The 68,110-nt window shown below is 39.5% G+C and overlaps 6 protein-coding genes across 7 annotated transcripts; 2 read left to right on the top strand and 4 right to left on the bottom strand.

Annotated features, from left to right (window-relative positions):
* Positions 1 to 13,833: 13,833 nt before the first annotated feature.
* Positions 13,834 to 32,180, bottom strand: LOC141007649 (forkhead box protein O1-A-like). 2 transcript variants are annotated; one of them, XM_073480028.1, is made up of 4 exons: positions 31,416 to 32,180; positions 18,633 to 18,824; positions 16,450 to 17,615; positions 13,834 to 16,360 (listed from the first exon to the last, which is right to left on the bottom strand). In XM_073480028.1, the coding sequence occupies exons 1-3, from the start codon at positions 31,998 to 32,000 to the stop codon at positions 16,473 to 16,475; spliced, it is 1,920 nt and encodes a 639-aa protein (XP_073336129.1). In that variant the 5' UTR covers positions 32,001 to 32,180; the 3' UTR covers positions 13,834 to 16,360; positions 16,450 to 16,472. The 2 variants fall into 2 exon arrangements, with proteins under 2 accessions (XP_073336129.1, XP_073336128.1); XM_073480027.1 differs by having other exon boundaries at positions 13,834 to 17,615.
* A 1,571-nt stretch (positions 32,181 to 33,751) lies between these two features.
* On the bottom strand, positions 33,752 to 36,920 carry mrps31 (mitochondrial ribosomal protein S31). The gene is made up of 7 exons (XM_073479338.1): positions 36,766 to 36,920; positions 35,903 to 36,397; positions 35,584 to 35,739; positions 35,322 to 35,465; positions 35,171 to 35,244; positions 34,432 to 34,572; positions 33,752 to 34,335 (listed from the first exon to the last, which is right to left on the bottom strand). Exons 1-7 carry the CDS (start codon positions 36,882 to 36,884, stop codon positions 34,100 to 34,102), a joined length of 1,365 nt encoding a protein of 454 aa, XP_073335439.1. The 5' UTR covers positions 36,885 to 36,920; the 3' UTR covers positions 33,752 to 34,099.
* A 289-nt stretch (positions 36,921 to 37,209) lies between these two features.
* taf6 (TAF6 RNA polymerase II, TATA box binding protein (TBP)-associated factor) lies at positions 37,210 to 42,515 on the top strand. The gene is made up of 15 exons (XM_073479271.1): positions 37,210 to 37,422; positions 38,433 to 38,590; positions 38,714 to 38,800; positions 38,957 to 39,110; positions 39,219 to 39,275; positions 39,360 to 39,479; positions 39,619 to 39,740; positions 39,964 to 40,041; positions 40,150 to 40,251; positions 40,350 to 40,532; positions 40,705 to 40,779; positions 40,866 to 40,991; positions 41,129 to 41,302; positions 41,417 to 41,608; positions 41,936 to 42,515. Exons 2-15 carry the CDS (start codon positions 38,435 to 38,437, stop codon positions 42,224 to 42,226), a joined length of 1,917 nt encoding a protein of 638 aa, XP_073335372.1. The 5' UTR covers positions 37,210 to 37,422; positions 38,433 to 38,434; the 3' UTR covers positions 42,227 to 42,515.
* A 1,116-nt stretch (positions 42,516 to 43,631) lies between these two features.
* Positions 43,632 to 48,484, top strand: sat2b (spermidine/spermine N1-acetyltransferase family member 2b). The gene is made up of 6 exons (XM_073479436.1): positions 43,632 to 43,767; positions 43,903 to 43,954; positions 46,103 to 46,186; positions 46,698 to 46,799; positions 46,984 to 47,024; positions 47,212 to 48,484. Exons 1-6 carry the CDS (start codon positions 43,705 to 43,707, stop codon positions 47,389 to 47,391), a joined length of 522 nt encoding a protein of 173 aa, XP_073335537.1. The 5' UTR covers positions 43,632 to 43,704; the 3' UTR covers positions 47,392 to 48,484.
* Positions 48,485 to 49,089: 605 nt separating this feature from the next.
* On the bottom strand, positions 49,090 to 53,790 carry LOC141007103 (claudin-15-like). The gene is made up of 5 exons (XM_073479435.1): positions 53,574 to 53,790; positions 51,605 to 51,769; positions 50,247 to 50,328; positions 49,286 to 49,396; positions 49,090 to 49,189 (listed from the first exon to the last, which is right to left on the bottom strand). The coding sequence occupies exons 1-5, from the start codon at positions 53,788 to 53,790 to the stop codon at positions 49,090 to 49,092; spliced, it is 675 nt and encodes a 224-aa protein (XP_073335536.1).
* Positions 53,791 to 61,251: 7,461 nt separating this feature from the next.
* Positions 61,252 to 65,403, bottom strand: grk1b (G protein-coupled receptor kinase 1 b). The gene is made up of 7 exons (XM_073479581.1): positions 64,705 to 65,403; positions 64,052 to 64,179; positions 63,626 to 63,783; positions 62,205 to 62,288; positions 61,954 to 62,078; positions 61,664 to 61,865; positions 61,252 to 61,535 (listed from the first exon to the last, which is right to left on the bottom strand). Exons 1-7 carry the CDS (start codon positions 65,401 to 65,403, stop codon positions 61,252 to 61,254), a joined length of 1,680 nt encoding a protein of 559 aa, XP_073335682.1.
* Between the last annotated feature and the right edge of the window lie 2,707 nt (positions 65,404 to 68,110).

Genomic DNA, 68,110 nt, shown 5'->3' with positions numbered 1-68,110 from the left:
ACATCAGCTCCAGTGTGCATAATGGACCTCCCCAGCCTCCACACACAACAGCTATGATGCGTTTAAATCATTATTAATATTTAACTCAAGTTTATTTTAATTATATAGGTGTTGTTAGAGTATGTCTTGGCCCATAATTACTGTAATAGAAGAAATGTTTCTACACATTTTAAACACACCTGTAATCACAAACTCTCTTTGTTTTCATGACTGAATAAACAAACTGAACTTAAAGGACAACACAATGTCATACTGTTTTACTTTGTTTATATGTGGCGGGCCCTGCCACTTTTCTAGCTTCAAACAGTGTTCTGGGGACCTTATTTTCTAACAACTTTACTACATACTACATACTACATAGTGCCCCTTTAAATATATTACAATAATATAAATATGCTATATATACAGTACACATGTCCATGCATATGCTTCCATAAAGAATATAGCATGGGATAGTAATGCTTGATCTATATGGATATTTACTGCAAAATACTTCCCCATACCTTATATGTCCCACTGACCCACAACACAGAGTGAAGACACTGCATTGGTGTAGTTTCATCTGCAGCCTGCACTGGGCTGCAGTCAGGACAGAACATCCAGGCCTGCTATTATTGCTCCAGTTGGCTACTGTGACACACTGTATGGTATAGCTTGCTCTTTGTTTGAATGTTTACTTCGTGGCTTTATGCAGACTGAAAGCTTTTTGTATTGCCTAAATGAATAAGTAATCGTATTCCTTGGCGTGATGCCCCAGGTTGAACTCTGCTAGATCATGATAACTGTGACAGTTATTGATCCAATTTGACAGATACCAGTCGCAATGGAGATGCAACCATTTGCCACGCCGTCTTTTCTTTTGTGTCTTTTATATGGTCAGGTATACACAGTAGGACAGACAAGCACTGAGTCATTCGTGTTTCAATGAGCTGTTCAATATTATTTACAAAGAAGTACTTGTGATACAAATATTTTCATTCTCATTGCAGCTCAGTGGAGAAACTACTGCAGAGGTAAAAAATCAATTATATTAGCTCTGAGTGAGCTTAAACCTCTGAAACACTACACTTCGAGGATTGAACGTCTCCTTTATACACTAGATGTCACCAAAACATTGACTGCTGTCTTCATCATATTTGTGGTGGTGCTTCCAGTTTTTGTCCTGCAGAGGGAACTCTTCTTCTGCACCAAGATATGACAGCTCCCCCAAAAACAAGAACCTGGGTGAGAGTGGTGGTGATATTTAAAGCAAACTGATTGGCTGCTTGCCAAGTTCCAGATCCCCAACATGTTAATGTGGGACTGTAAAGCCTGAACCACCTTCTCAACACACTTGAGTCACATATGACGAGGTAATAGAATAAAAACCTCTGGTCAGAGCATTAACTTTGGAAAAGGAGTGTGAAAATAATTTCCCCACAAAACTGGGCTGCTCCTGGATGCCTGCTATCATAGGGTCTTTTAAGGATAACAGCCGGTGTGAAGGGATGTGTGCGTGCGTTTGAGTGAGGACGCACAGAGCCATAACTGCATCCTCAGTCAAAAGTCAGCGCTGCTCTGCTGCGGTTGCTGCTCCGCATACCGGCACACAGGCGCAGCTCCACCTCGGGACAGGGACCAAGGATCGGGTAAGGGACGCTGTCTCCTCCGCAGAGTAAATAAATCACGTCAGTATGAGAAATCTGACATTTTCAGAGCGGGTTTGCATGTGTCAGGAGCATGTCTGCATGGCTGTCGGGCTCTTTCACTTGCAGTAAAAATTGTGCGCATATAGAGGAGCTGAGTTTGCTGCAGCGCTGATGAGACACTGCATGGGCGTTGTCCTATCTGCATTTGGGCTGCAGACAGGACAGCACCAGGCCCGGTAACACTGCGCCAGTGGAGACACTACCCACATACATGCTGCAGTTATAGGCTGCATGTTTTCTTGCGTGAGCATCTTGAGTTTTTTTCTGCTTCCATCACTGATATTTCAGGTCTGCATGTTCAGCTGTCTCATGATGTCCCGTGTTGAACTCCTGCCAGGTGATAGCAGCTGGGAGTCAAGGTTATTGATCTGATCGGACGGATTCCAGTCGACATGGAGCTGCACCTTTTCGCCATGGCCTGTCTGCTGTTTGGCAGGATAATGATGACGCATCAGACTGTACACAGTATGTGCCACCTTTTAATTCATTCATGCATGTCCAGATTGGCATCATGTCTCTGACACAGAAGAAACATGACTGGAGTTAGAAGTCTATTTGATGTCAGGCACTCAGCCATTTAGATTTATAAAGACTTATTGTGAGTGATGATAAAATGTCTCTGCTGTGCATAATATTTCAAGTGAATCTAAGTCCAGATTGTCAATGACAGATGGACAAAAGTTCCACCATGCTGCAGCAAAAGTGTCATTACCCAATTTCACCACAGAGATCAGTAAAGTTTCACGAGGATTATGTCATACCAAATGTAGAAACTCCACCAATTTTACATATTAAAGTGCGTTTGATTAAAGGTTGGGGGAGTACTCATGCATATGTACATATAAAATATCAAAAAAAGTAGTATAAAGCCTTTTGTGGCTCCAGAAGAAGCTGCATCTACTCTAATACATTTCCTCCAGTGATGTCACTCAGTGGCTGAATTGGATTGTGGATAATGTAGGCGGCAGGTTTTTCAAAAGGAATCAAAAAAGATGATGTATCTGGTTCTGCTGTATCCATTCTGATCATATTTTAAAACTGTCTGTAATGAGTCCATCTGTGCCACATGGGTGCAATCCAGTGGACTGCTACAATGCAATTTAGCCACTGAGTGACATCATTGGAGGCAATTTATCAGATTACATGCAGCTTCCTCGGGAGTAAAGTCCCCTTTGAGGCTTAAAATCTACAGAGGTTTAGTTTCTGTTAATTTAAAGCATTAAAGTTTTTTTTTTTTCAGGATTTTTCTCAATTTTACTGCATTAATTTCAAGTTTTTAAAAAAATTATAGGAAAACATGCAATTTACTTCCTGTTTACATCTCTTTCAGTGAACTCAGTGACAAACTTTCTGTTCACTCCACGCGGGCCTCAGATGTTTCCGTGTCTCACTTACCTGGAGCGAAACGTCAGGGTGGACTGTGAGTTTCCAGCCACCTACCAGATCCCCGGCCCCTACTGTGAGTACCGGCAGGACAGCCGGCTGGTGGGCAGCACCTACCCCAATGCCGTCGTCTACGTGACCACAGAGGACCGCAGGAGGAGCAACGTCAGCCTGGTCTCTCCCACTCTGTGCCGCCTCACCTGGGCCCCTCTGGCTGATGAGAGGCCTTTCACCTACACCTGCAGGGTCTACCAGGGCAACAGCTGGAAGGAGAACAGCATGGCCGTCCATCACAGTGAGTACAGCTCACTTCAGATTCTCACTCTGGTCTGAAACAATATCTGAACTCGTTTTCTGCTCTGTTGCAGGGATTCTTCCAATCTGCTCTGCAATCAGCGTGATGTTCAAATCAGCGCCGTGGTTTTTGTCACTGGTGATGTCACTTCCTGTGGCTGTGGGTCTTCTGAGTCCATGAACTCTCCCTTTCACTGGGTAACAACTCAATGGACCTTTCCTACATGATTTGTGACTCACTCTGGTGAGATGATCGGTGATTGACGCAGATGATTTTATTTTCTATGATTTTTATTTTCAGGCAGAGAGTAGAAGCCATGGAAACAAAAATAAATACGACTGACTACTCTTTAAAAAAGTATCTTTTAGGTGTGAGAGATTCTATGTATAGACCTCATTCTCACCACTGTACCTTGAAGACCATCGCTTCACTATGTCTCTAAAAGGGTAAAGAAATTATGATGATATCAAATGAAAGACATTGCAGATAAATGCATAATTTTCTATTATAATGGCTATTATAAAGAGCAGATTTTAATCTGTCTTCTCGATCAGGTCTCTCTTGTAAATAAGATTCATTGGGACTCATCTGTACGAGGAATAATTTCGTTATAGCAAAATGAATATTAATTTTGTGGTTTTCTATTTTTAAAGAAAAAAAAGCTTACTATAGATTTATATTGCACCTTATTGCTGTTCCGAACACAAATAGGTTTGCTTATATACACTTACATTAAAGTGTATAGCAGAGAGCCTTTTGATTGGATTTATTACAGCACAGATTCATTAAAGAGTAAAAAAATTGCGGTTTATCGTCTGTCGGTTCACCCACTTATAATAATTTGCAGTCTCACTAGTATGCTCAACTATATATATAGTATGTAACCTCAACAGGTATCCAGGTGGCTAATATGGCTATTGAGTAATAGTAAAGAATAACTGCTCAAACACTGCCTCTCTTGCTAGCTAATGCTAATCTCTGACACCTTCAGTACCTTCAAATAGAGCAAACACATCTGTACATTGGGCTCCCGTGTGAGGTTCACCTCAAAGCAACTTAAAACATATCTTTCTACTCCAACACGGTGCAATATCAGAGTTTTCCCCCCTTTGGACAGCGATAACAAGGCAAATACCATGATTGTGATGATTCTTCCTTACTTGAAGACCTTTGGAAAAAAGACTCTCATGTCATTTTCACTCGGTGCTTTGATGCTTATCTGTCCTATAGCCTAAAAAGACATATAAATGTTTAAGATGTGTGACTGTTTTAGTCGCTAGCTTGCAAAGAATGTTTAAGGGTGTGGACGAGGTGCAGGCTTAGCTCTGTAGCCTTATAGTGAGAGTTATACTGCAGCTGAATGAGTAACCTGTTTCTTATGCAGTTCAGGTAATAACTGACGGACAGTTATTTCCAAGAGAGTTTATGGTGAGAACAGTAAATGTTCACTGTAATAATCCTGGCATGTTAAAAGATCACCTCCAGAAATGTTTTATGATGTACAGTATCTAAAACGCTATACAATGACTGTTTGTGTGCAAAGCTTCTATTATCTTTTTAAAATCCTTAAAATTCCATCCGCTCTGTCTCCCTCCTGCTTCACTAAAAGTTTAAAGGTGTTGTCGATAACATTGAGCCACTAAACACGGCATTTCATCTCGCCCCTGCCTTTGCATTCACGTCACGACGCCGCTGTTGTTCGAACCATCTGCCGCCCTCAAGCTACTGCTAATGCTAGCTAGCAAACATTAACGTTGCTCATGCTAGCTAGCAATAGTTTAACACTAGTTAACGATAACATCGCTAATGCTAGCAAGCTGACGATAACATTGCGAACGTGAGCTAATGTAAAAGTTGCTAACACTAGCTAGCTAATGTCAGGGCAGTGATGTATGCTGGATGCATGGTGTAGGACTCAGCCATTTTTATGTTGTTTTTTTCCTTCCACAAACTGGCAACTACCGAAACACAGATACCACGTGATAGCAACGGTGTTGTGCTACTGGCTGACAAATCTTGTTCGAAGCTGGAACCAACTGTCAGAATTGTAACACAGATGTAAGCAAAACAATTTTGTAACCAACAAAATTTCTAAACTTACCTCTAACTGCTGAACACAAGATGTCTCCTACGTCACTGTAAAGTCCACTCTCAGTGTTTGTGCACTGGAGGCTTCAGGTTTCCACACCACACTTGTGTTAGCTGAATATTGGACCAGGACTGGCTTCCAAACTATTTGTGATGTCACAAATCATGCTCCTAAGCCCGCCTCTTAAAATCAGATTTTCGATGGGCGCAGAGAAAATTTACAGTGTGAGCAGATGAATGTGAAAACAGGCGACTGGTGTCAAACTCGGCACGTACGTCACTCCACACAGTGAAGCTCAAACATTCATCTGTAGGAACAAGAGGGAAAAACACATGTTTGACTGGAGAGGGGCTTTAAAACAGACGCTGCTCTCCTCTTATACGAGTACGCATGTCTTAATGTACACACACATTATGTAGACAGTCTGTGTGTAGTATGAAAGAATATTAGTAGCTTTATGTGCTTGTTCGAGAGCTGCTTGTTTTGAATACTTCATGTTTACAGTGTACACGCCTTCCACACACAGTCCAAACATACACTGCTTAAACGATGCTGCTCACGTAATTCATCCTGCTATTGGTTTACTTTCATGTCACATTTTCAACAATGATTGTGTCCACGGTGCTTTTCTGTTTTATGTTCTGATCAGTATTATTTGCCAAGTAGTATTTTACTTGTAATAAAGATGTATTTATATTTTTCAAATAGAGAAGTCAGCTTGTTTGGGTTCTTTTATCCTCCCACCAAAGGTGTATGAAGAGCTATAGCAAAACTATAGTAATGAATAAAGGTTATGCACAATAAAGGTTTCTTGTCTTTTTTCTCCAAAAGTCTTTTTTTTTCCAACACACTCCTGTTGCTAATAAAATGATCTGCTTTTATTAAGGACAATTCAAATATATGAGCCTAATGCCTCTTGCCTAATGCATGCTGGGATAGACACGTCCCAAGACCCTAAAAACAATAACCCAATCAGCGTGAAAACGGACTGAATTAAAAGTTTACTCTCAAACCTTAAGCTTTTGAAATCAATGCAGGTCTTGAGTTCTGTTTGTGTATCGAGCACAGCTCCCTTTAACGCTAGATGTCGTCAAAGCACTTAGTTTCTGCTTGTGGTGGTGCTTCCAGCTTTTGTCCTGCAGAGGGAACTCTTGTTTTGCACCCACTGTTTGACAGCCTGCCAAAAATGTGCAGTAAATTAATGGTATTGAGGTTATACAATCGATCTCCAACATGCATCAGGAACTTGTGCCATGGTGCCATGGAGCTGGTATTCTATTTATTATCTGAAATTACTTAACATTGAAAATGAACAGAGCCATCGTGAATTGTATCAGTTACACCTGTGCATTGGTGGAAAGTCACTAATCATATTTAAGTACTTGCACTTCATGCTTAACTTCACTGTTTCACACCCACAGTATATTCAGTACTAGTTCGATAAATAATAGGTCAACTTGTCTGGTGATATGTCCTCATGTCATGTCTCTAGCAGTAAATTAAAGTTAAAATTAGCTCCACCTTGGCATAACCGTAAATTACGAAGGTAGATGTGGTTTTCTTTAACAGGCCTCTGTGTATGGTGAGTAATTCTAGTTTTGGTACGGCACATACTTTTTGCAGATGATACTTCTGTAGTAAAAAGCTGAAACCAGTTTGGTTCAGTTGCCTCAAGATGTTTTAAGCAGAAATCCAGGTCAGGTGAGGAAAACCCCTCCTGCACAGTTGCAGCCCTCAAGCAGCACAGTCTCTGTCTTCCATAATCTCTCTCTCTCTCTCTCTCTCTCTCTTTCTCTCTCTCTCACACACACACACACACACACACTGAGAAGAAATGTAGAAATTCATGGTTGTTTCAAGAATCATGGTGATGATGCCAATTCTAAGTATAATGTGGGAGATGTAGGTTGTGATAGCTGGTGTCTCAGCTTGCATGAAAATGACTAGATGTGAGCAACACTACTGGTTTGTTACGTTGTAAATTCTGTTGTATTAGATCTGATACTTTTCAGGTGTCTCAATGTTGTAGGAGTTATATTTAAGTAAGAAGGTGTGACTTTCTAGAAAGAGGTTTGAAAGAGTAGCATGAACTCCAGCTGATGTCACTTCCTGTCATAATAAGAATAGTGCAGATTAGAGAAACCGATGGAAATGATTTCTGTACAAAATAACATCGACTCTTTGTCTAAAGGAACAAATAAAAATACTGCGCTTGGCTTCCTGTCCTTTTGAATAACCTTCAACTCCAACCTCACAGCAGTCAGCACAAAAATCTCAAGTGGAACATGTTACGTATGAACTATTACTGTATAATAGAGATAATGAATACTTCCAAACTTATCTTTAGAAACATATCAAGATCAGATCTCGAGGAAACAAAATAATTAAAAATATATTAGTTAATTATTTTATTAACTAAACTCGAGATAAAATGTGTTTTGTTGTTGTAGTTATAAGGCAAAAATGATCCCAGGATCCAAAGTTCCCTTGATTGTTCAACTTCCTAAGCAAAGTCTCACTCGTCATGCTCAAGTCAGTATTTTTTCAATTAATTATTAGGGATCCAAATATTTACGGAGCATTTTTACCTCAAAAAAACAATATGGCATGGATTAATATTAGAATTTCTTAAATTATAAAATATATTTTTGTAATTAATTCAATTTCCTTTTTTCTATAGAAACATCTGGTGGGCCTCATTGACGGTTTTGGCTGAAGACCCAATTTCAGCAACTTTGATCTTGATATTGTAATCCTTATTTTTATCTTGTTACGTACGTTAATTGGTCAACTACTACTCCTGTATGCCTTCAGCTATGGAAACCATTCAAATATCAAAATGGCAAATGGTAAATGGACTTGCATGTACAGTATATAGCACCTTTCTACTCCACTGACTACTCAAAGCACTTGTTATAGTCACCCATTTACAAACACATTCACATTGTAGTCCTACACAGTGGCTGGTTAGTACAAATGGCACATGTCCATGTGATTTGTTCTGGAGTTTGGCATTTAAAATCCTGACTGTTAAGCAGTGCGAAGTGTTCAGGCAATTCATTTCACTGTTGCGCTTGATCTGACGTGCAGCATTTTCTAATTGGTGTTTCACTAGTTGGGTCTTTTCAATAGTAACAATGACTTCATCTTTGCTGTGCTGCTCAGTGGTAGAATGTTTAGCGCATATGGCAAATGTTCACGCACCTTGTGATGACTACAGGTTCAGTGTTCAGGTTCAATTCCTGTTTTAAGATGAGTTAACGAGGCAATTAAGCTCATCTTAGTTTGGTGAAAGAGAGAAACTTGAATTCAGAAGGTTGTGTTTTTCTGCTTAGTAAGGAAAGTAGATGTAAGAGTATTTCATTTCTTAACATTTCGGGAGTTTATTTTGTTCATTTATTACGCTAAAAAGCAATCTATCACCTCATGCCAGTACAAAGCGATATTATGAGACAGGACAGGCTAGGCCTAGCTGCTTAGCATGCTAACTTCAGTAGATATCTCTGCAACGCAATATATAGACATCTTTGACACAACGCCAATACTGTTGTTTCTTCACACTCTGTTATTATACTTAATTTCTGAGTGTCTCTTCAGGAGAAAAAATAACAATCAACCATTTTATCGTCCACCTTCTCCCTGTTAAAAGCATTTCTACTGTTTTTACCTGTCGACCAAACTAAACATACTGTAACTTCCTTTTGTAGGAGCATTTTATTGGAGAAGTTTATCGTGTGGGGGCAAACACCTCTCAAGTTTTTTATATTCCTGAGAGGTGTTTGCCCCCACATGACCAACGTGATATCCTGTTTACTGTTCAAGGATCATGTGACGGGGCTGATCAGCTGTTGACAGGTTAATCTCATGATGAATTAATCTTCATCCCGGCCAGATACAGAGACGCATCGCAGGTCTGACGCTGGGTGTGCATGTGCATATTGTCTTTTATATTAGCACAGCTCCAGTGGTCCAAACCCCCTAATTTCCTGGCTTTGTGCCAGGGCCGAACTGATAAATTAGCCCTGCCCCAGCTCACTGTGACGCTCCTCCAGGCCATCACCCCCCTTTGGGAGAAGCTATCATCAAAAGGTCCATTTTATTTATACAAGCATGGCAGGAATCATCTCCATCATCTCTGATATGCGTTAAACAAGCATTCATCTTCCGCTCCATGCAGATGTTAATGGAGGTTCTGCTGCTTTTTCTATGAGCCAATTAGGATCATCAAGCAGGAGTGGTAGCACAGAAGGACACCTTTAAACCACATCTGTGTCATGAGGTAATGTTTGTGGAACAAACAGCATATCTTTCATTATGTTAACAGATCATTAGTGATAGATTATAACTACAGGTTACTCACAGGCAATACTGTAGTCTCAGCATTTTACATTAAAGACCCAGGGAAGAGTCGTATCAACCTTCACAAACTGCAGGTGTAACATATTAATGAACATTGAGTTTCATGTGATTAATAATCATGCTAATAAATACAAGTGTAGCTTAGCTTAAAGACTGACAACCGAGGGAAACAGTTACCCAGGTTCTGTCCAAAGGTAAAAACAATCTGACCTTGAAAGCATACTAATTGACATGTCTTGTTTGTTTAATTCCTAAATGAACAGAAACATAAAAGCGACAAGTTGGATTTTAATAGGAGCTAGTAAGCATGTTATTTTTATTTATTTATTTATTTATTTTAACTCTGAGCTTGGCTAGCTAGCTGTTTCCCGTTTCCCACTGCTTCCAGTTTATAAGCTATCTAGCTGAAGTTTCTAGCGTTACAGTAAATGGGATGTTATCAATCTTTACACCTTGTTCAGAGAGAAAGTTACGCAAATGTTTAGGTCAGCTAGGATAACAGCTAACACCTAACCGTACTGTAAGTTAGCCAAATAAAGATGCACTGGCCTCGTGTGTGGAGGACTTTCTGGTTGAGTTTGCAGCCATTCACTGATCTTAAAAAACAGCAGACTCTACTTCTCTATGTTATATTACCTCAAGTCTCTCTCTTTTTTCTTCTTTGTATATTTATGATACCGATTCATAAAACCCTGGAGTTCAGGCCTTGCCTTCTGTCTGAGCACACAGTGAGAAAAAAAAAGAGGTATGGGTATTTTAGTCTCCACTACTTGATATTTAGTGTAAGTTAGGTCATATGTATGTTAGAGAGTACGTTTAGTAACCAACGAGGCTAACAAGATGTGCCCCAGTCAAACAAATATTTGGTATCCCTTTAACCCCACTCAGCCACCCACTCAGCTTCTCCTAATACACTTTATTGACCAGTCAGGCAGCAGACGTGACCCGACGGCTCTGGAAACAACCACTTTAGCGTCTTTGTGATGTGCCTCCCCCTGAATGCTTCTCATAGTAGGATTAATTGTGTGTGACCAGGGCAGGCTGTGTGTGTTAAACTGGATATTAAGAGAATATGTTGGATGACCAGAGTGATGGAAGATTAGTGCACGTAAAATAAAAATGACACAAATGCATAGTTCCCTATTTCCCTGTGTATTGAAATGGGCTCAGTATTGACCAGGCAAAGAGCAAAATGGTGTAATAATTGTTAAATAATTAATTATTAATGGTTTATTATGTAAATAAACTGATCTTTTAAAGTTATTCTGCTTTTAAATTGATCAGCAAAGTTATAGACACTAAACATTGCTCCTATATACATGCACATGACTCGTACTGTAGCTGTATTGTGGCCTCATTTCTTACAGGAAATGACTGTTATCACAGACATCAAGTTTGTCACGTTTCACAAGAACCAAAGTATGAATAGGTGTTGAGACATTAGAATGTCGTGCGTTCTGTCCTTTGTCATTTGGTACTTAACTGGGTTTCTATGTATTACAGAGAAAAAACTGGAAACACAGTACATGGAAGATGATTTGTTCACGTTTGCAACCATAAAATCTTATCAGTTTCCTGGAAGTGATTCTGCATTTGTGGCTTGTCATGGGTTGCAGCCTGTTCTTGCTCTGAATGTTTAGCCAGCAGCTAAATGTCACAGATGATCAGTGACAACTCTGTTAGATTGTAGTCCGGATCTGATGACAAAGGTTCTAAATTATCATCTGCGTCTGATTTTCCTTGCTTTGCATCTTTCTTCATGGGTACTGCATCATCTTTTAAAGTTGTTTTATCAGCTATGGGTTTATAATTATGGACCATTTGAGTGAATGTCTTCCACACACCTCTTTCACCATTTTGCAAAAATAATAAGTTCTAAAAAAAAAACCTGCAATCTTTGACATTAATGTGTTGCTTTTCTTTCATAATGTTAATTATATTAATTTAGTTAAAGGAAATTGCAGGCAAACAGACCCAACAGACAGGCAAACACCTAATCCACTGAGGCGTTCTACTGGACCAATTTCAAAACTTTTAATAAACTTTTATACCTGTTAGTCATTTGCACACCAAATATGTGAATATATGGCCCAGGTATATATCAAAAATACTGGAATGCCCCTTTAAGAGAACCTCAATCTGTTTTAACTAATATTTTCCATTCATATTAATTAAGAAATATTCATATTACTGCATCGCAGCCTCAATCAATTTTTGTTTAGGCCCGACAACAGGAACCCAGGTAATAGCTCACTCAATGCAATTTAGTCAAGAAACTGTGGAGACGGAGGGAGTCACAGTAGAGGGGAGGGAAAATGTGGCCTGATAGTGATCAAAAGTTGTGGAGAAGCTGGGGAGCTTTTAATTGGGCAGCCTGTCTTGGACCGATAGCCTGGAAACTATTTGTAGGTTGTGTGTTGGAGGTACAACATGTTTTTGTTCGCTGAGCTAATGTGAATCCACAACAACTTGTTTCATTCATTCACTGCACTTACCACAAGTAAATGCTCAGAGGTAATTTAAGATAGCAGCCGCGTGACTCAGTGGCTTGCTTTTACTGCAGAAAGACTTGCACATGCACACACTTATATAGAAACTATTAAAGTGAATGATGCTTGTCAGTTTAAGAAATCGACAATGGTAATATCACCAGCCTTAGTGAGTTTTTCTTTGCCAAAAGCTGAACAAAAGAAGTAGGGTTAGAGGCGGTTAGGTTGGTTTAAGTGACGTGAAGTGAGAAGGTGTTAAACTTGACTTCCTGGATGATGCACTTATTGAAACTTGCAGTGAGATGTGGTCTCTAATGGTGACTAATAATTGTCTCGCATGTTGGAGGAAACGTTAATGACTGTTTGAGGACAGCCGGTCAACAGCATGCTTTACATAGCGATGTAAGATTCATATTTGATCTGGCTATATCTATTGTTTCTATCATTTCACATCTGAAATATCCCAAATATTATAATATAATATAATATAAGTGACTTTGAACTGAAGCGCTTACTGACCTGTGTGACCTGACATGACCTCCAACGATCTCATTGAGAGCATGTGGGCTGCATGTGTGCTTAATGACGGGTGTCCATCCTGCACGAGCCTCATTGCTCACAGCTATCTTCACTGTTCAAGGTGCTCTGTGGTACTGGGGTTGCATAATAACTTCAAGGCACGCTAGGTCGAGTTGTTTTTTTAAAAGTTACAGACTAAATAAAGAAAGAGGGGAAAAAAATACATTTAAGTGTGTTTATAGGTCTTACTGATTCAGTGAAAAAAGTGGTATAAAGCCTTTTGTGGCTCCAGAAGAAGCTGCATGTAATCTGGTAAAAAGAAAGAAGAATGTGTGGAATAGAAAAGGTAATATCTCTGTTTCATGGTATCGATTTTGATCATATGTTTTTAAAGTGTGTTTAATGAGTCTAACAGTGTCAGAGGACTACAATGCTAACCAGTGAACTGCTTTTCAAAACCAGGCACCTACATTACCCACAATACAACTTAACCACTGACTGACATCACTGGAGAAAACTTATCAGTTTAAGTGCAGCTTCCTCTGGAGCCACAAAAGGCTTTATAGTACTATTTTCACATATGCAGTGTTACTCCCCAAGACCTGCAAATGCACTTTAATGTGTAAAATTGATGGGAGTTATCCTTTAATAAGCACTGATCATTTACACTGTCACAGTTTCTATGTGCTTCTCTGCAACACTAGCTAACGTTAGTTTAGAAATTGAGTCTGCTAATATAAACTAACGACCGGCTTCTAGCACAACACAAAAGTTCCACAGGGCCCCTTTAAAAATTTGTCCCTGAAATGTATTACATTTCTGGAATGGGATACACCTCCTTAAATGTTGAAAAATAATGTGTGAATAGATAGCAAACAAATATATTAGTGACATACACAGGCACATTCTAACTAAGTCACTGACAAATGCCATTTATGTGCTCATAACATTAGTTGTCATTATATTGCCTTAAAATGCTACAATAATAAAGACGCCAAGACACAAATAACATCTTGTTTTTCTTCCTTTAATTGCAAGTTCATTTGTGGATTTATGCATTGAATGTTTTACATAGAAAAACTGCATTGTTTCAAAATACCTGCATGTGGATATCAAAGACAAAATAAGACGGCATTATACTCTTTTTTATAATGAAATATAACAGCTTTTTTAAGGTTAAAAAAAAATCTCATTTGGGCCTGGACACAGTACTGAAATGGCCCCGTAAGACATTTAGTTTTAGTTTTTGTAACTAAAATAGTTGCATTTTTACTCCACGAAACAATTGAATTCTCTTGAGTTTTGATTGATCAAATGAATAGGTATTTTTACAAATCTTTCAACATACAATTTCACACAAATTCATGTTTAATTTAAGATTATTAACTGTTCTGTCACAAAATACTTACTAGAAACTAATGGCTATGATCCTCAAACACAAGAAAACATTAGAAATACAAAGTCAGACGGTACGTCACTTTGAACAGGTCCAAACAGCATTAATCAAATACAACAAAGATATATGTACAAAATAATGTATGTCGGAAATTAGACAAATGCAATACATTACTCACTGAGGTAAATGGCAGGAAAAATCCCTTCAACACTTCAGAGGTAAAATATTTTGAGGTATGAGTGTTCATATATTTATTGATATAGTTTGGACTGAGATCTGTACACAACCATTTCTGACACAATCATACATAAAGTATAATACTTGAGTATAATCACAGTCATGTAAACCCTTCATATACAAAAATGTACTACTAAAGAAGATAATATGTACAACATTAAAAGTCTGTGAGACCATGTAGGCACAATGAATTGGCAAACTTTGTTTGAAATGTGTTAGAGTAGATAACTCTTTGGTGCATATAAACTGTAGCTGCATCATCAGCCTCTCCATCTCCCACTACTCCCCAAATCCCCAGAGTCTCCAAAATGTCCCTTTTACAGAATGTGATTAAAACAGCTCTGAGTTCAACTTGATCAACATGCTTTCTTCACTTTATCTAATGTGGCTTTGACATTATGTCAGTAAACTGTTTTCAGAAGGCAACGTGTCTAATGTAGCTGTAAGTCCTTGCCATATTAGTTTTAAAAAATCTAAACACAGCATAACAATATGTAACTCCGAACAGTATATACATTGTACACAGCATAGGCACACATATTTACAAGCACACAAACTTCAAAGCAAGAATCCATCAGCTACAATTCAAATAAAAACATAAATAAATACCTTCATACAGAATATGAATGATGAATTAATTTCAGTGAGAGATGCAGCTCATAATACCATCTAATAATGAGGAAATATGGCTTATATTCAACTTGAATTTGACCACAACATCAGTCTATAAACACTTAAACTATGTGTAGAATCTGAATATTTGCAGGATATGTGTCACTATATAGATGATACACCAGTTTATGCTAGATAAAACGGTGTATCATCTGCATAGTGACACATTCTTTGATGCCTGTTTAAGCCAAATGATATCGCAACCCTTGTAATTAAGGGCTCAATGCTAAAGGATCTTCTCAAATTGAACCCTTGAAGACTGAAAATGTTGTCATTAAAACCAGTTCGACCACTTCATTTGAATCAGGTGTGCAGGGCAGGGCAGGGCAAGGGGGCCCCAAGACCAGGATAAAAAAAAAAACACTGCCATGGAGAATGTCAGATTTAGCCAGAGTTTTTTTTCCACTCGAGTGTAAGTACCCCTTTAAAGATTTCAGTGCCATTTTCAAATTACAGTTGACATTTACTGTAAGCACTGGACCAAAAATCACTGATTAATAAATTGACTGTGGAAATATTGTTGCCACTGCTGTGTTGGCCCTAAACTACTCCAAAACTGGCTCCTCACCCACAGCAAAGTGTGCGGTCAAACACTAATTTATTACTGAGATGCATGTTCAGTCTTCAAACAAAATGATGATTTACCAGTGTTGACCCAATGTCAGACTGGCCACAAATAAAAACATTTGAGAAATTATTTATGCTCAATTTATTTGTCAGGCACTGTGATTCTGTGTTCTGTCTTATGTAATAAACTTTATTTTGTATTTTATATGCCACAAATCAGCTAAAAAAAACAAAAACAAAACAAATATATACATATGTCCAGCTTTGACAGACAATTGTAAACAAGGATAGTCTGCAAATACAGGCTTGACTCTCAACATTCATTTTCTCAAGGTTTCGGCTGTTGTGTCTTCTTCAGGTATCAAAATGAAAAACTTTTATTTTCTCTTTTGTTGTACATTGAGCTGCAACTCAAAGACAGATTTTTTGTAATTTTTTAAAAATAACTTTAGCCACTTTCCCTATGGACGAGGAACCTTTCAAGGAACTCAGTGCTTTTACACCGCAGGGACTACGACCAAAAGGAACCTTGTAGTTCCTTGAAAAGTTCTGTGTACTTTCGGTGGAAACGCAGCTTTTCTGTCCAATGATGTGTAAAGATTGATGTGCTGGCTTTTTTGGATTTACATCTTCCAGTCTCTGAATGAAGGTGATGCTGAGAAAAATCTGTGAGGGAGAATGGAAAATGTTCAGGAAACATTTTATTTGTTATACCTTTAATATGTACTCACTGCCAGACTAATTATCAGTCTTGCCTGTTTGTGATCCACCATCCATCTCAGCCTGACACCCAGCTATGTGTGGTGGTCTTAACCCTCTGGGGAAACCCATGAGATGCAGCCGCGGGGTCAAAGTTGAAGTCCAGTGCCCCGTCATCCATGAGGGTGTCATGGAGGACAGTCTCCATGTCACATTCCAACCTCTCGATCGACATGTTGTCCAGGTCACTGGGCAGCCGCTCCTGATGATGACCGTGCGGATGAACCAAGTTAAGTTCCCTGTAGACGTTGTTGCTGCCGTTGCTTGCTGACACATTATTAGTGTGTGCGGGGTGTGCACGGGGCAGCTGCATACATGTCCTCAGGCTGGTCATTCGAGGAGGGGCCCCTGAAAGACTAGTCAGGGGGATCATGTTACAGCTATTCAAGTCTCGCGATGTTGAAGGACCCTGGCTATGTATAACTTGTGGATTTACATGAGGAACTGGGTGTCTCTGCAGAGGATTCATCATTTTTACTCCATTATGACACCCCACATGGCTCTGGCTGCTGTAAGTGGGCATTAGGCAACCTCCCCTCCCAACCTGAGTATCCCGAGAGGGCATCATGTCCCTACTGGCATCTGCGGTCAGCAGCTCTTTGAGGAGGCCAGCAGGGCAGATATATTGGTTCTCATAAGCCCCAAAGCCTGGCTTTGTCTCTGGGAGTGTCTGCATGGGAGCAGGGGACAGAGAGTTCATCCTCACCTGGCTGTACATGCACTTACGGTAGTCCTGCTGTGGGTGCGGGGTCAAGCCAGTGGAGCTGTAGGGGCCACTGTGAAGCAAAGCAGCATTTGGGGAATGCGAGGAGTCTAGTTGAGGAGGTTTAGGAGACAGCAGGTTTAGGTTATCCAACAGGCTCTCCATTACTTTCTCTGAGCCTCGTTGGCCCATTGATCCAGTCACCTCGGACAGGCTGGGCAGCGTCCCTGCTGCTCCAGGATACATCATGTGGCCGTCAGGCTCTCCCAGGTCATCCTGTTCAGACGGGAATGGTGAGTGGCGACCACTCAGGGTGCTGGCGTCAGAGCTGGCGCGTGTCCTAAAGGAACTCCAGGCTTCAAAGTCCTCATTGCTGTGGGAGTTTGGGCTTCCCAACCAGTTAGAGTACTGGGAACCAGGGCTGCCTGCTCCACCCTCAACCCCTTCCTGTAGAGCCATCTAAGGAGAGAAAAACATTTAGTGCTTACACAGGCTGCCATAAAAATACCTGTGTATTATTAACTTACATCAAAACAATATACATAGTTTGACACTTTAGGGAAAACACTCAGGCATATTTGCTTTCCTGCAGAGAGATATATGAGAACATCCATACCCGTCTCATATCTGAGGCCACCGGTTAGATCAGCTTAGCATAACACTGGAAACTGGGGGAAACAGCTAGTCTGTCCAAAGGCAACAAAATTGGCTTGACTTCCCGGAGTCTCGCATCGCTGTGAGGGTGCCAGGCAACCAGCGGAGACACAGTCACTACGTTTGATTGCTGTAACATTCCTGCACATAAGCTCTTGTAAAAATATATATTGTTGTTTTTAGACTTCTGTTTTTGGACACCTTAAAATTTCAAACAGCGCCAGGCTAGCTGTTGCCTCCCATTTCCAGTCTTTATGCTAAGCTAAGCTAACTGGCAGGCTGTAACCTCATATTTAAAGGTCCAATATATAAGAATTTTAGTTGAAAACATAAAAAAATGAACTAACATCATCAATATCAACAGAATGCAAAGGAATAACAGTTAAGTTATGATGTCTATGCATTGTGTTGCAGAGATACCTACAGAAGTTAGCATGCTAACTAGCTAGCCCTGGCTCGTCCCTGTCCAAAGCCCCTGTGATAGTGGTGAAACATCAACACTCCCTCTGTGATTCTAGCTCCCATTCCGGACTGCTACTGCACAGCTAACTGAGCTAACTAGCTAATTGCCGCTACAGATGGCAGCACTTAACGGTTACTCTGGTGAAATGCTGCCCCCTATTTGTGTTGAGTAGTAGCAGTGAGTTGTATCAATATTCTCATCTAACTGTTGGCAGGAAAGCAAAAAACGGTATTTTGTAAAATGTCAAACTTTCTTTACCATAGATTCAGCAGAATTTTGTGAGGAAAAATATGAATATCCAAATTATATACAGATTATATTAAATTAAAAGAATAATGTCAATAAAACGGGGACTGTACCTTTTTCTTTGTGGCCCGTCCTCTGCTCTTTGCCAGCTTACTGTTGTTGTCCATGGAGGCAGCTCTGCGTCGAGGTGACTTTCCGTTCTTCCCCCCCTCTGGGTTCAGCATCCACCAGGAGCTTTTTCCTGTTCCCTCGTTCTGTATGCGCACAAAGCGGCTGTGCAGGGACAGGTTGTGTCTGATGGAGTTCTAGGTGGGGAAAAAGAGAATAATTTGTAAATGATCTGTGGACGTCACAGTTATGTGTCGTCTACAGTGCAGCTAGAGGCATCAAAATAACTCCATATCAGGATTTGGACTTATGATATTGGGCAACAAGTGGGCAACAAGTGAGTCAATACCAAGTGTGATTACCAAATATTCTAGTGCATCTATAAAGTGTTGTGTAAAGGCATGAAAGTCATGTTGTGCAAATATACTGCAAACAGAAGCCTCTGTGAGTTATTCACGGTTGCTTTTTGGTGCATTGCTGCAGGGGAAACATTTGTCATTTTCCATACAGAGCAGAGAAGAAGCTGGTAGTCAAGTGTGATGTCAATGCCAGCACATGAACAGGAAGTACTCACACGTCAATATCCTCCGTTAACAATATTATGTCTACCAAGCCTTTTCCACTCCCTTCTCACGCTCTGCAGCATAAGAAGTTGGTTACTTTGGCATGAGAGAGCGAGGGATGGCTGGGGTATATGAGGTCACTTATTTTACACAAAATAAATATTTGGTACCCTTGCAGGATGGACGTAAGTACAGCCAGAATACAGTATCCGTTATTGAATATGATGACAGGCAAAATAAAAGATGGCATCATACAGGATAAATGCACAACAGCATAATAGAAGAGTTTTTTTCCCCCAAACACAAGAACCTATAATGAAAGGAAATTTAACAGAGAATACAAACAGTATGTACTAGTACCACAACCAGCAAAGCACAGTTTATTTAAAGAAGACTTATTATGCGTTTTGTTTTTTTCCTGTCCTTCAGTGTTTTATATATGTTCTTGTGCATGTATAAGATCTTGAAAGTTAAAAAGGTCAAAGTTCGCACCAACAGAAGCTCCTCTCTCCCACAGAAAATACTGCTCCTGAAATGCCAGTAGTCTTGCCTTTTTCTGTGACTCTGTGACATCACACTACGCCACCATGTCGCACATTTGCATAATTTATACCTAGAGGCACTTTGGCAAGTAAGAATTGATTTAGCACAGCTGCTCTGTTGTTGTTGTTAGTGGTGCTGGCTCAGGTGTGTGTGAGCTGACCAACCAGAGCAGACCGGGTATTCAGGAGGGGGGGACCTTGGAGATACATGAACTAAAATAGACAGAGGGGGAATACTGATGTCTTTTTTGAGCACTAAAGCATGTAAACCTATTCTAGTTGTAACCCAAAATAAAATTATGAACCTGAAAATGACCATTATATGTCTCCTTTACAGTTAAAACTTTTTGACTATTTAGCCTAGTTTAAGGTGGAAATTCCTCCAGGTGAAATCTTTTGGGAAAATGCATCAAATATCTGGTTGAGGAAGTAAAATTATTGATGCTATTTTCAGTCCAAGCCTCTACTTGCATGATTTTAAAATGAATTGTTTTAAGAAATGCATTGAACGCTTGCTTTAAATAGTCCCATATTAGAGTTTATTAGGGTGGTCATGCTTCTCCCTCCTCACTGTAGGCCATAATCACGTGTTTCCTGTGATTTCCAACAAGTTTCATCTGCAGTGCCCCATACCACCCTTCCACCAGCAGCAGTTCTGCCCCACCAAACTGAAAAAACAAGAAAAGTGGCCAATTTTCGTAGACGTGTCAGCGAATATATTTAACATCTCTTACACTACCATATATATTCCTCTAGTAAGCTGACAAATAGAAAGAGCACATTCAAAGACCTCTCCTGAATAAGACAGGCTGTATTACTTTGGGCTTCACCAACCTGCACTTTTTTTCTATGTGGTCACATTTGTCCTTGTGCCATCTTGTATACACCTAAAGCCTCATTCAGTCTCTTCTCTCTAATGCTGTGTTACGAACCCTAAAAGGGATGCAGAGGCGCCTCCTGCGGTAATTCTGTCAGAAAGAAAAACACCGATGGTCGAGGAGCAGAGCGACGAACTGTACAGCCTGGTTGCTCTGGACAAAATCTTCCTGATATGATAAAATTGCATGCGCTGGATGGTGGGTACAATGAAAGACCAAAGTGCAACACAAGATGTACTAGCAGGGAATTTCCCCTGAATACCCATGTGAATGCAAAAGCAGCTCCCTGCAGTTAGTGAAGCCAGATGTCCCCAACCACAGGATTCAGCAGGGATACACAAAGCATGGAGATGAAGACACACACATTCAAAACAATAGACGGATTGTCTGAGTGTGTCTCCACAATGTTTAGGCTTTGGGCAAATGCATTCTGTGCATATTAATCATCAGAATATGACTCGTATCCCATCATATACATTTGTTTTTATCACACATTTATTTAAAGGGACATTATGTAGTTTTGGAGGAGAAATTCAAACTCAGAATTTTAACATTTACAATATTACTGAGGTAATAATACAAACTCTGAAATAATATTTTTTTCCATAACTGAATAAACAAGCTGTTCTCAGAGGAAAATGAGGTCCCCAGAAAACTGTTTGAAGCGAGAAGGGTGGCAGGGTCCGCCAAATATAAACACAGTAAAACAGTATGAAGCTGTGTTGTCCTTTAGGGTCAGTTTGTTTATTCATTTTATTCAGTCATGAAATGAAGGAGTTTGTTTATTTTGTTTGTTTAGGTATAAAAAAAACAGTCAAAGAAGATCTTTCTCTTCTGATATTTTAAAGATGATTAAAATCTATAACTTTCAAACAGAAACAAAAAACACTTTAAAGGATAGTTTCATGTAGAGGATAGCTCTATAAAGTGATAAAATACACTTTCAATTATTTTATGAAGCTGCATAACCAGTGACACATTTCGAGAGCCTTTTTGAATGACTGTCCTCAAACAAAGGCATTGAACCACACCAAGTTTAACCTCAAACTACACGCCCAAAGCAGCCTTTTGAAGCCCGATCATAAGAGTGGAGGCAGCGGGCTGTGCATGAATGACAAATTTTTAGTGAAGAAGAAAGCGAGGGGAGGTTACGGAGTTCGAAGCAGGGCTGGGGAGGGCGACAGAATGAGATGTTGTTGCTGCCGGCAGAGCTGAGGTCAATGAGTTCACTGTGTGCTGAACACGAGCTCCTCAGCCGGCGCTGACAGAGACATGCAAACAGGTTTGATCATGGAGCAGAAACAGAGAGAAGAGAAGAAGCATCAGAAGTGACGTGCTGTGTCGGACTGCCCGCTGTATGATTGACCACAACACAACCCCCCCACCCCCACCTCTGCTAAACTAGACACCTCCCTTCTCTTCCACTGACTTTTAAATAAGGCTTCCTGTGTCAGAGGACATCCTGCACATGCAGGACTGAAGTTAACACCGTCTGCATGGCCACAAAAAGCAATGCTCAATCTGACTCGTGTTCATTTGATTCATGACCTTTTCTCCCTTTTTTTTTCTCTTTTGACATGATCTCAATCTGTAACCGAAGACAGGAAATGAGTCATTAGTGGAGGACCTGCGATCTGAGCATGGTGCTGCACAGGCTCAGTCTGTAAATCAACTTTTATTCCCCTAACCAAAAGACATGTCTTGCTCACACACGGCTGAGATCACTAGTGATATGCAAATGTCTACAGCCTCTGATTAGAGCCAACAATAGATCGCGGGCTGCATGACTGGGCCCTGTGAAGGACTATTCTCTCCTCGGCCTGGGATAATCCTTGTCTCAGACAGACCTCACCTCAGCCCAAAGAGAACAAAAGACATGTCCTGCCTCACTAGTTCAGGAGGTGCCCCACACACATTATGTCTCTGAAAGCCTGACCCAAGGTGGCCTATATGTATCATTGTTGCTAAACTTTATAAAACCAGATTGTCATGGTCCTCGTTTTTTACCCACTTTGAAGTCTAAAAATATGTGTACCTGTAGCTGCGTGGCAGCTCATGTGAATGTGGGACATTAAGAAATCTTGGGTGACCTTTCTTGGCACCAGGGAAGTTCCCACGCACAGATTATGAACGCCTGTAAGTGACGAAAAGTTCAAGAGAAAAGATCTATTGTATTTAAAGGTGCACGGTGTAGTTTTGGGGAAGACATTTTAATCAGAAGAGAACAGCTTGTTTATTCAGTTATAGAAAAGATAAATATTTCTGAGTTTGTATTATTACCTCATTAAAATGTGTAAATATTAAGAGTTTGAATGCTGATTGCTTAAAATGTATTTTCAGTCAATTCTGCATCATCCCTAGTTGTGTAGCAACCAAAAATCTCTTCAGATTTTATGTGCAAAGAAAATATACTGTTCTCTTTCCCATCTGATGCAGACTGGCGCTACACTGAAGAATACCTGAGTTTAATGTCACACTGCCCCTAGGTCAGCTGGTGCAAGGACACCAGACATGGGAAAGGTCTTTTTACTTCTGACAAAATCTATTTTCAGTTTGCCCTCGGAAATGCCACATGTTGAACAGCACGCTGTAAATGCAGTGCAGCAGAAACCAGTTGTCTCTCTGCAGCAGAGTTGCTTTAAGTCCACTTACTGCGACCCAGCTCATAGTATCAATTAGAAGACCACATTATGGAGAACCATCCAGATTCTAACATCTCTTCAGATGTCCTGAATGATCATCAACTGTGATCAGCTTCATCAAAACAAACTGCTGCAGCATAAAATGACTCCTCCTACCAGACTTCAAAACAATCGAACTGACACAGCTGCTGTTCCTTGTGTAGTGAAGCATGAGGCTCGCAGTAACGGTCGCAGGATAAGTAAACAAACAGGGCCCGGTTGCAGGGACAGGTGCAGCTGCAGTGAAAGTGGACTCGCTTGCAACTGGTCGAAACGTTTTACATACAGCGGCAGACACGACCACAGACAGGACAGAGGATCCCCCAGGAGACCGGCTGCTGGAGAGCAGCTGCTACTCAAATCAGTAACTCGGTTTATATCAATGATGAGGCCTCATGTTAAGTTTGTAATGAAAGACTGGCAGGAAAAAAATAATCGGTTTTAAATTTGCATCTACGTGTAGTGGCCTCACGCAGCTACAGTCACAAAAATATTCACGTGAGAGTGTAACGGTTTGAGATAACATCATTTTGAGATGCTAAACTGTAAAACACACCGGTGCTCATTTCAGTACACTAAGAGGTTTTACTGCTACAGTCTTCCCTGCGCTGGTATGACCAGCAGCTTGACGTGGCTAGCCAATCAATCAAAAAAATCAATGTGGCAGATTTTACAGCCCATTACCTTCAAAGTTGTATGTAAGAAACAGGAATTGTGCTCCAGGAAAATTCACAGGGTTTGCAAGTATATGTCGTGAGAACCAGGGCGATGCTAGCTTCTGGGTTAGGCTACAGAATGATCCAGCCCTATAGCACTTGCATTTAACTGTACATTTGTATGATGTGTTAGTAGTAGTAGTCTCACTTTAAGCTCTAGCACATTTGATTTATTTTGGCGTGATTTAGTGTTGTATAACCTCTTTTGTTTTCTTACTTCTAATCAGAGCTTCATTGACCTCAGAGCAGCCGTGTGTTGGTTCTACAGAAACAAAAGTTGTAGAGAAAGAGGAAACACGTGGAACAATTGTCCATAAATCAAAAACACAGTGAAATAAGGAAGTATGCTAATCTTTTTGGCTGCCATTGACTGGTTCGGCCGTGGCAAACTTCTTGACCCGGTTGTTACCCATCCAAATGTACATGTTAAGTTCTCAGCCATGTAGGAACTAAACTCTTCTGCTTTCTTGCAGAGCTGTATTGCTCTCAATGTTAATGCACTGAGTGGCTTCCTATTAATGATACCACACTGCTTCTTCATCTTAATACTGTATGATTTTATTGGAAAAACAATCAAATAATAAAAATAATAATCAGACCTTGATCTTAACTAACTGCTGTCATGTTACTACCACTCCAAAGCACTCTGGTGTAAACAAGAAAGAACAGCACTTGCAGAGATTACAGTAAAAGGAGAAGCCACTTCCTGTCAGTGTCTTCCTGTGCACCCCTCCCCCTTTTCTCCTCTGACCCAGGAAGCGCAAGCGGAGTTTAGAAAAAATAAAATAAAAACGAGCATGGGGCCTGAGTCTTCTGTGACAGGGCGGTAAAAAGGCAAGCGTGGCTGCAGGAGTAGAAGAAGAAGAAGAGCATTCCAGCTCAGTGTGGAGACCATGTCACCTCTCCCTGACTGCCAGGCACAATGCAGGCTACTTCATTAACACTAAGCATCAAACTGAGTGACCTACTTCTGCGATGGCTTCAAAGTGGAACCATGAAAAGGAATGGGGAGCTTTGTGTGAGTTCAGATTTAGATAAACATGGAGGGGGCAAATGAGAATGACACAGTTAAACCCGTGTTTCCCAGACATATATTTCTCTTAGGCGGTCCTATTGATTATAAAACACATGCAATCATACTTCAAAAATACCAAAGTGATTAAAGTTGATCTCTAATCTTTCTCAGCCTAATCTTGAGAGTGACATTCTTCGCACACTTTACGGCGTAAAAAAGCCAACTGGTCGTGAGCAGGATTGGACACTAATCTCAATTACTCTTGATCCTGTTTCTCTTTCTTCACACAATATTTCTTTGCCTCCCTGGGCACCCGCGTCCTTTATGTTTTGCATAATGGACTTGAGGCCAGGTTCTCTTTGTGAACATAATATAGAGGGGGATTATTGTCCTGCGCAGGCTGGAGGACAATGCAGTAACCCACATGCCACAGATTCCACAGACTCACATGTGTGCAGCTGGCAGACTGTACACAGGCCTCAGCCTCACAGCCAGCCAGTCAGCTGACTGCTCTCCTCCTTCCCTCAAGCCGCGGCCGCTCCTCTGTGAAAGCCCCTGCCCCGAGCCTCCCTTTCTTCATGGGGTTACTTGAAGCTTTCAGTGGGCCTCTTAAGTTCAGGGCAGACCTCCCTTTTTAACCTTGTGATCCCAAGACAAATAGCTGGCAGTTATTCAGTCTTTTTTTTCTTGCCTCCTTCAGTGGCTGTTGTCTCTTCTCAGGCCTGTGTCCCCAAACTGAGTTCAACACCTCATTGAGGGCGATTCATTTTAAAATTGACCATTTACTGATCAAAAAGTGGAAACTAAACCAAAACGTTAGTAATATCTGTCTAAGCTGATATTATAGGCTACTTTGAAATGTCTCTGTAAGGCTATACTTAAAGGAAAAGTGGTGCTTGAGCTCAATGTAAGCATGCTATCCAGTCACAATGATAATGCTTACTTTTTCTCGAGTAATTAGCATTAAACGCGAAATAGACAGTTGAGCCTGAGGCTGATGAAAATGTGATGACCAACGCTGTGGGCCTCCTGGTCCGACGAGTGCTTCTTTACCTGGTTTATCTGTAGAATAAACTTCAATTTTCTTGTAGTATTTATTAATTACCTCCGCCAGGGAGGTTGTGTTATCTGTTTGCTCGTTGATTGGTTGGTTTGTCAGCAGTATTACACAGTCCTGGGTTGCTTTAAAGTTCCAGTGAAGTTTACTGTTTAAGTGCACTGGTCTCATTTGGACAATAAAATTAATTAAATAACTTTATTAATAACAACATAACATAACAATAACTACAATCGCATAACAATAAACATAACAATGTTTCATAACATTGCAAAAAATGCGTGTATATGTATATATAGTGTATGTATATATTCCTTGTGAACATATATATTGGCCAACATTAATATTGGGATTTTTTTACTCACTAATGTTGCTATCGCCATTGGACCTGTCAGGCTCAATCATCAACAATCGCACATGTCACTTGTAGTCAACCTGCACTTCTACCAGTTGGCACTTCTCATCAGCTGACACTTGATCTGAAGGTGTTCAAGTGGGGGTAGAGGAGTGAGATTTTCCATTTAGCTCATTCTGAATAAAAACCATCATCAGTATTGTCTGTATGTAGTCTGACAGCATAGTCAACAGGCTTGTGATTTTACACCTGGGTTAAAAGGTGAGAGAGTAAGAAAAAACATTTCACAACAGGCAGCGCCTGCACACTTCCAACAAAACCCATTGCTTTTACACACTTCATTACCTTGAAATGGCCACACAACTTCTGTTCCAGTTAAACTCAATGCTGCTACTTCCTGTTCCATTATTTAAGCTCACGGTTCACTGAGAAAAACAGTGGCAGTACCAGTAAGATGGTAAAGTACCTTTCATGCTGCACACTGCTACTCATAGCCCAACCAATATCCCAGGGGGAACCAATCCTCCCAGTTGTCTGGGGGCTCTCTTGTGGTGAAGGCGCCATGATCTCTGACAATTTTTGGAGGGAAAACAAAGAAATCTCCATGACACGGGGGAGACAGGAAGCTCTAGCGGCAGCATCGCCCTCGTCCTGCCCTCCACCCACCTTCAGTTTTCTAGGTGGGGCTGTGAGGTACAAACTCAACGCCCTCCGCCCACCATGAGGTCGCAGGCTTATCTCGATCTGTCATTACAATCACGTACGCTAACGCCCGTGGGTTCTAAAGTCAACACACAGAACAGCATATGAAACAAACCATAATAATAAGCAGATTATGATTCTGTACGCGTGTGGCGGGAATGCTGAAATGGAATAAAATGGCTTCATGCACAATCAAATGCACAAACATGATCCATATATGGCCTCTCTTCGATTGGTCCCTCCTCCTTTTCCAGCCCTGACCCTCGTGTTTTGCAGGGCGGGGATGTTAACACATGGCACTGTTTTCCATCCACTCTGCAGGAAATGCATCATAGTTCATTGTGGGGGGACCGTGGTGTTTTTTTAACAGGAAAAGTGTAAAAATAACTATCAGCCAGTGGTTCCAAGGCCCGGCGAGTGTGCCAACATTTAGGAATGCAGAGGTTGAGGTAGAGATGTGTTTATTTAATACTAAAGATTAACAAGCTGGAGCTATTGTTCTTCATGACTGTCCATAAGGCTGTTTACCTTTGAGCTAGGTAGTGAGCTAGTTAAATGTTTACTTTAAGCAATAACAAAAAAAGGATTTTTCATTCAGATATCAAAAAAGTAAATGCAACATTAGGGGCAGCAGGGTGAAGTTGAGTGTCCAGAGGGTCTTTATGGGGCATTATGTAGTTTCGGAGAAGAAATTCAAACTCAGAATTTTAATATTTACAATAGTAATGAGGAAATTATACAAACTCAGAAATATTCATTTTTTCCATAACTGAATAAACAAGCTGTTCTCAGAGGAAAATAAGGTCTCCACAACACTGTTTGAAGCTAGAAAGGTGGCAGGGTCCGCCAAATATAAACAAAGTAAATAAGTATGAAACCTTTAAGGTCAGTTTGTTTATTCAGTTAATTCAGTCATGAAAATGAAGAGTTTGTTTATTTAGTTTGTTAAAGCATAAATAAATCAGTCAATGAAGATTTTTTTTTTTTGATTATTTCCCCCAAAAAACTACATAGTGCACCTTTAAAGGAAAACACAAAAAGCCGAGGATGATGGGATTCATTAGTTGTGCAGGTCCAAACCAAAGTGTTGATGGTGGTATTGATTCAAAGTTGAAGTATCGCCAAAGTGGGGAACATGAATATCTGTATAAAATTTAATGGGAATCCATCCAATAATTGATGAGATATTTGAGTCTGGACCAAAGTGGTGGACCGACTGACAGAACTGACCGGCCTGTTTAACTAGAAATGTGTGACGAGTAAAGACACTGGGCTGCTGGCTGATTGGCTGATTGAACTTCCGGTTTGAAGTTATTGATTGTTGAAGCGATTGTGAGTTTAGACACATTTGTCAAGAACTGCAGATACTAAAATCAATACAAGTAAAATAAAAGAAGTAGTTATTAGAAGGTCTGTGATTCAATAAGCTTTGGGGACCACTGCCCAATGTTTACAGATCTTGGCGCTGAAAGCACAGTTGGCCTTATGAAGATCCTAAATCTCTGAGCTCCACTTGAACAAACACAAACACCTTCAACAGAAGGCCTGAGAGAGGGCAGAGGAGGAAGTGATAGGATAAAAAGCAGCAATCCCTTTCTCCAAGCTGCAGCATCCGCTGAGGAAACTCTAGAAGACAGGGACACAGAGATATGAGCGCACGGCTCAGGAATGGAGGATGTTTGACGTTGTTCCCAGCATTCCCTTCGCCCAGCCCCTTCCCCTCCGACACACTCTCCAACACTGATTGAGCTGTTTGTGTCGCCTCCTGTTATTGTCGCAAGAGCTCTGAACAGTTTTGTTCAGGCTGGCAAAACTCTGCGTACATTCCCACTGGCTAGTGCACCTACAGTATATGTGACCAAGTGAAGCTGAAGAGCTGCAGAAAGACGAAGAAAAGGAGGAAGGGGAGGTTTAGCAGAGCCATAAGTCATAATTCAAGCTGCGATCAGGGTTTTCACAAGGGGGTGTTAAACAATGAAAACTATATTTGATTGAGGTTCACAGAGGCATTTCCTGACATAACTGAACTGACGTCTCATGAGGATGCAGGAGTTAGAGGAACCATAGCTGAAATATGAATTTGATTTTGTTGGAGTGTGCAGATTTTTCTTAGTTGTGGTAAATCCTTAACTGTCTGCTATTGTCCTCTGTTCTTTTCTGTCCATCACGGCTGAGTAACTTCCTCACCCGGCGAGACAATAATAAGACCTGGATTAACATGTTTGTGCAGGCATTACGCAAATGCTTTTCCAACTTCTACCTTGTACTAAATATTTCCAACACATTTCCAGGCCGGACAGCAAAGCTTTCAAATTTCAGGACTGTACCAGATTTTCCATGACTTTGGAAATGCTGCATAGACCATGAGTCATTATGTTTTGTGGTAAAACTGGACTGCATTGTTCCCAGTAAGGTTTGCTCAGCAATAGGAAAAGGTATATCTGGAATCTCAGCCAAGCCTTATTCTCAAACATCTAGTTGACAGGTGTGAAATAAACACCAGCCCCCAAATTAAAACATGTCCATTATTTGTGAGATATTCTCCTTCGGGGCTTTACAGAGAGAAATATTCTCAGGCTCATACATGGGATGTTTACAGTCAGACATGCTGGATGTTCGAGGTGTATGTTTCCTCGCTGGCACAGCAACGAGGCGTGTGCTACCGCTGACAGAGGAAGCCACTCCAAAACCTCAAAGGTAACTGACGTGCCAAAGCTCTGCAGCCAGATTCAAGACTAACTGTAAACACCATGTTCGTGGACTAGGGTTGCAACAGTATGAGATTGTCACAGTAGGCTTACCATCTCAAACAATAACAGGGTTTCACTGTATTACACAATTAACAGAATGAAAACAGAGGGGTTTCTTGTTTTTTTTTATAACTTCATAAAATATCATGTCGTGACAGACATGAAACTTGATAAAAGCTTGACACATTATTTGTTTTATACGGCAGAATTCAATTTTGTATGTGCAAATGTATACAGTATGATAATCGTCAACTTTCATGCGGCGGTATACCCTATCATGGACTAAATGTGCACTCAATTTTGGCTTGAAATTCAAGGTTTTAACTTAAAACGAGCATCCATTAAAAAAAAAAAAAAAAGATATCTGCAAGTCACTGATTGGAGCAAAATATAGGTTCTGGTAAAGATGACATGTTGCTTTAAGTGGTAAGTTTTGAATGTAAAACCAACCTGTATCTATTCTGGACAGTAATATTAAGGCTGAACTGTTTCCTGCAATGTCCCTCTCCCAGCCCAGGTTAACATACTGTTGCCTGGATGGGATCAAAGGGTACATATACGTGAGAAAAGTGTGGAGTAAAATGGAGTGCAACCATCTTTAATGGTATGCCTGTGATTTCTCTGCATGTCAAAATGTCTTGAAAAGAGCTTATTGATCCCAAAATACCTCATATAAAACAACAGCACGCAGAAGAAAAGGATGGAGCCAGGTTTTAAACTGCTGTGTTGAGATTTACAGAGAGATTTAAGTGATTTAAGTGCTGTTTTTTAAGCAGGACTACAGATGCTGTGAACGCTACTTAATGGACAAAAGACTTAAAGGGGCATTGTGCAGTTTTGGAGAAGAAATTCAAACTCAGAATTTTAATATTTACAAATATTAATGAGGTAATGATACAAACTCATACATATTTATCTTTTCCATAACTGAATAAACAAGCTGTTCTCAGAGGAAAATAAGGTCCCCAGAACACTGTTTGAAGCTAGAAACGTGGCAGGGTCCGCCAAATATAAACAAAGTTAAACAGTATGAAATTGTGTTGCCCTTTAAGGTCAGTTTGTTTATTCTGTTTATTTAGTCGTGAAAACAAAGAGAGCTTGTTTATTTAGTTTGTTTAGGCATATGAATGAAGATTTTTGTCTTCTGATTACAATGTCTTACCCAAAACTACATAGTGCTCCTTCAGAAAAGGAAAGTTTGCCCTCTCTGCTTACAGTCATGTGCAGAAAGTGCATTAGTGCAGTCAGATGCAGTTTGTCTTCTGATATACCTGCACTCTTACATTTTCTGCACATCTGCACAACACTGCTCTTCATTCAAAAGATAAGACAGGAATCATTTTCTTTAAAGTTAAGTTCTTCCTCGCACCAAATGCTCACGAGAATACGTTCCACGTGTGTTTGTTTGGGTTTGGTTGGTGTCTGCGGTGTTAAAGGTTGATTTGCAGGTTCACCCTGAACACCTGGATGCTCACATGCTTGCGCGCTCACTCACACTGACAAGCCCTCACGTGCACGCAGCCACTCACCTTCCAGCCCGCGGAGCTGTTACTGTCTCCTTTATCCTTGAAGTAAGGCACACTCTTCACCATCCAGTCGTATATCTGAGACAGTGTCAGCCTCTTCTCAGGTGAGCTGTCTATCGCCTTGGTAATCAGGTCAGCGTACGACATGTTGCCCCAGGCGTTGCGGCGGGACGAGCTGCTCTTCCTCTGGGGTGCGACACCAGGAGGAGGCACCTGTTGCTGAGGCGGCAGCTGCGGACTCGGGAGCTGCTGCTGCTGCTGCTGCTGCTGCGGGAGATGACGGTGCTGGTGGTGCTGGTGATGGAGATGCGCACAGGTTCCCTCCCGACACTGGAAATCATTGCAGGGCACAGGAGGTTTCTGCTCTGCGTACTCTTCAAAGTCCTCCTCTAACAGGCAGAGGTTACTGATGAACTCGGCGTTTCCTCCCGGCTCCTGCTGAACCGACGGGGCCGGGGAGGATGTGTTGGAGCTGGCCGGGTCGTTGAGCTCCGGCCGGGGCAGCGGCCAGGTGCAGGACCGCGGGCGAGAGAGAGGCTCAAATTCCGGGTCTATTTCGACCTGTGGTGGTGGTGGTACCTCAGCCATGTCAGGGTCAAACCGTCTCTCGCTGTCACACAGAGGCTCACATACAAAACAAATATTAATTAAAAGGGGAAAAAAATAAAACGCTGCGTTCACACACCAGAGGTTTGGAAAAGTGTTGAGTTCAAGGTCTTCAGTGAAGTTCACACCATCCTGCACCCGCTAGTTACAACTCTCAAGTCTGCCGCTCTGTCTGTAGTAACACCAGTACAGAGCCTGGTGCTGCCTTCAGGGACCACTCACAGGCTCCGCCTTCTGAATTCTCAAGTTTGATGGTGCATTCAAGTGCTCTTTAGTCTGGATCTAATTTCACATGTTTGTAATTGAAAGTGCATTTTATTTACATTTCCTTTTCTGTAAACTTTGCAGTCGAGCTTAATTACTTATCATTTAATTAATCATTAAACAATCATTAATTAGCACACATTTAAACTCTTCATATGAAGCACAAAGCATCTTTAAGTTGTTAGGAGCTGTGTAGACTCAAGAGAAACTGAGTGAAAGTTTTAAATGTTCTGCATGAAAGCCATCTAGACACAAATTGAAATCTGTTTTAGCAGAAACCAACAAGACTGAAAATACAGTAGGCGTCCTCTTTATTACCACCGTATTTATAACAATATAATAAAAGTGACCCATCTGACCAGCCACCAGAGTTTTACTGAATAACCCTCCTCATCAGTTTTGGTTTTCAAACTAAAAACTCTTGACATGTGTTCCATGTGAAGAGGAGTGACATTGTTTATGTTGTCTGGTGACAAGAGTTGGTGTTTTTGGTTGGTTATTTAAGATTACAATGTTCAAAACACTGCCGTCACTTCATAAAATGCTATGACGGCATTTTAGTTATAGGTTGGTAAATTATATCCAGTTTTCTTGGGAAGTTTTCTGTTTAAATATCTAACTCCCAGCCCTGTTGTAAACTTGTTAGAAATCCTAATTGTAATATACAACCACAGCCATCAGTGGTGCCACCTAGTGGCTTATTTGCATATAAGAAATCTTTGATAGAGCCATGTGTCTTTCCACACAAACACACTTTATATGGCCCATAAACATACAACTACAAGTTTGATTGCCAACATCTTATCTCGCCAATCTGGACTGTGTTTAAGGAAAAGTGAACAAAATGTGGAAATGAGGCACTTTCAAGTCTCAACCTCTCACTTTCCACACTTCCTCAGACAATAGATGGCAGAGGGTGTTTTTAGACCAGGAGGAATCTGTGTGGTACATTGTTAACATGTTTTTAACTCTAAAAGCACTTCCCTTCAAAGGCCACCAGGTTCAAGGTCTCATTACGCCCCCACTGTAAATCTGATCCTGGATGCTGCAAAGCTTATTCTTTTTTCACGACCTGCCAGGGAAAACACCATTAATCATGATGTTTGTGTGATCTTTGACACAAAAATATTTTCATCAAACTTATTTTCTTTGAATGGGAAGGTCTTAAACAATATATCAAAATTAACATCACTGTTTTTGTTTTCATGCAACTCATCTGCAAACGTGCCGCGGTACAAAACTAAATAAACAAAACTTTAAATCAATACATTAATAATGTTAACCAGCATAATTCAACACAACTATTCTTGTGCATCATATCACTAAACCTACTCAACTGATATGACCATACTACAAAATGTTGTTCAATCCAGACAACGAAAAATCCAAAGACAGTTAGATGCCTGTGTGACCAAACAATCAGTAGAAGATGTGGGTAACTGGCAGAAAATGAAACAAGCAAAAACAAATGACAGTACTTTTGCTGCTTTATATTGTTTGCATACTTTGTACAAGCACTTGTATCAGCAACATTTCACTTTTTCTCCGCACATTTTTCTCCATTATGTGACAAGCCAACACTGAAGTGATTAAACAGTGGTTCTGCAGTCTGAAGCAACATGTTTTGAAACAGTAGATGCTGTGCAATGACACCAGGACACAGACTTGATACCGGTCCAATCTAAACAGGCCTCATGATGGAGTTAAGAAATCCAAAATAGAACCTGTTGAACCATGTGGGTGAAGATGATCACCGTTGCAACCCCCACTGAGTAAATGGGTCTTTGTCCACATATCATATTTCATTCGTCTTATGCTTAGTTGAGGTAAACGTCAGCCTCGTTGAGGACTTCCTCTTTTTGGTGGAAGTAGTCTCTGAACCAGGAAATGTGTTCCTTCTTCTGCTGGACTGTCAGATAAGGGTTTCTGGACAGACCGGCCACCACGAGCTCCATGAAGTGATGCACGGGTCCCTTCTTGGGGAAACCCTCCTCTAAGTGTTTCTCCAAGAAGATGTGCTCATGGAACGAGACACTGGCTTCCTCCTCAAGGCCTAACATAGAGCAAAGGGACAAAGTCATATGGTCCCTTAGCCAAGATTAATATTTTCATTCTCTATACATTTAACTAGAATGCAACCATTACTTACCAGTTTCATTGTTGATTGGGTACTGCCACATTTTTCCCTCTTTGGTCCACTGGATCATTTCCTCAAGCCCGTTGCGGGGCATTTGGTTGGTCACTTCAGACAACTGATGAGCGAAAGTCATGTCCCATAACGTAGGCCGTGCTGAAAATATGACGGCAGCATTATGAGCAAAATGTCCCAGTGAATTAAAAAACAAAAAGCTTTTGCAATGCAGAGCTGCAATGATTAGTCGATTGAAAGAAAATTTGTTGCAACTATTCTGATAACTAATCATTTCAGTCATTTATCAAGCAAAAATGTCAAACATTTGCTGGTTCAAGCTTGTTAAATATAAGGAGACGCTACTTTTCTTTGTCATTTCTAGTAGTAATTGAAGAGTCTTTGGGTTTTGAACTGTTGCTTTTGACAAAAAGGAGCAATTTGAAGACTTCACTTTGGGCTCTGGAAAATTGTGATGAACATCTGATACAATTCTTTTGAAATTTTATAGAGTAATCGATTAATTAAGAAAATAATCTGCAAATTAAACAGTATACAAAAAACTAATTGCAGCCCTGTTACAATGTGGCATTAAATTTGTTTAGGAGAAAGAAAGACTGACTGCATGGTCTAAAAATATTTCTAAGGACCAAAAATAATCTAGACAATTAACACCATAAATCATCCTCTATAAGCAAACACATTCACAATAACAGTAGAAGTTTAAAAATAAAAAAAAAATAAAAAAATTCCTCATTACCAACTGCTGATTCAGCTCCGTCATCAGTCTTGGGGGTGAAGATGTTTAGTCTTTTCCCTGAGAACAAGCTCCTCCTAATAAAGAAAACACACATTAAACATGTGGTCCATCTAAAAAATGATCTGATTCAAGATGTGACAAAAGTATTTACTTTCTCCGAACACTGTCCAGCTCAGCAGTGATTCCTCTGTCATGTGTGTATCCTTGCCCGTCGTCATCAAACCGGATCTGATTCGCCGGCCGAGTGTTCTGTCGGTTCGAATGCTTTCCTACTTTCATGTCAGCGATAATTAGTCTGAAAAAATATTGTTGGATTAATGTTTATTACACGTGAATTTTCAATTACACAGAATGAAGACCCATCAAAGAAATCCCACAATGGAGATCTATTGGAGACGGATATAAGCACATACCCGAGGTTGTTGTTTGTGTCACCTTTCTTCTGAGCCTCAGTGACAGCCTCGTGCTGCCTCAGTTGCCTGAGTAGCGCAGACTCGGCCTGGCTGCTGTTAGGAAGAGTGGAGGCTGCGGCAGATGCAGCTGCTACCAGTTCAGGATCCAGTTTTTCCCTGAAAAACACAGTGGAAGAGGCGGATAAAGTAAGAGAGACCAGGGCTCCAGACATCCTCCAAAGATCAGAATACAGACTAAGTAACAAATTTACAAGCACAAACAAACAAGTGTTTTACAAAAAATGCTGTGGACAGACCTGCACTTTACTCCTCCTCTCACCTCTTTGATGAAGCCTCCACTGTAGCCTGCTGAAACATGCTGATGGTGGTCTCCATGGCTGGTGGCCTAGACACAGGGGTAGACTCACTTTGCTTCACTTTTAAGTTTTTGGGCTTCCTTTTACTAGTTACTTCCACCTTCATGGCTCCAAGGAGGTCAAGGAGACTCTCTTTCCCACTCCTAGCCGCACCAGTCTCTATTTGTTCTGGCGTTACCACGACCTGTTCAGTTTTAACATCCATCTGGTGCTGCTGCATTGTGCTACTTCCATCATCTGTCTTTAACACCAGTGGCTCCTCACTTTGCTCAGCCATTTTGATGACTTTGCTGTCCTCTTCAGCCTTCTGTGTGACCAATGTTTGAGTTTCTTTTGGGTCGGCCTCTGTATCTGTTTTTGTTTCTTCATCTTGATTAGTGGAGACAGATTCGTTTTTCTTTTCACAGAGTCTGACTGAACTTGTGCTGAGGGCTCTGACGCCACCTCCATTGGAAACCCTGTGTGGGAGCAAAACAGAGTTAATCATCATAAGGGTCATTATTATTACAACATTCAATACCAATGGGTGACAGTTATCATTAGGGGTCCATCTTCTCTTGATTCACGTTACCATGGAAACGACCTTCCGCTCGAAGAAATGTCAATCAAAACGTCCCGCCCCGTCAGTGCAGGTTTAGTAAGCTACAAGCTAACAGTTAGCTCTCAATTACGTAGCTTTTATTCAAAGAAGCCATTTACAATATACATTGTTGTTAGTGTAAATATCGTGTCAGCTCTTGGTTTCATTTTTGTGAAAGCAAAACTTGACATCGCTAAGTCTCTCTGTGTGTTATAATGTGTGTTGTTCAGTCACAGTCAAACTCACCTAATTACTGGAGCTGTACAGTTAGCCTTGTCACATTTAGCCAGCAACAATAACGATTCGTTGACACTAACTGAAGAATTTCGAGCAGTGTACACAGTCCGGAATAATAATCTAAACATGATTGCTTCTTGCAATGTCCTTCCACGCTCCTGACATTTGTCTCCGTTGCTACAACATAAAGTCACCCCCGTAAACTCGAGGATAACAATGGTTCCGGTCAGCAGAGTAAGTAGAATTTGCTAGAAACCTTGTGTAAATAAGCAGTACTCTCCGTGGGGAAACCGATATTTCACTCAGTCATAATGTAAGAAATATCCAATTGTGGTATTGGTTATTTTGCCATTTAAAACACATTTACTCAATTGATTTGTAAGACGTTACTTTTCGATAGACAGCTACTCTGAGTGCCTCAATTATAGTCTCGCGATATCACAACCGGAACGTGACTCAAAATGGCGATGGAATACAAGCGCTAATTCACGAACGGAGATCTCAGCTGCAATCCGTGAATTAGTTACTTATTTATATCAAGAGATGGATATTAATAGAAAAGAATTAGCTTTGCGAAATAATTATTGCTGCAAATCTCAACCTTGACTGTTTTTATTCGCACAAGTTCCTGCTTAAACTCGGAAAGGAGAAGGAAACTTCACACAGGTAAAAACGTCAACGGAAGCTAAGTTACTAGCATGCAAGCTAACATACAGCAAATTTCGCTCAATGTAAGTTAATATAGAAGCGATATACAATCGCTACGTAGCTCAAAATTAACCTTGTTTAATTTTACTATGGAGTTGTTGTATTTAAATATACTGTTGGTGTGACTTGTGTGTTGTATGTAGTTAGCTGTTCGGATGTTACTCCGTGGTTAACCCGCTTTCTGTGGAGCTCAGTGTGTTTGTTTACACACATGAAGTAACCTCATAGAAAACCCTCCTTTAAAAGTATTCACCCTTCAGCCATCAACCTTTGTCATGTTATATTGTTTTACGACACTGAATCAGAGTAGATTTAATCATGATTGTTGACCCAAATAGCAGAAAAGACTCGTTATGGCCATTCTCTGCAAACTATACTAAGTAAATACAGATACAAAACCTGTGATTTCCCTTCAAGTCGTTATTTAATGAGGCATTTTCTGTAGAAATCCTTTGCTGATAGGCAGGAATTTGCACATCTGTGTACCTTTTCTTGCTGAAACTCTTGTCAAACTGCACAAGTTCTGCCACAAATTCAGTTGTATTGCAAAAACCTATCACATCTAGGTCTGGACTTGTCTGCTCCAAAAAAATAATCATCATTGTTTCGAAACCATCAATGTTTGCTGCGTTGTTTTCCTGTTCCCTCCATGTTGCAATACATCTGCACGTCTTGTAGGATGTGTGTATAGACAGTTACACCACAGCACATAGATGTCATACACAGCTTTTTCAACATTGACTTTCTCTTTGTCATCATCCTATAAAGCTGCATTTAAATACTAAAGCAGAAATTGTTGTTTGCACGTGGCTCCTATCGTAGCCATTGAGATCTGCAGCTCCTCCAGTTATGTGATTGGGCCCCTCAGTGGCGTTGACAGGCTGCAGTGGAAAACATCTGTTGGAATTAGATTTTTTTGTGTGTGTAAATGTGTGAGGTGATATTAACAGACCTGTGTATTTTGTCAGCCATGGCGGAGGAACGTCGGCAGAAGCAGTGTTCGGTAGTCCTGCCCACAGAGTCCATGAAGGCCATGGCAGAGTCCATCGGAGTGGGGCAGTTACAGGAGGAGAGCTGCGTAGCTCTGAGTGAAGAAGTCAGCTACAGAATAAAAGAAATCGCCCAGGTAAATCACAAATTATTGAAGCAGATATTTTGTATGGGAGTCTGTAAATTGCTCTGAAACCTCATTCTTGAATGTAAGCTTTATTTTTGAATTCTGTTCTCTTCTGTCTCTTTTCTTACATAGGATGCTCTCAAATTCATGCATCATGGGAAGAGGCGTAAATTAACCACAAATGACATAGATAATGCTCTCAAACTCAAGAATGTGGAGGTAAGGAAGAACTTACACACTTTGACTCAAAGAAGACGTTTTTTTATTGGTTAATGAAACCACTTGATGATGGTTATTTGAAGGAAAGCATTAAGTGGGTCCTCTGGTCTGCTTTCTTTCTAAATTCTGCTCTCTGTGTAATCCCTCACATTATAGCCCCTGTATGGGTTCCAGTCGCAAGAGTTTATCCCTTTTCGCTTTGCAAGCGGTGGTGGAAGAGAGCTTCATTTCTATGAGGAAAAGGAAGTTGACCTCAGTGACATTATCAACACACCGCTCCCAAGAGTTCCACTAGATGTGTCTCTCAAAGGTACTTGCATAATCAGTACAACATGCCATTTTACTCCAGGATATGCTAATATCTTGTTTTGACTATAGTTTTTAATCTTAAACATTACGCTTGTTTGTTAACCCATAGCCCACTGGTTAAGTATTGAGGGGGTGCAGCCTGCTATTCCAGAAAATCCCCCACCAGGTGAGTCCACTTTACATTTTCCTCTCCCAAAACATATACCTTGGGGAAAAACCTATAATTTGGTTTTATTTTACTGCATTTCAGCCCCTAAAGAGCAACAAAAGGTTGAATCTACAGAGCCCCTCAAAGTCGTCAAACCTGGTCAGGAGGAGGAGGGTACAATTCAAGGCAAGAGTCAGGGGGCAACGGCCGCTGATGGCAAAGGTCAGTAACTTGTGTTTTATTAAATTAAACTTTGTCTGTTTTCTTCTTGTGTTCCCCTACCTTGCTTCCTTCCTCCCTCCATAATGATTTGTGGTTATGTTTGTCTCCTTCATCTGATCTTTATAATTGTCTTTTTCAGGAAAGGAGAAGGGGCTAATAAGGTTGAAACCACGCAGCACTCACGAGTTGTCTGTGGAACAGCAACTCTACTACAAGGAAATCACAGAAGCGTGTGTTGGCTCCTGTGAAGCCAAGAGAGCTGTAAGTCCAGCCTGTCTGGCTGTGTACATGGTTTATTCTATACATGCTGCGAAATAGCATAACATACCTTTACTTGTTTTGACAAGAAATACATTTTCATTAAATCAGCTATAAAGTAAAGAGATAGCAACATTTGTCAGCGAAGAGGAAATTGTCCAAATGTTTTTTACCTTGTTTGTCATGTCACTTTTGTTTGAGAAGTGTTTACTCTTATCTCATTCAGGAGGCTCTACAGAGCATTGCTACAGATCCTGGACTGTATCAGATGCTTCCAAGATTCAGCACATTTATTTCTGAAGGAGTGAGCATCTTTTCCAACTTCTTTTACTGCTCTGAAATGTTACTCACCTCGTATAAAATACCCAAGTGTAACTCTGCTGAAAGTACTGACATTATTCTCTCCTCAAAGGTTCGTGTAAATGTGGTGCAAAACAACTTGGCTCTACTGATTTATCTAATGCGGATGGTCAAAGCTCTAATGGACAACCCCACCCTGTATTTGGAGAAATATGTGAGTGAAGAAAACCAACAATTACTGTTTTATGTCATGAAGGTAATAATCTCAACAATTACATTCTAATTTAATAATTTTTCAATCTGTATTTGTAGCTGCATGAGCTCATCCCAGCTGTGGTGACATGTATCGTGAGTAAGCAGCTGTGTTTGCGACCAGATGTTGACAACCACTGGGCTTTGCGAGACTTTGCTGCTCGCCTCATGGCCCAAAGCTGTAAAACCTTCAGTACTACAACCAACAACATCCAGTCCCGTATTACCAAGACTTTCACTAAGGTGTGTTTTTGTGTTCTTTATTTTCTTCCCAAAAATATCCAGATAAAGAATACAGCAAAAAGTTATAATGCTAATAACTTGAAAATCTTGAGTACTTCTCTCTTTGAGTGTTACTTTGACACTGCTGTTTAACTGCAACACAAACTAAACCAGACTGACATGTTTCCTTCAGAGTTGGTTGGATGAAAAAACCCAGTGGACGACACGTTACGGCTGCATTGCTGGACTTGCTGAACTAGGAGCTGATGTGAGTGTGATTCTGTTTTCCTTGGATCTTAATTGTTTTTAGTGCTTTGGATCAACCCCAACCTCCTGATTTTCTCCTTTTTGTAGGTGATAAAGACGTTGATCCTTCCTCGGCTTACTGTAGAGGGTGCTCGCATCAAAGCAGTGATGGAAGGACCAGTGGTCTCCAATATTGATAAGATAGGAGCCGACCATGTTCAAAGCCTCTTACTGGTAATAAATGAAGTTCTGTGATTATAATGCATTTAAAAGTAGACTGCCTCCCACAGATTAATACATTTGTTAACAGCTGTTTACAAAATGTGACATTCACCAGTACTTTAATTTGTACAAAATGTGTCTTTTTAAAGAAACACTGTGCAAGTGTTATCGCTAAGATACGACCCCAGCCTGACAATGTGGAGCAGTATCGGATAGACTACGGTTACCTCGGACCCATGCTGTGCTCCCATGTAATGAAGGCCAGGACTCAAGCAGCACTGCAAGCTCAACAAGTCAACAGAACCACGCTTACAATCACACAGGTACAGTTAATACTTGATGAAAAAATGTTTGAAGTATACATAAATGTGCAAAAGCACACAAACATTGCAGAATGACACACAGCTGTTAAATAATGTGATGACTCTGTCTCGCAGCCTCGTCCCACTCTCACGGTCTCACAAAGTGGGTTAAGTGGGTCAGCAGGGCCTCGCACTCCCAGCATCATTAAGGTCCCAAGCTCCCTCACCCTTATGTCCCCTCGACCGGGGACTCCATCACAGCCATCTCCCCCAGCAACAAAGTACATCGTCATGGCAACCAGCGCAGGAGCTGCCTCAACTCAGCAGGTGCCTTGATTTAAAATATTAAACTTGTTTAAAATAATATACTTAACCTTTTTATTGCCATCTCTATAAAACAACTTCAGCGACAACATAAGCGTAATCAGTAATGACATATATTATAACAACATATGTCTAATGTACAAACCACAAATAATACAACAACATAAAAGTGAACTAGAAAACAAAAACAAATGAGAGACATAAAAAATGTATATATACACATATATTTTTATTAGTTATATGTGTGTTTAATATAAAACTTTAACAGTTAATGGTATCCCTATAAAATCTAAGTATGAATTTACATCTGTCTTTTTGTCCTCCCTCCAGGTAATCACCCTCAGCTCTTCCCAGTCAGCCTCACCAGTCACAAGCACTGTTCCCAGCGCCACTTCAACCTTGCAGCCTTTGGTAAAACTGGAGTCTGGCAGCGGCCCCGGACTGACAGGTTCACGGCCTATGCAGAAGTACATTGTGGTATCTCTACCCTCGTCTGCCTCTTCCTCCTTGGAGAATAAGAGCTCTGTGCTACCAACCTCAATTTCCTCAACCCCAATAGAAGCAGGGATGAAGCTAGACAGGTCCGAGTCTCCTGGAGCGAGCACACAGTCGCCACACTGAGACTTGTATAGGTAGCGGAGATTTTTTTTCACCGTGTTGGTGCAGCTGAACACACAAGGAGGTTTGTTTGGGCTGAACTTAAAGGGGTAAACTCTGGAGTGGCATGAAGGGGATGATCTGAACTCTTGACTGATAAAGAGTAAATGTGACATTGTAAATATGTTAATGCCCAATGAAAACTAAGGTCCATCTGTGAGATCTGTAATGTTTCAGCTTATATTCTAATTGATTTCATGTTCTTTTTTTACTCTAAAATAAATCAGATTTTGTATGAAATCCTTTATCTGAATGTGTTGTTTATGTCTTATATTTTTTGAGAAAAATGATATTCAGTTAACTGTGCCTTGAGCAAATTTTACTTACTTATTTATTAGTTTTTAAAAAAAAATTTAATTAAAACCTTTCATCACCAAATATCTGAAGACCAAATTATTCTCAATAACAGCTCGAAAGAAAAATGCAACTGATTTGGTGTCATCACTAATCATAAAACAAGTTTTGTAAAAAAGATGACAAAACAGTAACTTCCTTGCAGTGTTGGAAGACGTATCCACAACTTTTACTTTGGTAAAAGAAGCCATACTTCAATTACATGTTAAGGTCCTGCATTAAAAGGATTAATTCAGTGTACACAAACACTATCATAATTTTCTTGTTGTTAACATGTTTTGTATGTAAAGGACCTCAAAATAAAAGAAACCAGAAACTGTTATATAAATGTAATGAAGTACAAAGTACATTAATACAATAATTTGGTGGAGTAACACTATTATACCATAGAATGGAAAATACATTATTATTAAACATGCATGTCAAATATAATAATAAAAGTAATAATAACAATACATTTAACTTGTATAGCGCTTTTCAAAATACTCAAAGACGCTTCACCAAGAAACCAGCAAAACAAAAACATAAAAATGTATAAGTACTTGAGTAATTTTGAAGAAGTTAACCCTTTACAGCAAGACTATGTTGAATATTTGGGTCAACTACAACTCCCACCGAGCTTTGTGGTAAGAAATAATGGTCCCAGTTTTAAGCTGACTCACAAGCTGGTACACCAAAATTGAAAGTTTTTGTAGTAGTATTTGATGTAGGCCAGCATTGGTTTTCATGCCAGATATTGATTTATAAAAAAAATAAACAAACAAAACAATATATTGAAGTTTTAATTTGTAGAAATGGATAAAACTACTAAAACCAAAACCATTTATAGTCCATGAAGTGAACACATAAACATAATTCATGCTAAATTAATCAAAACAAATGAACCTTTCATAACTACATTTTAAAACTTCCACGTTTTAATTGGTAAATCTTTTATTTTGAAGGCATAATTGCAACACCGGAAGTGTTTCCTATGTATTCAGTGAGTGCAGCGTGGGGCTGAACGCGGCTCAGATTTGTAGTAATTTCTCTCTGAGGAAGAAGAAAGTCAGCCAGTTGTCACCCTGCCGTGAGTCACTGCCGCAGACATGAAGTTTAAAATACGGGCTGCAACAAAAGAAGACTGCAAAGACATATCGAGGATGATAATGGTGAGAGTTTTGAGGGTCGTGGTTGTTTTAAGTAAGCTAACTGCTCAGTGCTCATGTGAAACCGCTATATTGCAGTGAATCAATGACAGGCGACCGATGATCATACCTCACGTTTTCAAATCACCTTTTTCTCAGGAGTTGGCGGTTTATGAAAAAATGCCTGACCAAGTGAAGATCTCTCATGAAGGTACTTTTGCACTAGATGTTAAGAATACAGAGATGCCATTATTACAAAAATGACACAAAAACGTGGTAAACTCTTGAAGTGTACAGAAGGATACAATATAGGCTGACGGGCAGATTATGTAATAATGTTTTATGACCTCTTTTTTTTCATGAGCTTTTATTGAAACGTTTGAAAGTTTACAGACATAAACTACCTGCTACAATAACACACTTCTTATCCAGACAACAGACAAGCTGCAGAAAACCAGTACATATGAAAGAGCTGGATTTTCACAGCTGACATTTTGAGCAGGAGCAGCCCAGGTTAATGGTGCAATGTGTGAGAATTTTGGTTGAAAACGTGTAAAACTTCATTCAAATTATCAACAGAAGGTGGAGAAAAACATGTGTTGTGTTGCTAGGCATGTTTAGCATGCTAACCAGCTAGCTCGTGCCCGCCCCAGTCCAAAGCTCCTGTGCCAGCAATGTAATGCCGCAGTCATGTTCTCCTCAGATGGTCCCATTTTCCAAGTTGGGAAGCCGATCTTCCCACTTCGGTGTGTTAATGTGCATTATGTTAGAATATGGGAGCCACATGGACGTCAAAAAGAAGTTGTTTTGCATTTTATCGTATTTTAGCTGTTTCCAGTCTTTGAGTGATAAGGAAGCATAAAGGAAATGATACAATGACTGTACAATAACTTTATTTTGTCCACCACATTTCAGCCTCATATGACGTCAACTTGGCAACCCGTGTACCAAAATTTTCTTCGACTTTCTGAATTGTTGTTCCGACATTTCCCAGTTGGAAAAAAAAGTTTTCACAATAATTCTGACAGCACATGAAGGCACAGTCAGTACCACCACTTTCTAAGTGCTTTGAACTCCCAGTCAGGACCAAGCCCCCAGGAAGTGGGTTGGGGTTTGAAGCCAATTTTCGCAGTGGCCGAACCGTGTAACTACAGCGTCACGTAATGCCCTTCGGCCTAAAAATACTTTTTCCCATAAGATAACATTGTGAAAGAAGGGGCTGTAAAACGGTGGATAATTTTTTTTGAGCATCACGACCCCCATGAAATGACTCGTTTAACGGTCATAATTTTAGCCATTTGGTCCAATAACATTTGGAAAGTCTAGAGGAGCCACACGAATAAATTATTTTATCCTCATTCAAGCCGGGTGCCAAACAGGAAGTTAGACTGTTCGCTCAGCGGAAGTCTCTAGTGCGCACGCTCTATGGGCCGCACAATGCGGAAGCTATGCAGAAGAACCCTGGCCAGAAGTCGAGCGTTTTTGGCTTCATGCACCACTGAGCAGCTTTCATAGGAATGAACGGGGCACCGCCTCGAGGGCTGTGTCCATTAGTTATAGGTCCTGGACTGCTAGCTGCACGGCTAACTGAGCTCACTAGTTGGCAGCAGTTTGCGGTAGCTCTGGTTTGTTTTGAGTATGTATTCAACAGGTGGCCAATTCTTACATATTGCACCTTTAAACATTAACAATATCACCATGACATTTAAATGCACAGAAACCGGTAAAACTAAATTGGTTGACCGCTGTTATTAATGCTGTGATTTTCATGCTTTGACATTTTCTATGTCTGCAGTGAAAAGGGTTGTTAGTACCAAAAGGGCAGTCAATAAAAGTGGTAATGGATATGCATCTTGTGTCTAAAGCGTACAGTGTGCAGTATGAGATCTGTTATTGTAGACAAATCAGTGTAAGACTTTGTAACCAGATGTGTAAATTATAACAGGAAGTGCAGTAATCAGGAACAGTAATGTCAGTTTGGCACGAGTGGGTGAATGAGCTGCAAAGTGCTTTGGATGAAAACGTTACATAATGTAGCCACTTACCACTAAGCTTACAGCAATGTTTTGACGAGCTAGTTCCTGAATTGTTTGTAGCTTGCGTTCTGCTAGCACACCAAGAGCACATGGATGACATGTTAGAAATTTGTCCTAAATGTCTGTGTATCAACAAGTGATGACAGTATAATATGGTAATGCAATGCGCCAATTAAAAAAAATAGAAGAAGAAACATCCAGGTCAAGCCTCACAAGTATTGATGATTTTATGTCTTGCCACTTGCGCTCTGATGACTGCTAATATTACTTCTAATGGAAAGATGATACGTGTGTATTTGGGTAAATAATCTGTCTTGTGTTAGAACTGGAGCGTGACGGTTTCTGCCAGAATCCATTCTTTGAATGCCAAGTTGCAGAAGTACCCGAGGAGCATAAGTCTACAGAAGGTAAAGTGATTTACCTTGATCCAGGCCTTTTCCATTGCAGTCTTACTCGTCGGACAGCTTTGAACTTGTCAGCAGCGTATGCAGATAATAAAAGGTCTGTGCCATTGCTGCTCAGATCTGGCCATTTAGTGTCCAACAAATCATGATGGATACTGCGGTGCTGTAAATCAACTGTTGTCAGATATTCATCTATTCTTTTCAGAGCTAAAACCAAAGGTACTTACTGTTCAATGAATAGTGACATCCCAATTATCAGTTAATATTCAGATTTCTGTTAAAATTCTCATCATTTGGCCTTACACATATTATTAATCCATTGACTTGTGTAGTTTTGTGACAGTTTACTAATGAAAAGCCTATAGGCGCCACTGATCATCACAGAGTTTAGTTAAATCCACAATTTTTGTGCAAGACACAAGAGCACATATTCTATTATTCTGTAGTGAATTATATTTTGCAGGTGTTCTCCTTGCGTGTCTTTTTGATGGCTCGTTTTCCTTTGTTCTTATAGGATTCACAGTTATCGGATACGGCCTCTACTTTTACAATTACAGTACATGGAAAGGACGCACAGTGTATCTGGAGGACCTGTATGTGATGCCAGAATTCAGAGGTTAGATATGTGTTGAACTGTTGTCAACAAAGGCAGAGAAGAAACTGTTGTGTTAAAATGTGTTACTTTCTTAGTGACTTATGAACTTAGTAGACTGTCTTAATGTTGCCTCTCTGTTAATGTTTTGTCCACAAGTAAAAATATTTTAACCTTTAACTTTTTTTTTATTTGATTTCCTTTACAGGAAATGGCATTGGCAAGGGTTTACTAAGCAAAGTTGCTCAGGTGAGAGTGTTTTTTTGTTTTTTTTTTACCACTAAAGCACATTTTTCTGAAAATGGTCATCTTTTAAAGTTTGAACGCTACTTTAAGCACTTTGAAGCTATTGTTAATCTTTGTGTGAGATCAGCTATCCTGCATGATGACGCGGTCACAGTGCATAAATAACCAGAGGACTGTTCTGTTTGTCCAGGTGGGGAAAAAGAAGCAGTGTGTGCGGCTGAATCTGTCTGTGTTGGACTGGAACACTCCCACTCGAGACTTCTACGCTGCTAAAGGAGGTCAGGACCTCACAGACAGCGAAGGCTGGCATTTTATACGTTTTGACGGACAAAACCTGGACAACTTAGCAAATGAAGCACCTCAAGATTAGAAGTTTTTCAAAGAAAAGTGTGACTGGTTCGATCGAGAGGTCATACACACATCATATCACATAAGTGCAAGGCTATCAGGAAAACATGAGATGAAGGTAACGCCTGCACACTCTATGCCACAGAAGTTTAATAAAGACCTTTTGGTCACACTTAGAGCTTCATCAGTTTGTTCAGTGGTTAATCCACACTGCCCTGAATAATAAACATCCAAAACATTCAAAAACGACATAATTAACACCAAAATACACAAGAAAAGAAAATAGATAAGATAAGAATAGGTTTTCAGTGTCTCAAACAGTCTATGCAGGCGCTACCTTCTTTTCACTGGCTTGACTTCTGCCATAAACATTCACACTTTCTAAGAAAGTTTGAAATTAAGATTCACTGTACCTGGTTCCTCTCTACCTTGTCTTTCTACTGTTTTAACAAAATCATGTCCTGATTTAAAGCCTTTTATATTTACTAGGAGCTACTTGGATTTCATTTAAGTACTTTTAACCTTCCTTCATTTTGAAGGCAAGGTTGAATATGGCTAAGCTTTATCACCTTTCAGTGCAAAGCATGCAAATTCAGTTTCCTGAGTGTTTATATCTCATATAGCATTACTTGTGAATGTTTAGAAAAACAACAGATTGCCTTCATTAGAAAATTAGACACACTTTTAATCTTCTTAGCATCTGATGATGGTTATTTTTTCCCAGCAGCAGCACGATATCATTTTCTTTGAGAAAATCTAGTCCCAGATGTGACACCATATAATTCCAGTAGGTGGCATATTTAACCAGCAAATGTTTAGAAGATCTGGACTCACTTGAAATGTATCCGTCCTATGTGAGGTCCATTTATATGCAAATATACATGATATAATTTAACAACTGTCTGAAATTTGTGACTGGGCATTCAGGAAATGTTGTGGCTTGATGGGCCTCACATACAGCTCTGTGTCATGAGTACAATTTTCTGCTTTGGTTAAAGGAGTCGAAGGAGAGGAACTCCTTTATTTGAACGTGTTAGTTTTTTTGTTTGTTTTTTTAATTAATAATGTTAAATCATGTTCATCAGCTATAATTTCCACTGTGTGTTGAAAATCATAATCTGTCATTAAAATTCTAAAACAATTCGTCACTGAAAATGATATTTATTAGTGTATAAAACATACCAAAATCCACAGGAACACACCGGAACAAATCACCCAGAAGAAAACCATCTGACACAACATTTAAAATATACACACATACTTCATGCTTATAGACTTATATGCCAAAAAAGATTAAAATGCACAAAACCTACAAAAGCTACATTTGTTTCAACCCTGTTACTCGAGTTTTCTGGTTCAGAGATGAGTCAATGTAAGTTCTTTGATCCTCCCTTTTTGCTTCTAATCTCAGATGTATCTCGACAGATATTAGATACTTCTACAGAAGAGGATTTGTGCTTGAAGCACAGCCACAAAACATTTTGTGGAAGAGGTGCAACTCTCATCTTTCCCAACCAGAAAACCTGAGGCAGGTTTGAGGATACATGGGTATAACAAATGATTACAACACTTTATATCACAAACTTCTTGAACTTCAGCACAATTGTATAACAGTTAAAAGTGATCTGAGGGTTAAATATATATTTGATTGTCATGTCTTACAATAATGAAGATGAACTGACTCCAATCCAGCTCGCTCTCCCTCCTCAACAATCACCTCTCAGACATATGCATTCCTTCCATAGTTGCTTGGGACAGTCTGAGACGATTCCACCGTAGACAGCACGTGTCCTCTGGAGGGTGGCTGGTATGGATACGGTCTAAAACACAAAATACACGTTTCAGTCAGGAGAATACGCACCACTTCCCCGATATCCAGTGAATCAATACCAGATATTTCAGCGACACATACTCACATCTTTTCATTGGGTGTTTTGACTTTGCAAGCACACAACAGGCACGAACCTCCACAGATGGCGAGTGTGGCTGAAGACCAGCCGATATACAAGCCCTCTCCGATCTCATACCTGTGGTACAATGACATTTAACAAACCTTTTTTGGTAATGCTTTCAATGAAGCCCATGTCTATAATCCATTAAAACACATTTTAAACATACTTATGATGCATTACAATGCACCTATAGTGCTTTATAATCAGTCATAAGAACTGATGAGATAAACCTTTATAACAATTAGTACCAATGTCTACAATGCATTATTAACATTTATAATGCATGTCTATAGTTAGAAGCACTCATTAATATTCATAATGCTCCAACAACAATCACAACTCATGACGCAAATGTCTAAAATGCATTATAAACATGTATAGTGTGTTATAGTGCGCCTATAGTTAGAAGCACTCATAAACGTACTTTGCTGCTTTTGAACAACCATAACACATTTATAATGACTGATAAGGTCAGTTGTTTGCATTACAAGCTGGTTGTAAATTACTATTAGTGGCCATTGTTTGCTATAAAATAAAATAACATTAGGTCAATACAAGGAAAGCACACAAAACACTGTAAAGTGTATTTTTTTTAACACGTACTAACATGCACTGAATGGATGACCCCAATTTTACAATCCACTTTATAAATGTTTATAATGCATTATAGACATTGGTGTAATAATAGGTCATGAGTATTATTATAAATTCACAAGTGCTTATAACTATGATTGTACAGCGCTATAGGTGCATTACGCATTATAGGTATGTTCATGTCATGATGTGTTACAATGCATTATAGACATGGGCTTCATAGAAAGTGTGACCTAATTTTCTATGTATTGTTATCGAATCCACTGTAACCAACAATGTCACATTCAGCTGTTGTACTGCTGTATTTCTGATGCAGATTGTATCGACTTACTTTGTCCCGGGATAAAACTGGTCAAAGAACTGCTGTGTGATGTTGGCTGCATACCAAGACACAGCAATCATGGTGCAAATCCCTACAACACATTGTTTACTTTAGACAAGTGGTTTTTCAATGCAATCAACACAGTTACACAATGAGATAAAATGAGCAAGGTCTTTTTCGGAGTTTTGACAAGAGTTTATAAAATCTAATGGTGCTAAAAACATTTCATGCAATATTATAGGTGATTTATGAGGCCAGTCGTGTGATGCAAAGGTATCGGCTAATAACCGCATGAATTGCAAGGAGTAACTGCTCCTCTAAAAGTCATATCTTAAAATCAAAATAAATGAAGTATGGATATTTAACATTTTAAAGTGTATTCTTCTCCCTGCAACACTTTTTGTGTATCTTACAAAGTGAGACCCATTCTCACAATCCAAACAACGTTGGTAGAAGTAGACTTTTGTGCAGGTTTGTTAGAATAAGGATAACCCTTTGAACTAGTGAGCCATTTTCTGATAGCTTGTCTTCTGTACACAGAGATTGGAGCACCAGACATGATTTAACTTTCTGTCTATATTAGGATGAGGTGAGACTCTTTATCTTAAATCAACTTCTCATGAGTCTCATGTGTGAAAAGATGTGTAGAGACTATATTTCTAATGTTGTCATCTTACCATTTTTAGTCATTTTAATGGGACAGTTCACCCCAAAATCCAAAATACATATTTTTCCTCTAACCTGTAGTACTATTTATCTATCTAGATTGTTTTGGTGTGAGTTGTCAAATTTTGGAACTATTTCTGTCAAATATAATGGAACTAGATGGCACTCAGCTGCTGGTACGGTGTGGTTGTGGTGCTCAAAGCACCAAAAAAATACATTTAAAAAACTCAACAGCAAGGTCTCTTTCCACAAATCAGGACGCAGTTACTTGAGATAATCAACAGACCTTGTTGTGAGCAGTTTTACGCAAGAACTATTTTCTTTTTACTGATGTACACATATAAATGAGTAGTAAGCTTGTAGGCATCCTGTCTGTCCTCCCTGGGATTTACACCTTTGTTGACAGTGCAGGATGTAAACATTAATGGCATCTCCTCAGCTGAGCTGTAACGTTACCAAATGTAGTTTGCTAGCCTCTTGTCCATGAGTAAATTCACGCTTCCTTCTGCACAGTGATACAGTTGTTGGATGTTGTCTAATCTAGATAGATAAATAGCACTACGGATAAGAGGAAAAATATGTATCTGTGAACTGTCCCTTTAAAGTATTATAAACTTTGTGGAATTGAAGTGATTTCTGACCAAACATGCTCTCATTCTTGTTTTGTTACATGGCCATTACATCCATCCTGAAGTCTTTACCCTGCAGTAAGAAGAACACTCCTCCGATTGCAGCGATCCTTCCCTTCAAGATGTAGTTTTCTCCTCCTATTTTTGAGCACTGCATTCCTACGAGAGTAGCCACGAGCCCGAACGTCCCAAGCACAATGGCAGCGATCATGAGTGCCCGGGAGGCCTGAATGTACCCTGTGTGCAAACATGAAAAAATACACTTATTTATAATAACACGTGTTTGCAGATAAGCGACTCAAGCCATTTGGTCCATGTCTCAGTTCTTTTTTTTTGAGCAAGTTAAGTCATAGGTTGTGTCGAGTAGGGTCCTTAGTTAGGGCAAGTCAGTCACATTTCTTCTGAATCAAAAATATTCCCTCCCCATCACTTTTAAGAATGAAATAATGACAGCCAGACTAAAAAACACTAAACCGAAAACATATAATGAACACAGACAAGTCATTCAAGTCATCGAGTCTCAAGTCTTTAACTTCCAAGTCCAAGTTGGGTCTTGACTAATAAAATAAAAAAGTTAATGTCATGTCGAGTTGCAAGTCATCATAACAGTGTCTCGAGTCCACTTGGGCCCACATCATAATGTCACAATTCTGTCTCTTCCATACACACTGTATCAATATGTTAACAACATAAGCATGGAAACACATCAACTGCATAGTTGCATTAGAAAGCAACCACCACGTGTTTCTTATTGTGTAAAAAATGCCTGCTTTAGCTACAGAGATGACGTTCACTGTAACAACAATACTAGACTGTTGTTGATGCGGTGTGAGCCCTCTAGAGGCTGACTGACAGTCACCCTGATTCTATGGTGACAGGCAGACCTCTATTTTAGAGGGCAAAGCCTGAACAAACTACAACTTCAACCACAACACTAAACCAAAAATGCTTTCTTTAACTCTTAACTCTGTCTGTAGCTCTAGTTTCAGTGAGAGAATTCGCCCCTTCAATCCTCCATCTCAACAAAACAGAAATAAACTGTATAGACACAGTATATGTGTGTGTGTGAACTGGAAGGGAGTTCCTGCCTGTGGTTAAGATGAGGGCCTACAAACACACAGCCACTAATGAATACTGTCCTTATTTATTGTGGGCAAAACAAACACATTTCAAACACCGGTCATAAAACTAGAAACATAATTGCATGATAGTTTCCTCACGTGAATGAGCTGCCATAAATGGCCTCTCCTAATGAAGGAGGTGTGATCAATAATCAGAAACAACGTGCTGAAAGGTAGTACATAAAACTAATTACCCAAGACATATAGTAAAAGATTGTATTGTAAGAGCTATTCAATTCATATAAATATAAAAAAAACTACAAAACACAATACAGAATACATGAGGGTCTGACAGAAACTTCAGATTCATGTGCATCATGTGCTATACAGCACTTGTCTATTGTAACATTTTGTTAAAGGTTCATTTTTACATTAATATGTTTAAATTGATACCTGAACAGCTAGTTTGGGCCAAAATAGTTCAAATCAGTTTATATTATTTTCTGACTACCTGTTTCTCTAGGTTCACTGTGGTTGTCCTTGCTTATCTCTTTCATGTTATTGTATCTTATATTACCCCTCTTTACTACATATTGCAGCCAATTCAGTAGAAAGCTACTGATAGGCTTTTAAAAGTACAATAAAATACCGTCTAGATCAAGGTAGAAGATGGCAAATGAGGACACGCATTTCTCCTCTGTTGCCTTTGATCCACTGTTAAAGGTTCAGCTGACTTCAATGTGAGTCTTATGGAGTTGAACAACAATGTTTTTTATGTTGTTTTTTTTTTTAGGGATCTGTTATAAAAGCAATATTTCTTTTATACCCAGCTGCCTGAAGAGAAACGTCTTTGCTTTCTACGTGACAATCTTAATAACATATATCTAACATAATCTGGTTCCTTGAGTGGGTGGATTATTAATCAAGCCATATAAGTAGTCATCAAAACTAATAAAACAATTTCTGTGTTGGCCACATACCATTAAGTGCAAGCAAAGATGGAAAATCCCGGCAGTTGTGAACTCCCGTAGAGTCAGTTGCACAGGACATCCACAGGTTTTCATAGATGGTTGATGTAGTGATAACGTTACCGTCCACTGTAGAAACCTTCCAGTATCGATTAGGTAGGGCGACCCCAACCATCAGCCAGGCCAGAAACCCCAGGAAGAAGGCAAAAGCTTCCACTATGGCATTCATATTTCCTTGTTTCTTCTGTCCGACCCGTGTGGAGTTATCCAAAGTGAGATATACTCTATTCAAACGTTGACTCTCCCAAGTTATCTCCTCACAAACGTGTAGATTTGTTGTCCCCAATGTTTCAGTGTGCCCGACCCTTTCCCACCAACACCCATGCTGAGATGCTAAAGAAAACTGCTAATCAATGATTAATTCCAAATAGCCCACTTATGATTTCCCCTATTCTTCTCAACTCTATTGAACCTTTTCAAAGACTCCAAATGTTTACCCAACTTAAGTGACAACAGAGAGGTGAAGTCCAACCTTGCAACCTGCTCACTAACGTCTATAGACTTCAAGCTATTTGTCACCTTTTGACGTTAGCTTTGAACACTGTGTCAATAATATTAAACCGTTATTGATGGGATTCAGCTCAGGCTCCTCACTTCACCCCGTGTCTCAGGGATGATAAGAAAGTGCAAGGCACTAAGGGGTGAGGGTGCATCACCACATACCGACCCACAAATGGACAGATTAAATGCCCCTAAGATAAAGTTTGTTTGCCCAACAACCGATCCCAGAAGACTTGTCTTCATTAGTTTAACAAATAGTTCACTACCAGGTCTTTATCATCATGGTGATGAAGTACCACTGTGGCTTTTGGGCCACACATACAAAAACCATTTTACTTTATTTCGAATGGTTGGATCGTGAGCTGAACAATACATCCTATCGGCATCAACATCCCAATGTGCGCATGCACAATACTCACATCGCAGGATGTGCAATGTTAAGTTAAATGTGCAATTTGTAAGAATTACCAGCTCATCAAATACTTTGAGATGGCGGCGCACCAGACCTACAATCCCAAAGCCTCAGTATTTGAAGAGTTGAAAATGAGACTCAAAAATCAACTTTTTTACAAGTTAGACCTATAAATGAACTCAAACATGTAATGCTATAACCTTTTTGCCGCTTGATACAAAAGTAAATCTCACACATTTCTCATTAGCCGTGACTAATCTATAAGAGATGTCTTCCTTTATTCTGATTTTCTTGGATACATGGGAGATTGTTGTTTGTGAGCGACATGAAGGCTCTACATAAACAGCAAACCACAATCAATTTTGATCAATTTATCGAAGACAGCAGGGTCTTCTTTGGTTGTTTGATAAAGTGCACTCCTCTACAAAATCACTCCAATCATTCTGGAATGATTAATTATCTCCAAATTGCTCTATATTTATCTGAAGGAAATTTCTGTATTTCTTCATGTATAGAAAACCACAATATCCAATATTGTGCAGATCTAGTTTAATTTAAAAACAACTAAGAACCATTTGACCTAACTACTTAAAGTTAATGTCAACTTTGTGGACATTTCTTAAGAGAGTTTTTTCGTAGTTCCCTACTGGATTACACATATATATTACCATTTCACAAGAACTAAGAACAGCTTGACTTAACTGCTTATACAGCATGCAGTTACCACGGAGTGCTCAGTGAAGGTCCAACATGCATTGCATTCAACATCGGTATGTTGTGATGATAATCCTATGGCCATATAATAATGTTTGCAAGGTTTATGAGGGTGTTTCCTTTTATTGAGTCTGTTCACACCTATAATATATAATGTAAAGTACACCCTGTGTCTTTGAAATGTCCATGAAGTATATTTGAACTTAGACAACCTCAACAAACCTTTACAAGCCAACTTTAGCGATCTCTTGTACTGAATTGCACTTTGCTGCTTTTTGTCAAACCACTGTAGATTGCAGCAGACATTGCTTTACATATGTACACTATATTATTTTCCTTTGTGTTAAGAATGTATGTGTAGTTCATGATAGTTTAGACACTTAAGAGGAAAAGTGCGCACCTCAGTCAATCTTTGAATATAAAGCTCTTCATATTTCTCAGTCTGACGTAGATAAGAAAATGCAAACTCAGCTATTATATAAAGCTGAATCATCAGAAATAAATGAAAGCATAAGTGAAAATAATAATAGAAGCTCAAGCCAGTTGTTATGAATTAACAGCAGCAGTCACATTTCTTTTTCTGTTAACAGCAGATACAATTTGCTTTTCGAGGACCTTGTAATGAATACATTTAACATTATAAACAGGCTAATAGAAATGTAATACTTTTACTTACCTGGGAGAGCAAAAAGGGATGGAAAGTCACGACAGTTGTAGATCCCTGTTGAGTCACTTGCACAAGACATCCAGAGGTTCTCATAGATTGTGGAGGTTGTAATTACGCTGCCATCTGTGGTGGATTCTTTCCAATACTGATCTTCAAGTGATATGAAAATCATTATCCAGCCTGCAAAACCTAGAAAAAGCGCTACAACCTCGAGGATCTCTTTCATCTTGAAAGTAATTTGCTATTAATAATTAGCAAAACTAACAGATATTGCCTCTGTGGCGTGCTCTATTCACGACTTCTGTATCTGATATACATTTTGGGGGTGTGAGAAGTGACTCAGGATTTTTTTTCTCATGCACTCAAACCTGGACTAATTTGAACATTGATTTGTCGGCTGTAGCTACATTATAAGTCTGCTATTCCCGCCCAAAATTGATGACAGCCTGGCATGTTACCATAGAAATGTAAGTGTACAATGAGTTTTTTTTTCTCTCTCTCTTTTGATTGGCACTGGAGGTAAGAGATAATCCATGAGCTAAGAGTTTTAAAGGACTGGAGACATTTGGCACTGATTACTTTGAAGCTTCTTTAGGAGACACTTAACATGACAGTTTATTGTTTTAGTAGTGTCATTTTTAGTGCTGTAAAAGCCTCTCAGGAGCATTTTTGTCATAATTGCAAAATTTATTGTAACTATGCTGGCTGATATAAGTCAATCAGAGAATGGTTTAATGATGTGGTGAATAACATCTCATGAAGTGATGATTTTAATGTACAGTAGGGTTTAGTCTGCTTCTTTTTTTGGTCGCTCACATCATCTTGTCCTCCTGTCTGTGTGCCCTTTTGAAGAGCTGGTAGCTTGTCATTTTATGGAGGTCATTTCAAGTTTCTGTAAGCAAATACTAATGTAGAAATACTGAATAGAAGGCAGGGCAAACACTGTTGGTGGGTGATTTATTAAAGGGAAGAAAGTGTCTATTTTAGCGCTGGTTAAGCATTAACGAGTGTGCAGCGAGACAAAAGATAAAATCCTTGCTCTTTGTAGATTGATTTTTTATAGCGGCGCGTATACATTTAACACTGATGTCTGTTCTTTGGAAATGTTGTGTTGACTTAGTACAGTGCTGTCACCTAAAAGAAGTAGGCCAAAGACCAGGCTGTTAAAGCACACCCTTGTAATGAATTGTTTTTTCTCTATACATTAACATATGGAAGTGTGCAGAAATGCAACATTTAGAAGTTCTGATGTATATACAGCACAGTTTTGTTCTGTTTTACACATGTTCTGCATAAACCCGCCCAGTTCACCATGCAGATGACTTTTAAATGTAAACAGAGGCGTTTGTTTATGGCAAACTTCAAACTCACCATGTACAGTCTGTATCTTATCAAACGTGAATTCTCTTTTCACAACCAGTAATCAGAAGCACAGTTCAAAGTACTGTCATATACTTACAGTATTGAATAGACATTCAGGCTTTAACTCATAATCTTTTGTCTGTTAATATTTTATTCCCTTGCCCTTCAGTCAGCTCAAGTATTTAATTAGTTGTGTCCGCACTGACCTCCCTGCTTAAAGGAACAGTTCGCCTAAAACGAGCCTGAAGTGCTCAGCTTCATCAGCTGCTTAACCAGAGGTGGAAGAAGTACTCAGATCTTGTACTTGTAAGAGTAGCAATAACACAGTGTTGAAATACTCTGTTACAGTAAGTTAAATTTGTACACAAGTAAAAATACTTACTATGCAGAACAGCATATTTCAGAATAACGTATGTTATATTATTGTATTACAATTTTTGATGCATGAATGTGTTCATCACTCTAATGTTGAAGCTGGTAAAGTTGGTTCAACAACTTTCTGTAGTTTATCTGCTTGATAGGTTTTGAATTTTCCCCCTGGGGTAAATAAAGTTTTATTTTAATCTATAATAGTACATCATGATGTATTTGTTGGTTGTATTTTGTATTATTATATGAAAATCTGCAAAGTGAATAGAAATGAATAAAGTTGTCAGCTAGATGTAGTTAGCAAGGAAGTATAATATTTACAAGTATAATGTATTGAAGTACTTTAATAAATGCACTAGTTCCTGTTTACCATTTTACCTAACTGAAGGCAAATACATGTATTTATTGTGATTGTGGTGATTTTCAATCATTCAGTGATTCAGTTTAAACTTTGAGGTAATGTGTGACTTAATATTTTAGCAACCTATAGGATCCTGCTCTAAGAATGATTACAATTTATTTACAACTTATTCTCACAGAAGTGTTGGATGTAGAGAAAGTTTAATTCTGTCCTATTCAACAGAAAAACGTGATGTATTTTTATTATTATTAAGGTAAATTTGCTTTGATGAGTAAACTAAACTGATGTGATTGACCATGATGCTACACAACATCAGCAACAATAACTGCAGTCAGATACAAATGATATTGATCAGTAAATTAAACCATCTCTTGGTAATCCATGGATTTCTTTTATCATTTAAAATATTACGAAATTTGAACGAACCTTTGTGTAATTCTCCACTGAGCTAAATGTAGATGATGATTCATGTGTAGGTTCAGTAATGTGCTCTCACCAAAAGCTGTTTAAATAATGTAATGTTTGTTTAACTCGGAGCAGTCAGTACTTGTGTACTCTGTGTAACAGAGTTTCGGTGAAGTCACTGCTTCAATATGGTCTTATAAATCAATATGATCGATAGCAAAGACTACAGCTCTATGTGTCTTTGTCTCTCTCAAACACACACTCAGAGAAGCTGGAACAATCTTTGATTTGGATGACAGACCATTACTGGTATGGCTTTATAATTGGTGATATCTGTTGGTTGGTCCACCACTTTAGTTCAGATTCAAATATGTGAACAACTATTGGATGGATTGTCATGAAATCTTGTACAGACATTCACGGTGCCCAGATGATGAATCCGAGTGACTTTGATAATCCCCTGACTTTTCCTTTAGCGCTACCATGAGATTTACATTTATTTTTTATGCGTCTTTAAGAGCAAATATCTGCAAACTAATGACAATCCCTTCAGCCTCAGCGGAACTTAGTGTTTAGTGCTAATTAGAAAGTGTTAGCATGCTGAAAACTAATATGATGACAGTGGTAAATATTATATGGTAACACTTTTTGTTAAGATCCTTGTAAGTGCTAGTTAATATGAAATAAGGCCGTTATAAGTCCTCATATAACGCAACAACTGAGAACATGTTATACAATGCTGTTTGTGACTTTTGTTGAAATTATGAAAAAGTAAAAGGGCTGTTCTTCAGATTCATATCTTTATCTTCCAGCGGGATATAGGCAGGGATACAGTATAACTGATGCAGTAATGTAATTAAATATAATCCCACATTAAGTTTTACTGCTGAATTGCTCTTAATTTAAGGTTAAGATGAACGTAAGGTGTGCCGTGGTTTAATAATTTACCCTACTGTAACCTCAAACACTAAGGCAATTTAAACAAACAGATATGAAGGTTTCAGTTATTGTTGGATCACTATAGAAATCAGTAGTGTTACTGAGAAGCATCATAGATAAAACCACCCCATGACTTTTATATATGCTATAAAATGCGTTTGATGTATAAATTTCATATACTGTGTGCAAAAGATGTCACTGTTGTGTGCTCATTGTGCTCAACATTTTCAAATTTACAGAACACAAAGATTTTGAAGGTCTTAAGAGTAGCCTAACAAATTTAGGGGTCATAATAACATGCTTATGAAGATATTTTTATTGTCAGTTTTGCATCTGGCACCACAGTTTCTGAGTGCAACACCACTGTCAAATACAAAACACAAATCCCAGGTCTGTAACCATTTGTCAGACGTAATGAAGGTGCTAACTACAAACAAAATTCATTATGTCACAACAGTGTTATGTGATGAAAACTTGAAGTTAACATGTATGTAACAAGACAATGTACTATCAAAATGATTTTGAAGCTGTTATGTTGAGGTCAAAAAGTTACATGATAATGCGTTAAACTAAGCTTTATTTGCAGAGCATGTCATACATCATATACTAATAAAGCGCTTCAGAAACAATAAGACGATTGTAAAAAATGCGATGAGAGAGACGCTTGACATGTGTAAAATTCTTGCTGCTTTATTCCAGAGGTTTGATAAACTCTGAAGTTACACTATGATTACTTTTGTAAGTTTTTATATAGTACAGATTTAGTACTATGTGTATTTGTCTACGAGAAACTGCAAAATTTACATTTTGAAAAAGCCCTAATACCTAATTGAAAATTGGTCATTGTGGTTTCAGCATTTTGTGATTAATTTTTTTCTCCCAATACATGTAATATAACTTGAAGGTGAGTCTCAATATCCGTTTCTCAATGAGGACAGTCCCACCTCTAAACATGAAGCCATGGAAAGGGGACTCAACACATATCTTTGTGCTTTGCAAGATTTTATTGATTGCTGTACTCTTCTTTCTACAGTGTCTGCCAAAAATAATAACTTTACTATTTGTAATATAATAAATAAAGAAATAAATAGTAATAACATTCATTATATACACAACATACATTAACAATAACAACAGCCCAGGAAAAGGAAATCGACAAAATGGGACCCAAACAATGTGAAATCAGAGGCTGTTGCGCCTACGCAGACCTGTTTCCATCACAACAATTCGGATCAAGCTGTTAACGGACCGTTTTCTGAGCTGACAGAGTGCAGGACTACAGCGGGATGATGAGAGGGGGACTCTGTGTTTATAACATTGATGCTTTGGTGCTCACACACAGTCAAAGTTGAAGAACAGTATTTCCAAGATGTCGGACTTTTGATACGAAGATGCTGACCACACTATCATCACCATCTTGTTGCTGCTGCATACATACACCTTAACACAGACTCAAAAGATCCACTACATGTATATGTATATTTGTATATAATAACTTTACGTATGTTCTGTAGTTTGTGTAGCATGAGGGAGTTTACAATCGTTCATTTCGTTATGCAACCCTGTGTTGTATAATGATGGATAAATTACCTGATTCTATACAAATTGAATTGAATTGAATTAAATAGATGAGTAACATAAATAATTTGTCTGTTATTACTGAACAAAAATATTGATACAGATAAAAAATGCTACTTTTATAGGAACACTATAAATGTTATAATATAAGTACATAATAATATGGATTTAAATATGTAAATACATTAATAATATTCATTACAACAATATCAGGTTATCGTACAAATTGCACATAATACAGATTAGGAGTAACTGGCACCAAATGAGCACATACCAAATCTATTTGTTTAATTTCAATTGATTGCTTTCCTTCTGCTCTGTTTCAAAGGAGCACACATCCTCCACCTTTGGCTTCCACGTAGTTCGGGTCGAGGTCGTTGGGTAGCTTGCCGTTCTCTCCCCAGATGTTCATCTCTCCAAACACGCCTGTCTCGATCATCTCATCCTGCCAGGGGATCGGGACATTGCCAGAGGAAAAGTCATTGTAGAACTCAGTGTCCGTGTTGTCCAGGACCACGCCTTTGATTGTGCTGAAGGCGCCCACATCGTCGATGTCTTTGGCGTAGACCATCCGAGGATCGGGGACAAATGGTGGAGGAAGCATACCTTTAGATGGGACACAGAGGAGGTAAACAAATTTAATTACTGCGTATTTCAGATCCCTTTTATTTTTACTTTTCTTTCTTCGACTGATGTGTTTTTGCATGCGGATGATTTTTGTAGCCGTTGCCCACCTGCTTCCAGACGGCCCCAGTTAATATCTTTGAAGAAGGGCTGATTCTTGAGCTCCTCGCAATCATTATTTTTAAACCCAAGGCGTTTGGCTGGGTCCTTCATCATCAGGCCTTCACAAAGATCCTTGCACTCTTTGCTGAACTTTGGTGTATATGCAACTGCATCGTTGATGATCCTGCGGGCTACCTCGTCATTCTCAACCTGAGGAAAGAAAACATTTTGTTTTTGGCAACAGAGAATCGTCAAATTGAGGATATTTTTGTCCATAAAAGTTTTTCACGTTTTGTACCTTCTCTCCTCGTACTCTAAAGGGCCCTTTGGCCTCAATCATCTCAAACAGGGTGACACCCAGAGTGAAATAGTCCACCGTGTAGTCATACTCCTTCTTCTGGATCAGCTCTGGAGCCATGAAACCTATTTGCATAGACAGCATGATTTCACACACAGTAGACTGTAACATTGACCTTAATGATAGCATTTTCTCTCCACTGGGCCAGCCTTTGTTTGACTTAACCTTAAAATATTGATTTGTTCTCTTACCTGGAGTTCCAGCATATCCAGTAGTTTTGTCTTTTCCTGGTGGGAGTTCAACAGCCAGACCCAAATCTGACAGACGGACGTGTCCTGAGTGAAAAGGTTTGGTTTAGAAATATGGCTCATGAACAGATAACCATCTATTATGACCAGAAGATATTCAGTCTATGCAAACATTAATAGAACGACTGATTAATGCTTGATAAAGTCCATTTGAGTGAGTTTGTTTGGGTTTAAGCTCCTGTCTCTTTAAGACCCTCCTCCCGAAAAAGCCCAGTCTGCTCTGATTGGTCAGTTCTAACAGGCTCGAGCAGGTCCTGCCCTTCATGTATCCGCATCAGCTCTGTCTGTTTAATCACGGCTGTGTTGGGTGCAAGGCTGAGGACAGTGACTGTGTAGTTGTAACATCACAACTCAACAGAAGTCTTGACAGCTTGTTTGAAGGAACAGTTTCTGAATATGGGCTGTGTACATTTCTCTGTGGGTTGAGTATTTTGATACTTTCACAGTATGTCCACTTAAGAATACACAACTAGAATGTAATTTATTACTGAAACCTACTTTTAGCTGGCTAACGTTAGTTAGTTTTCTGATCCCTAATTATGTCACTCTATACTCTTTATAATGTTTCATAATTTTTATTATTGGTTTTTAGATTCTGTAGAGTGATAACCACACTATTTGTCCAGTGATTTCACTACTTGTATTTTTCATTCGTTTTTAGTTTTATTTAGTTTTTAGTTTTTGTTTTCAATTCAGTTTAGTTTTAGCTAGTTTTCTGAATGCGTTTGCTTTAAAAAAAATTCAATTTTAGATTAGTTTTTATTGGTTTCAGTATCGGTTTTACTTTTTTATTGTAAGATGAGGGTTATTTGTCAGGGGCAGGATTTAAGAAGTTCTGAATTAGTTAATACAAACACAACTCTTTGTGAAGGCAGTTGACTCATTCATGTTGACACCGCCGTCTCAACAAACATTTGCACCAACGCCTCCCTGTGCTTGTTGTGTAGACAAATTAGACCAAAGACTGAAACTGAAGACATATCCTGTATATTTTTATTTCACGTAAGTGAATTTTGTAAGTGCACAGTATCATTTTTATTTTTTATTTTTATTTCAGTTAACTTCACTCAATGTTTTTCTCACCTAGTTTAAGTTTTTAATTTAGTTTTAGTTAACTATAATAACTTGGTTGCTTGGTATGCGGTCTGGTGTGCGCTTTGATCCGATCCACTGAACTGAATCTGTGCCAGGGCATGTTTTTGCCAAAGCATTAGTAAAGCCAATTACCTTGTTAACCCACCAATTTTGCTTTGGGGCTAAGAGATCTAGACCGAAGGTGAATGTGTTACGACAGAGATTACGGCTTTGGAGCTGCAGCATCAGTGCATACAGATGCATGAAAAGCTGCACGGGGAATCGCTCACCTGCGTCATCCAGCAGCACGTTCTCTGGTTTCAGGTCTCTGTAGACGATCCTGTGCTGGTGCAGGTGCTCCAGCCCGCAGATGATTTGAGCTGTGTAGAAACATGCTCTCTTCTCATCGAAACCAGGATTCTTTTCATCCACATTATACATATGAAACCTGTGAAACATAGGTGCAGCATGTTATATTACTTTCTGAAATGAAATCAAGAAGAGATTAGAAGAGTCCTTAAGTTATTCTCTGACGTATAGCATGATACACCTGAGGGCCAAGTCTGTATATTAGCTTTGAGCTTTATCTACCTTAGGCTGATAGATTAGTAGAGATTAGAGTACACTGTTCCCATGTTGTTAAGTACAGAAACCAGTATGTAGCAGTGTGTTAAAGGTATAGTGCTTCTATCCATGTCAGTATTTGTATTGAGCACCTGAGATCTCCACCATTCATGATGGTCATAACTAGGCAGAGGTCAGTCTTGGTCTGGAAGGCGTAGGCCAGCGTCACAATGAAGCGACTGTGAACTTTTGCAAGGATACGCTTCTCCACAATGGCTCCCTAAACACGAACCAAACATCAGAGTTTGAGCAAAGAAGAAATGTACAACGTCAACAGTTACACACCTGCTGTCTAGCCACACACATTGACGAAGCACAGTAGGGAAAGCACAGGTGCAACTTATTCAAAATGGCTGCATTCAAGTTAGGTGTCCACTGTTTTCGGGGTCTGGTATTTTGATTGCTGGCTATCAATACATTGAGGGCCAACCATGTGCCATGATGAGGTCTAGTATAAGATCTGCAGACTGTAGGCCCGCCATGACACATGCAAAGAGACTTTGTTGATGCTATTTAGTTACGCCTGTGCTTTTTTTCCCCCAGTCTATATAACTCACTTTTGTTACTGATGCCTTGTCATGGTTTTTGTTTTAAAAAGCCATAAAAACTAAACCTCTACACTCCCTGGGTAATATTCTCCCTAAACCTGTTCTGTAGACCATGACAGTGCCAGTCCAATGAGTTCACTTTTGATAGACTATGAATGGCTGTGGGTTGGACATTAGATGTCACATCAGTGCTTTACCTCGTAGCCTTTGCGTTTCTTCAGCCTCTTCTTCTCCAGCTTCTTGTTGGCATACATTTTGCCCGTCGCCTTTGCCTGACAAGCAAACACTTCCCCAAAACCTCCCTTCCCCAAGACCCTGAAGTCCATGAACCACTCCTCATCGACAGGCTGGCTCTCCAGCCACTTGAACTGGACGTAACGCAGGAAGTACATGCTGTTCTTGAAGCCCGCTACGGCTTTCTGCTCCAGGTGTTTGTGCAGCTGCTTCTCGCTCTCTTTAAACAGGTCGCCACGGACGTTCTTATGGTCTTCCTTCACTCGAGTGACGGCCTTCTCCTCCAGAAAGCTGCAAAAATTCTTTGAAGCTGACTCATAGTATTTATTGACTATTTTTTGGGCCTTCTGAACTCTGTCTTTCTCTTGGCATATGGTGTAGTCTTCTATGTCTTTCCACAGCTGTCCAGCATTTTTGTGGGTCGCGTCAGTCTCCAGGAACTGTTGGAACAGGCGCTTGCCGATGGGCTGTTTGACACACATGCTGTCGAAGGTTGTGTCTACTGTTGTCTTCATGTGTTCACAGTCTCTGATGTGTGGGAGTTTCAGCCTGGCACGCATCTTCTTGTCACGCATGCTGGCCGCTGCAGCCCCGTCCACGCTGCCTCGGGCTGAGACATAGGCAGAGTTTGCCACCACCGTCTCCAAACCACCGATGTCCATGGCTGCACCTTAGTCTGGCACACACAAAACCAGTAATGAACTTGATGAAAGTGCTGAAAAATGCCTATTTTGCACTGAATTTCAAAGGAGACTCATATATGACCGCGGCTGAGGGCGGTGACTGCATAGTTGTGACATCACAACCCTATGGAAGCCCTGTCGGCTCATTTGAAGGCACAGTCTCTGAATATGTTTTTTTTGCTCTTGATTTCTCAGTGGATTTAGCATTTTGATACTTGAACTGCATTCATATAACACCTTCATCTGCAACAAGTAAAAAAGACAGCATCCCACTTTCTGCAATACGGGACCTTTAAAATCTTTTTGTTCTATTTATATTTTCAGTAGCAGTTATGACTCCCTTTGCACGAACAAAATGTTATAATCCAATTCAATTTTCATATAAGTGTTAAATCATGTGTACAAAATGCTGTATAATGAGAGAGGCTGGGATTGTTTTTCTTTTGATAGTTGAATATAACGTTATATTGACATTTTTATAATGTATGTCATCAGTCAACGGTATGTAGTGCATTCCAGGGGTTATTTTGTATTTTTTCAATATAATAATTTCCCGAGTCTACCTCCTGTACAAAGCCTGTCTCGGTGCACTTACTGCTACAGAGGATGATATCATTAGCAGAATAACATTTTTTAAAGGTGGAGTAAAGGAGTTAAGTTGTGATATGCCGCCCCCTTCTGTTCAAAAGACAAAAGTCACTGCAGCGGGCTTTTTATTTTGGGTGCTACAGACAGGGCGAGAAAATTAAGCTTGCGTGCACTGACATGTGCACACACTCATGCAAGGCAAGGGATTTGGGGAGCTGTAGCATCAGGAAGGAGAGCATTACTTCACACTGAGCAGCCTAAAGTCCTTAAACTTCCTCTGCCTGGTTCCTTTCTGTCTCCTCAGTTCTGTACATTACCTAATTTTAAATGTTTCTAAATGCTGAAATATTGTTAAAGGAAGAAATGTTTTACTCCTTGGCCGGATTCTTGTCTGTTTAAACCGCTGCTCTGCTGAATTTTCTGCATTTCTTGCATTAGATTTCTTGCTGTCTTATTAAACATGGGTGCAAAAAGGCAACTAAAGAAAGAAGCGTTCATTTGTTAACCCTGAGAGACTGAAGCAAAAAACATGGCTCATGCATGCATTAGCCTGAGCAAAAGATAACCTCTGCAGTTAAACATGATTAATCTGTACTGCAATATCTCCTACTGTGTGCAGGGCCCTACTCATGCAGTACAACTTACAAAAAATATCTTGCTGCATGCAACAAAGTGAAACAGGAAATGTAAAGTGGAGCATCCGTTGGCTGCATCAAATCTTTGTGGGTGTATATCTCGTGTATAAGCTCATCTGTCTTGACCTGGAACATGTAGTGCTGAAAGTGATACTGTTGGCTTTGCTTTCCTGACTCTACATAATCCAATTAACACTGACTGTTGATACCACAGATTTACATAGAGATTATTGACCTGCTTGTTAATTAACCTACATTTTTACATTACATTGTTATACGTGTTTGACCAGGTGGAACGCTTCAGTGAACGTGTGATGATATTATCGTAAGTAAATGTTATTGTTGGTCCATGTGGATTTCATTGTAGCTCTTACTAAATCAAAAGAACTTATCACTAGAGTCTACAAAATATAGAGACATTTGTCCAAATTAAGATGATGTTAGGGTTCTATCATGAAAGAAATGACCTTACCTCGCAGCATTTTAGTCATATATAATATATATGTATATATATATATATGTATATATATAATATATGTATATGTATATATATACATATATGTATATGTATATATATACATATATGTATATGTATATATATACATATATGTATATATATGTATATATATATGTATAATACGGCTATGTATAATAGCCGTATCAATAAACAGCTGATTTCATTAAGAAAGACAGTATTTCACATCAGGGTTGATACCATATACAAGTTATATTGATCATGCAGTGCTCACCGTACTTTCTTGCTGTATCAGGGAGTCAAATGAAGTGTTGAAAGCAATAAATTAAATCCAACTGGGACGCATCAAACATATATTTTCTTCTCGTCTTTGCTTCCTGTTCTTCCATCAATCAACAATCAGAACTGATCTCCATCCTTCAGGGTCTAAAACAAACACGCTTACTTGCTTTCCAGGTGGCCAGCCTTCTCCGTCCTTCCACCCTTTCCTGCAGTGTGGTGTGTTGAAAAGGTTGGGGCATCAGGTGGAGGTTTTACCCTGCCCCTGAAATCCTACTTGGTCGTTCATTAGCTTGCGGGGATTACACCCTAACGTTATTGGAGGGAGCAACTCGACAGATGCTATTAGTGTAACTCAGCAGCAGGAGTGATTACTGATGAGGAATCCTGCACTAATTTAGAAGACATCATTCGACTGTTCGTCGCAGAGTTCATGTTTGGTTTCATGGAAAGCATATTTCATATATAAATGGGCAAAAAAAAAAATTATCCTTGGCTTTTGATTGATACTAATCTTGGTTGATCATTGTCCTATGTTCTGTGTTTAAACCACTATGTTTTGAGTCAGACCATCAGAAGAGAATTGTGATTAACATCACCACAATTTTGCCTTCATTTGCCCACACAATTTGCAAAGCGTTGCTCTGAAGCAGGCTGCAGGTCCCAAAGTGGATTGTGTCCTTTATGTGCCAAAGAGCACAACACTGCC

The sequence above is a fragment of the Pagrus major genome, chromosome 13, assembly GCF_040436345.1.
Source record: "Pagrus major chromosome 13, Pma_NU_1.0".
NCBI lineage: Eukaryota > Metazoa > Chordata > Actinopteri > Spariformes > Sparidae > Pagrus > Pagrus major.
This window is presented reverse-complemented; position numbering and strand designations above follow the sequence as displayed.

Excerpts from the sequence above, each read along its gene's own strand:
- LOC141007649 (XM_073480027.1), bottom strand. The coding sequence starts at position 32,000 with ATGGCTGAGGTACCACCACCACCACAGGTCGAAATAGACCCGGAATTT. Across the intron at positions 18,825-31,415 it reads ACAGCTCCGCGGGCTGGAAG|AACTCCATCAGACACAACCT; the intron begins GTGAGTGGCTGC and ends TTCCCCACCTAG. Across the intron at positions 17,616-18,632 it reads GACGGGCCACAAAGAAAAAG|ATGGCTCTACAGGAAGGGGT; the intron begins GTACAGTCCCCG and ends TTCTCTCCTTAG.
- mrps31 (XM_073479338.1), bottom strand. The coding sequence starts at position 36,884 with ATGTTTAGATTATTATTCCGGACTGTGTACACTGCTCGAAATTCTTCA. Across the intron at positions 35,466-35,583 it reads GACACAAACAACAACCTCGG|ACTAATTATCGCTGACATGA; the intron begins GTATGTGCTTAT and ends ATATTTTTTCAG. Across the intron at positions 34,336-34,431 it reads CCCAATCAACAATGAAACTG|GCCTTGAGGAGGAAGCCAGT; the intron begins GTAAGTAATGGT and ends GCTCTATGTTAG.
- taf6 (XM_073479271.1), top strand. The coding sequence starts at position 38,435 with ATGGCGGAGGAACGTCGGCAGAAGCAGTGTTCGGTAGTCCTGCCCACA. Across the intron at positions 39,480-39,618 it reads AACGGCCGCTGATGGCAAAG|GAAAGGAGAAGGGGCTAATA; the intron begins GTCAGTAACTTG and ends TGTCTTTTTCAG. Across the intron at positions 40,042-40,149 it reads GCACATTTATTTCTGAAGGA|GTTCGTGTAAATGTGGTGCA; the intron begins GTGAGCATCTTT and ends CTCTCCTCAAAG.
- sat2b (XM_073479436.1), top strand. The coding sequence starts at position 43,705 with ATGAAGTTTAAAATACGGGCTGCAACAAAAGAAGACTGCAAAGACATA. Across the intron at positions 43,955-46,102 it reads AGTGAAGATCTCTCATGAAG|AACTGGAGCGTGACGGTTTC; the intron begins GTACTTTTGCAC and ends GTCTTGTGTTAG. Across the intron at positions 47,025-47,211 it reads TACTAAGCAAAGTTGCTCAG|GTGGGGAAAAAGAAGCAGTG; the intron begins GTGAGAGTGTTT and ends CTGTTTGTCCAG.
- LOC141007103 (XM_073479435.1), bottom strand. The coding sequence starts at position 53,790 with ATGAATGCCATAGTGGAAGCTTTTGCCTTCTTCCTGGGGTTTCTGGCC. Across the intron at positions 51,770-53,573 it reads ATCTTTGCTTGCACTTAATG|GGTACATTCAGGCCTCCCGG; the intron begins GTATGTGGCCAA and ends GTTTGCACACAG. Across the intron at positions 49,397-50,246 it reads CAGTTTTATCCCGGGACAAA|GTATGAGATCGGAGAGGGCT; the intron begins GTAAGTCGATAC and ends ATTGTACCACAG.
- grk1b (XM_073479581.1), bottom strand. The coding sequence starts at position 65,403 with ATGGACATCGGTGGTTTGGAGACGGTGGTGGCAAACTCTGCCTATGTC. Across the intron at positions 61,866-61,953 it reads TTAGAGTACGAGGAGAGAAG|GTTGAGAATGACGAGGTAGC; the intron begins GTACAAAACGTG and ends TTCTTTCCTCAG. Across the intron at positions 61,536-61,663 it reads CTGGGGCCGTCTGGAAGCAG|GTATGCTTCCTCCACCATTT; the intron begins GTGGGCAACGGC and ends TCCCATCTAAAG.